This window comes from Nicotiana sylvestris, chromosome 1 (genome assembly GCF_000393655.2).
Source record: "Nicotiana sylvestris chromosome 1, ASM39365v2, whole genome shotgun sequence".
Lineage (NCBI taxonomy): Eukaryota > Viridiplantae > Streptophyta > Magnoliopsida > Solanales > Solanaceae > Nicotiana > Nicotiana sylvestris.
Genome location: NC_091057.1, coordinates 61,803,679 through 61,875,767, shown reverse-complemented (window position 1 = coordinate 61,875,767; position 72,089 = coordinate 61,803,679).

Here is a 72,089-nt window from a genome sequence, read left to right as displayed (position 1 = left end):
GTATTAGCGCACCGGTCATCATGTCCATATCTACCCTTTTCCACCCCGTTAAGGTATTAAACGTGTAATAGTGTCGTTATTTATTGCATGCTATTACCCGTCCTGATCATATCAGACTCGGAGGCATTTGGGACTACTAGTCCTAAAGGGAGGGAGGTTGGGGCTTTTTCAGAGTTTTAAAAGGACAAAATTCTAATGCGACAAAAAAAATACATAAGCAAGTAGTGGGAAACAAATAGCAGTTTAAGGGCTCAAACAGGCCTCCTCACTTAAAGGAGCAAATTATTTAGCATAACTTCAAATACTGGTTATAGTCTGAATTAAATTTAAAGCGTTAGGACATGCTGTGTCATCACATATTTCTCAGATGAGGAGTCTGAATTAGGCCTTGTCTGGTTGCAGTTTATTTAAACTGACATAGTTAAACAATTGCCTACTGCTTGCCTAGGTGGAAGTATATTGATTTTAAAGAAGGGTTACTGATTTTAGAACCAATTAAATTCTGCAGATATTAAACAAACATTACTACTGATTTTAGACTTATAGATAAAATAGACGAATCAGATTCTGACGGCTGCTCCTATAGGCATGATTTCTAAGCGTTAATGATTTTAAAACGATTATGTAAGTGCAGGAGACCTATAGGCATGATATCTAGAATGAAGTTGATTATTATTAAACCTATGATTATTTGCCTAACGACAGATGAATATGCAGAAATGCAGAAACAAAACTATAGTCATGATTTCTATATGCAGAAACTTATAGGCATGGTTTCTAATGTAGTAATGAAACAACTTACGTGTAATGCAATAACTTATAGACAGGATTTCTAAATGCATAAGTGCAAAAACTTATACATGATTTCTATATGCAGAAACTTATAGGCATGGTTTCTAATGTAATAGTGAGACGACTTATAGGCATGAGTACTATATGATATGTATAAATGCAGAATTTGTAAATAGTAATCCCTATGAGCATGCTGTCTACCCATATGCATACATAAATGACCCTCCCTTTTTCACTAGAACCCCATAGTTATTACAAATTATTACAGACCCGAATGAATAAAAAAAATATCAGAACTTCCAACTGCAACCAAACAGCCTAATTTAGACTCAAGGACTGGAAATATGAGATAAACCAACTTCCAGGATCCGTTTTCCAAAAGCCCTTCTCTTATTTGGGATGTGTCAAAGTTCCCAAGAGTCTCAAAGGGACTCAGGGCAGTGCTTACACCCTAAGCACATTGCAGAATTAGATTATAGTGCAGTGTGAAAGAGTCAGCCCTCAAATGTCCAAGTTCAGAGGAAACTCAGGGTCCCAAAGCATGGCTCATAAGAGGGAACAGAACTTAGAATCTAAGAGTAAGTGTATGTACATAGAGGGGAATTAGGGAAGGCCATGGCAGGCTGGTGGTCATGCCCAGCAATTTAAGAGTGTTGGCACACCCCTGACCAGCCTGTCAGCCAAAATTGAGAGTTAGGATCCATTGAGGATCAGGTTTGGACCTGGGCAGTAATTTGGATACTGCCAGGACATGAACCTTAACTCAAACACATAGAAGGGAATATGGGTAGGGATTCATAACAGAAAACATATGCAAGGAAAGAACACACATAGTTAACATTTATCATAAACAACAAAGTAAATAGGATTGCAGAAAACTATAAATAAACACATAGGGGTGAGGCAGGAAAGCTAAATTAGAACATACCAGTTTCAGGGAAAACAAACAAGTAAAAGTAGTCTTGAAAAAACCAAGTTGCAAGCAAAAGTTCCAAAAGATCCCAGAAAAGAGCAGAATGTTGTAAGAGTATTGAACTCAAAGAAATAAAGTGTGTAAGTAAGTTGAAAGTATGGATCTAAAAGTTCGAGGTATTGAACTAGAAGTGGTCTTAAAAGTGCATAAGGGTAGTCCCTTTTATAGTGCAGAGAAACAAGTAAGAAAGGCAAGGAAATATCATTGAAATCGATCTCCCTTTGGTTAAGGGATTATGATTCCAACGGGTAAAAGCCAGTTAAGGAAATAAATTTTAATTAAAACCTTTCAAAGTAGCACAAAAGGGGTAAATACATAGAAGTTATTTAAGGAAAACCATCAATGATACACGGTTTGTGCCAAATATGGCAAGGGAATCAATCAAACAGCCATGAAACCAAAATTACAGGTTCAATTCGAATGAACCAAGTCAATAAAGGTAAAGGAGGTTCAATCGAAGAAAAATCAGTGGCAATTCGTCAGCCTTATTAAAAGGATTTCAGAATCAATCAATCAGTTGGTAAAAACCTTTTGAAAGAGAAATTTCACATATATAAAGCATACCAATCAAACGAAAGGAATCGTCAAGTTACTCAGAAAAAGAGTCTAACATTGAAAGCTTTAGAGTCACAAACAAAAGGGAATCAAGTTCAATTACAGACTCATAGTGAGTCTAAAATCCTAGGGTCCCAAAGTGGAACCCTAATATCACTTGTTAAAGAAACCCCTAAATCCTAGGGTTTCGAATTGAGTTAGATATAGAGGTGAGAGAGCACGTCATTGAAAGAGGCTCAGAAGTCTCTTCCAAAGACTTCATGAGAAACAAACATACATGATAGAAAGAACTGATTCAAGGTCATGAGTACATGTTTGAGAAAACTCGGAGTTTAAACAAGTTCAGAAGAAAGAGATGACACGAGCTTAAACAAAAGCAGGTGAAATATGCTTAGCAAGAACACAAACAAAGCTAAATAAAGTGAAAAAAATCAAAGAACTCAACCATAAACACGTATAGCAAAGAATAAGGATTAACAACATGGATTAACATGTGAGTATAGGAATAACAACAAAAGTAGAAGAATTGTGCATAATAGAAAGGAAACAAGAGAGCAAACTCAAGCATATTAGAAAAGAAAGCATACGAGTATAACATAGGTAAACACACATGAAGAAAGAACAAAAAGAATCGGAAAGATATTTGAAGAAACTTTTTCAGAAACCCTAAAATTGAAATTGAGCGATTTGGAAAAAGAAATTTGGGGAAAAACCTTATAAAATGTCAAGTAAAGCCCAGACATATCACAGATCTAAGAAAAATAGGCGATTACAGAACCTCAGACGGCTTAGAGTTGTAGAGAAAACCCTAGAAATGAGAAAGGTCTTGAGGAAAGTCAGATCCTGAGTCGAAAAGACTCATATTGCTTGAACATGCCGAGGTAATGGCCGGAGAAGCCATAGATCTTTAGATCTGAGAAGGATCTAAAGAGATCCATTGAAGTCGGGCTTCAAAACCTTGAATAGTTTAGGTCTGATGGTGAAAAAGGATGAGTGCAGACCATCCATGGCCAGAGATGCCATGGATTCCGTTGGAAACATGGTGAGATAAGGTGGGAGACGATTAGGGTTTCGGAGAGGCTCGAGAGGATTTGAGATACGAATGGGTTCAAAGGCGGCGTCTCAGGTGAAATGAATTAGGTCAATGGGGGGTTTGGAAATTAAAAAAGGAAAGGATGAATTACGGTCGTTGATCATTTTGATCAACGGCCTGGATCAAAGGGGAGCCGGGTGGGTTTTTTTTAATCGGGTCAGGGGTCGGGTAATTTGGGGATTGGGCTGGTTTAATTTGGGGGTGGAATTGGGTTCAAATTGAGGGCGAAAATTGAAAGGTGAAAGGGCTGTAATCAAAATAGAAATGGGCTAAGTGTTAAATAGCCTATTTTTCCTTTTTATTTAATAAAAATAGTAATAATAATTTTAAAAGTAAATTAAAAACACTGAGAATTATGTAGCCTATATAAATATTAATTTAAAAATACTGAAAATAATTTTATAATTATAAAATGCTACTAATCGTGAAATAGGCTATAATTGCAATTACATGCAATTTAGCTTTAAAATACCAAATAGATTTGTAAAAATATACAAAAATCACCTTAATTATATTTTGGTGTAAATATAAGAATAAAATAGGTTATTCACCAAAATGATAATCTTGGGAATAATTAGTGTACTGCTAAAATAGACAATAAATTGATTTTAAAATCTTAAAAATTAGGAAAAATACCAAAACTCTTGGGCATGCTTATATATGTATGTACATTCTATTTTGAAAGTATTTTGTATATAAAAATACATAGGGAAAAATTGGGTATCAACAACGGGCAGTCCGAGCACACTATTCAAATATTGTAGGACATGTTGCATGCTTGTGTCATTGATTTCGGAGGGTCATGGGATCAGTTTCTACCACTTGCAGAGTTTGCTTATAACAACAGCTACCAGTCGAGTATTAAGATAACTCCATATGAGATTACCATTTGGATATAAAAATGCACTAGGTAGATACCAATATTTTATGGATAACTACTTTAACCAATTAGAAAATTGTATAATATATATAGATGATATACTGTTATATTCTAGAACAGAGAACGAACATATAAAACTACTAGAAAAATTCATACACATTGTAGAAATATCAGGAATTAGTTTAAGTAGAAAGAAAGCAGAAGTAATGAAAAATCAAATAGAATTCTTAGGTATACAAATAGATAAAAATGGAATAAAAATGCAAACTCATATAGTACAAAAAATAATTAACTTAAATGAAACACTTGATACGAAAAAGAAGTTACAATCATTTTTAGGATTAGTTAACCAAGTAAGGGAATATATCCCTAAATTAGCAGAAAACTTAAAACCACTACAGAAAAAATTAAAAAGGATGTAGAATACCATTTTGACGAAAAAGATAAAATACATATAAAGAAGATAAAAAATATGTGTAAAAAATTACCAAAACTATATTTTCCAGATGAAAAAAGACAGTTCACATACATAGTAGAAACTGATTCTAGTGACCACAGCTATGGAGGAGTTATCTATGGATAATGCTAGTTGGTTGGTTTAGATTATGATTTTGTTGATGAGTAGTTTCCTTTTGAGATTTATATAAGTTTTAATTATATTTTATTATATAGGCAAGTAATTAATATAATATACCACCAAAGGAAATAGACAAAATATATGTTGCGAAACCCCGAAATAACCGTTGCCATAGCTTCAAAAATCATTGCAATAGATATGCTGATGTAACGGTCTTACAATTGTTGCACAAAACTGTTGCAATAGACCTATCGGCACGCGACCTGATGTAACGCACACATATCGGTTGCCATATGTCTATTGCAACGGTTTTGATACCTTTGCAATGGGTTTTGAGCCGTTGTCATAGGCCTATTTTCCAGTAGTGTAGTCTTCTCAATTCAAAAGTTTAAGCACTACGTTCAAGCTCATGTTGTCCGTCTTGTTTCTAAAGCAAATCCCATCAAGTTCGTAATGTCAAAATCTGTTCTTAGTGATCGACTAGTGAGATAGTACCTCACAATTCAACAATTCGAGATTTTGTACATTCCTCAAAAGACTGTAAAAGGACAAGCATTGGCAGACTCTTGGTAGATCACCCTATACCTGATGATTGGGAGCTAACTGATGAACTACCTGATGAGGACGCAATGGTCATTGAAGTTCAGCCTCCATGGAAGATGTACTTTGATGGTATTGCACAATGCGGAGAAGCTAGTGCTAGTGTAGTATTTGTCACTTCTCAAGGTGAAATTCTGTCCCACTCTTTTACATTGATACAACTCTACTCTAATAACGTTGTTGAGTATCAAACACTAATACTTGGGCTTGAAATGGCTGTCGAAATGAAGCGATTGCAATTGCAAGTCTTTAGTGACTCTCAATTAGTGGTCAATCAGCTTCTAGGTAGTTACGAGGTCAAGAAGCCTGAACTATTCCCATCTTATGATTACACCAAAAATTAATGGGGTGGCTCGGTAATGTGACTTTTCAGCATGTGCCAAGGAAAGAAAATAAGAAGGCTAATACTTTAGTTATCCTAGCTTCATCGTTAACCCTGCTTGATCAAGCGCAAGTTTTTGTCTGCCAAAAATGGGTAGTACCGCCACCAAATGAGGCTGAAGGTCAAGAAAATGAACTCAAACATCTTGTTGCTATTTCTGAAGTTGATAAAGAGGAATCGAGACAGCCCATTATCGACTACTTATGCTATGTGATACTTCCAGAAAATTCGAGGAGAAGGACTGAATTACAACATCGTGCACCTCGCTTCCTTTACTATAAAGATACTTTATACAGAAGGTCATTCAAGGGAGTACTCTTGCGATGCTTAGGGGAAGATTAAGTACTCGAAGCTTTGAAAGAGGCACATTCTGAGGTATGTGGGTCACATCAGCCTGGATCAAAGCTCCACTTTCATATAAAAAGAATGGGATATTATTGGCCAACGATGGTAAAAGATTGCTTGGACTATGCTCGAAGATTCAAGGCTTGTCAATTCCATGCGAATTTTATTCATCAACCTCCTGAAGTATTGCACCCGACTGTTGCATCCTGGCCGTTTGACGGTTGGGGATTGGATGTTGTTGGACCACTACCAAAGTCCTCTAGTGGGCACCTATACATCTTGGCTGCAACTGACTACTTCTCAAAATGGGCTGAAGTTGTGGCTCTTAAGGAAGTAAAGAAAGAAAATATTGCAAGTTTCATCCGAGTAAACATAATCTATTGTTTTGCCATTCCCCGTTATATAATAACAAATAATGTCAAGCCATTTGACAATAGGTTTATGAACAAGATTTGTGAACTCTTTGGCTTCAAGCAACGTAGCTCTTCTATAGACAATGCTGCGGCCAATGGTCTAGCCAAGCCATTCAACAAGACTCTATACAACTTCTCAAAGAAAGTCATCTCCAAAGATAAACGAGATTGGCATGACCGTATGGAAGAAGCTCCGTGGACATATAGTAAAACTCACCGCACGCCAACACAAGTGACCCCTTATTCACTCGTTTATGGAGACGAAGTCGTCCGGCTACTCGAGCGTCAAATACCTTCATTACGATTAGTTATTCAATAAGGGATCACTGATGAAGAAAATGCTCGACTTCAATTAGCAGAGTTGGAGGATCTTGATGAGAAGAGATTGGAAGCTCAACAGAGTCTTGAATGTTATCAAGATCGATTGTCTCGTGCCATCAATAAAAGAGTTTGCCAAGATCCTTTCAAGTATCAGATCAAGTCCTTGCTGTACGAAGACCCATAATTATCTCCCATAAACCCGTAGGGAAGTTCACTTCAAAATGTGATGGGCCATATGTAGTACAAGAAGATTACTGAAGTGGGTCTTATAAGCTCGTAGATGCAGATGGCATAAGAATCAGCCCTATCAATTGCAAATTCTTATAGAAGTATTATCCTTGAAGTTGCAACACTCCTTGACGCATGATCCTAAACTACTTGTTCCTACACTCCTAGACCACATGAGTCTAAACAGTGTACGACCCACAAAAAAATCACCCATTCTGAACTACGGTACGTAGGCAGCTTAGAGTTTCATTGTGGGTTTAGTCGCATGATTTCAAAAGATACATAGTACCCCAATTGTTGTCCGAGTGAAGAATGAAAGAAATGTATAATCAAGCTGAAACTTCATCCTCCTGTTGAACTTTGGATCTTATTTGATTTAATGGGGGCAAGTTGCTATGGTAAAATGGTGTCTTCATTGAAATCATGACAATATTTGCATCAAAGTTTGGGATTTGCTATGTCTTCATGTTCGCATAACCTTCAAGTTTTTTGGTCTTCATATACTCCCACTACCCTAAAAAAGAGGGAAGAAAAGAGAGGCGTCAAAAAGGGAACACAAATATAAGAGGAAAGATTCCTGGGGCGCAACGTTTCAAATTCAATGAGACTCGAACCCAAGATATTTGTGAGAATGGAGCTCTTAAATTTTTATTGATAACAAGAACAACATCTTGTGACACTGAGGGTTCCATAACAAAACATAAAATTTTTGACGAAGTTGCGCCAATTCAAAATTGTCGGTATATTAAAATCTAATGTTGATTTCGAAATACTATCTGAAACTATCATTAAGGTATCAAATCCTAAATTTTGGAAATATTTTAGATTTTGGAGTCTTGTTTTCATAAAATCTAGTGGTTCATGATTTTGCCATACCTACATCAAGATACAAAAGTTTTGGTGAAGTCACGCAAGTTTGAAATCGTCAGGGTGTCCGAGTTTTATGTTGATTGGAAATATTTTCTGAAACTATTCTTAAAGTATTAAATCTTGAAATTTGGACATGTTTTATATTTTGAAGTTTGGTTTTCGATAAATCTAACGGTCCATGATTTCCATGTTCCCACAACAAGATACAAATAATTTGGTGAAGCTACACAAATCTGAAACTATCAACGTGTCGGAATCTAAAGTTATATTTAAAGTAATATCAGGGACAATTCTCAAAATATTTGATTCCAAATTTTGGTTATTTCTTGGATATTGAAGTCTATTTTTCATAAAATCAAGCAGCTCATGATTTCGACATTTTGACACCAAGATATAAATTTTTTGGTGAAGCTACGCAAATCAGAAACTATCAACGTGTTAGAATCTGTAGTTATATTCAAAATGATATCGAGGACTATTCTCAAAATATTTGATCCCACATTTTGAATATGTCTTAGATTTCAAATCCATAGAATCATACGGTTCTTAATTTCCATGTTTTTACACCAAGATATGATTTTTTTGGTAAGACTGCGCAAATCTGAAATTTTCAACATGCTGGAACCTAAAGTTGGTTTCAAAATATTACTTGCAGCGATTCTGAAGGTGTTTGATTCCGAATTTTGGATATGTCTACAATTTTAAAGTTTAGTTTCTACGAAATCAAATGGCTCATATTTGTGACGTCCTCACATTGAGATATATATTTCTTGCCAAAAAAGGTGCAAAGGTGATGAATAATATTATCCTCAAAGAAAAAGGAGGATGTATCTCCAAATACAGAGAACTTCGAGGCATGAATGGAAACGATGTTTAAATAAAGTCGAGTTCTATTATGTGGACGTCAATACAAAATGATAAGCAAAGAACTATTGATATTGAACCACAAAGAAAAACAATACATGGATGAAAACACATGATATAAATGGATAGAGTTTTAATTTCTATGAATAGCCGCTAGTTAATCAAATGTAAAAAAAGGCTAATAAAATACTCTATGCGAACTAATCTAAACACAAATTGTAATTGACCAAGTCTTTAAGGGTTGCCTCTAGGTGTTGTTTCTTCATCTCCACATCGGCTAGGTCATCAACGGTTGCCAAGGGAACATCAGAACATCTACGGTACTCCTCTTCAATAGATGAGACTTTAGATTCAATCTCTTCAACCTCTTTCTTGGAAATACCTGGAAGAGTCTTTAAGAGACTGACTGGTGGCAGACAATTTATCGACCTTCTCCCATTTCTCAATCAAGACAAGATCAAGATGTTCCTTTGCGTTTAAAAATGACTCTGATTTTTCAACATCCACAACCTTGTCAGAAAGAGTTGCTCGTGCCTGGTCGTATGAAGTGGAAATCTCGAACAAAGATGTCAGTAGGTCTTTTAGAGGAGAAATATCCATACCCTTTCCGTCCATATCCTCTAGAATCACATGGATCATGAATTGAAGAGAAGAAGCATTGTATGCAGTAAGATCTTCGAGTTTGTCCTGAATTTAAGCCCAGGCATTCAAAATGAAATCTTTGCGAAGAGTCAAGACAACCTTTCTTTCATCAAAGATAGACATCGTTGGTGCTAATTGTTGGTTAAAATTAGGCCCCGATTTTGCTCCAAGTCTAGGAATGAAAGTTGCCTCTAGGTCTGGTTTAGGTATTGGAAGTGATTTCCTAGAACCTGGCTCCGCCACGGATTCGCTACTATCTTGTGGTTTGCTTTGGTGTGACGCCATTGAAATATGAATACCATTTGGCTGCATAGAAAAGAATATGCGGTTAATGAAAATACTTGGATATTTTATGATAATATGAAAGTTTTAATCATCACCTCTTTGATAGTCGTCAAATCCCTTGAAGCACTACCGATGTTGTCAGTAATCTCGACTACTCCCAAATTAGCATCTCCTTATTTGTTTGAATATTGCTTCACCTGCTTGATGTTTTGATCTCCATGACTACTATCACTATCATTTTGGGATGGGAATTTTTTGGAGGTAGGAATAATGGTGCCTAATGGAAAGGAACCCTCATTTGCTTGATGAGCCCGAACATGTCCCTTCTTTTTTTTGAACTTCTTTATATGGAGGTCATTTGACGTCGCATGGTACAACCACTTTGGATTTTAAAATAGGAGGCTTTACCTCCCTGTTATGCTCTTGAGGCATGATCTCTAAAGGTGTAGTAGTAGCTGGCCCAGCGGTATTCATCAAAGATTGCAAGTGATTTTCAAGAAAGTTTCCATGCACTCTTTCCCACCAAGACTTATGATCGAATGAGACATACTTCTTCATCTTGGGCATAACAGGGGGAAAGGTGGCCTTTGACCTACTTTTAGACAAAACACAAATTTGTAAAAGTTCAAATCCTTTGTCTAAATAACACTCACAAAAATCTTGATCCAAGCAACCAGGGATGTCTTGATAAAAACTGAATTGACGACTAAAGTGATAAGGGCTATAAGGCTCCACAATGAAGGTCGATCCATTCCTCAAAGGAAGGTAATTCGATCGAATACTCATAAAATAATTTGACTCGGACTCTTCCTTGTTTCCATCATCACGATAGTAATACGGTTGAGAATTACTTGGCATTGTGGAAGTCCATATGGCATTTTCTCCTCCATGAATAAGTTTTCTCGCATCTTCATTTCCAAAGTATCTGGTTGTTCCCTCACTTGAGTATATGGCCATCAAAAGAGTAGCCGGCCTGTTTGTTAGAGAAAAATGAGTCTTGAAGTAACATGCACACCAACCATACATATAATGAATTAGGAAGTAAACTTTAGAAGGATCGAGTAATGAGCCATATGAAATTTTATTTAATCCCCAGTAAATGCTTGCTAAGATTTGAACGGCGAGGTTAATTCTTTGCCCACACGCTAGAAGTCCTGGAATATTGAAAGTCACAGGCCGAATAAAGTCGCCTTCTTTTGTAGAGAGCACAAAGACACATAACCAGCATGATAAAAAAGAAGCCAAGTATACTTCATCTTTCTGGTCACTTCCAAACGCCAAGTTTAACAAATAGTGCATCTTCATCTTCCGACTAATTGACCATTTTACCTATGGCTCCAGTAGGGTTGTGTGTTGATTTGGGACAAGCTGACTTCTTTTCTTTTCTCGCTGGAGGTTGTTCATACTTTACAACTTTTTTTCTCCAAAACTCTATCAATTTTCTCACAGGGACGTAATGATTTTTAGTGTTTCCCTCTCGTCGTTGGTGATATACATCAAACAATTGCTGGCAGGCTTGTGGAAGGAATATTTTATCCTTATCGTAAGCACCTATAAGTTCTTGAGTATTTGGAATAACTTCCTCATAAGGAGACTCCATTAAAGGCAAGCCCCCAATAGCGCACAAGTCCCAAAAGGATATGGATAATTCTCCAACTGAGGTAAGCAACGTGATTCTAACAGGACACCAAGCCTAAAAAACGGCTTGCATAATACTTGTACAATGGTCATAAGTAAACAATGAGTCATAGACAGCGTCATAAATATTGCTGGCCCTCAATGCTAGATGGTTCCTACTAAGGATATATTTAGTCCACTCCCAATAGCTGGGAATATAATGAAATTCGCCACCAAAAGTTAAAGAATCTTTCCATTATACTTCTCCTTTGAGGATTCGTCGTCCTAAGCATAGGAAGGAACTTCCCACATTCTTAACTTTGTGATTATGGAAATGAAGAGTCCATATCTTGAATTTACGTTTGGTGTTTTCCAAGGTCCAATCTACCAAAAGAAATGAATTTTGCAAGGATGGCCACGAAGCTGCATATAAGTCGGTTAGTAGTGTATCAACTAGTAATCTAGTCTTCATTTTACTATCTTTGTGCTCTGAAATTACAAGGTACTTGGACGTGGAGGAAGAGGATATTGAGTCTCTGAAGTAAACCATGTTCAAGCTGCATAAAAAAATAGATTTGTTAGTACCTAAGTTAAAAGGGAAGAGTAACAATCGCAATCTTGAAAGAGAGCATGGATAAGTAAAAATAAATAAATTTACACCTCAGACGTAAAAATATAATTAAAAAAGGGATGTCTGTATCGGACTTTTCTTAAGGTTTTCGTTGTGAACTTTTAAAGGTGTTCGTCTCGAACTTTTAAAGGCATTCGAAATTCTAAAGGTTTTTGTTGCGAACTTTCAAAGGTGTTCGTCTCGAACTTTTAAAGGCATTCGAATTTTTAAGGCTTTTCTTAGCGAACTTTTAAAGGTGTTCGTCTCGAACTATTAAAGGCATTTAGATTTGTTTTCTTTCCGAACTTTTAAAAGGCGTATGTTTCGAACATTTAAAAGTGCTCGTCTTGAACTTTTAAAGGGTCCTTACTACCGACTTTTAGAGATTTCTATCACGAACTTTTAAGGGTCTTCGCCACGAATTTTTAAAGATCCTCACCGCGAACTTTTAAAGGTCTTCACTATGAACGTTTAAAGATCTTGACCACGAGCTTTTAAGGATCTTCGCGCGAACTTTTATGGGTCTTCCCCGTAAATTTTAAAGTTTAAAGGTATTCATCACGAACTTTTAAAAGTCTTCGTCTCAAAGTTTTAAAGTACTTTGTAGTTTGACAAAATTACTTCTAAAAAGAAAAAAGAGATAGCAGAGTAAAACAAAGAAGAAAGCACAAGAAAAGAAGAAGAAATTACCTTCACGTCAATGCTTCCAAGTCGTTAAAAGCAGACACAAAATGGCTTGCAAACACTGTGTTTTAATATTGTGAAGTGGAGAATATGGTGCTATATATAGCCACGCATAGAAGCTGTCTAGATGATTTTGTTCGATGTGGGATATGTGCTGAAATAGTCTCCTAAAAGGATTTGGTTTGAGTGACGGCAGGAGTCCAATTCTTGGGAAAATAGCAAATTAAGATTGCTTTTGTGTTATAAGTCAATAAGGATTTGGCTTGAGTCCTCTTTGGAGTAGAATAAGGCAACTAACACGTAGTATCTCTACAAAGTGCTGGCACTTAAAATGAATGTCATGTTATATGGAAACAAAGACTTTAGTTATTAGAATAATTATTAACGCAAAGAAGTTCCATGTATTCTGGCGTACGTGGAAACTAATATCTTTTCCATAGTCATCAATTACATTAGAAGCATTTTTTAATTCAAGGAAGAAGCAAGAGATCTCGTGGATCAAACACTGCAGATTTCTCTAAGAGCTACAAGCATTCAAGTGTTTTAAGGATTAAAAGATCAAGACGAAGATTCAAAAATAAGCTGCAAGCCCTTAGATTAAAAATACATCAAGATCAAGATTAGGCCTCAAACACTTGGATTAAAATAAAATAAATTCAGGATTAATCTCAAAAGCTCTTTTATTTACTGTTGAAAAGTAGAATCAGAGGATTCATAGTGATTGTAACACTCAAATATTCGAAATAAAATACTATGATTGTTGCAATATTTTTCGGTCTTGATTTTATTTTCTCAGCGCAAATATATTGTCTACAAATTCTGACAATTTATTGCAAACAAATTGGCATGTCCAGTGCGATCAATTCTGCCCATCATTTCTTTTCTCACAATCAAATTTGCAAAATTTGATGCCAATTGCAATGATGATCTCAAGGAGGGGGAAACATCTCTTGTTCTTTCCAATTGGCTACTCATTAGCGAGACACATCTCGCGAAATTTGCAAAGCTACATGAAGGAGAATCCGAAATCAAGTAATTGCATTGTCCTCTGAGTATTACGCTGACGCCCCGACCTAGCTTGGTGGTTCTTACCAAGGAACATAACTTCTTTATGGTAAACACATGTTGGATGTCCTTTTAGGAGGCGTGTACATCTTGACTTTCCCAGGGAGTCAAATTATTTACCTTGACTCCTAAAAGGATTCAATTTCTATATGTTATATGTTCAAGTTGGTATAGACGTGTGTTGTGGATAGGAGATTTGAAAAAATCTGATTTGTCATGACATTTTTCTAAAATGAAAAATTGCTTGGACTTAGAAAGATTCTATTAGAGAGCTACGCGGATAGCTTTGGAATTTATATTCAAGTACAAATTTAATTCTTGAATACCAAAGTTGGTGGAACCTTGACTCCTTGCAAAAGTTGCTTAATCTATGTTGATGTGTTTGTCTTTCTACAAAAAAGTACACATCTGCCAAGGCCGTCACACTTCATCCTTAAATTAAAGATGTTCCGGTAAGGCCATCATACCTCATTGATGTGGTTGGTCATTCAGCAACTTGGCAAAATGGTTCAATTCAAAATACTCGTTGGAATCCAAAGGAGCAGGTGCAAGTATAATAGACTATTTCCATAGTTAATACTTCAAACCTTGTCTTTAAGGTTCAAAAAGTTTACACCTCGTCAAGGCTTGTAGTAGGGGCATTTGTAGATATCGAAATTTTGACGGATCAAGCTAAATTTTAAATTCAATAAATTACAAGACTCTTGAAATACTAGGAGTCTATTAGGGTTGCTTGGAGGCTACTCCACTCTAAACCCTAACTCACGCCTATATAAAAGGATACATATTCCCTTGAAGAGGCATCTCCAAATTCCATTGAAATTTATGGACTATTCACAAAGAGATCAAAAGACATCAAATATTGTCTTTCTTAAAGCCGCTGAAGTGATCAACGTATGTTCTTCCTTTTCATGGAGATCAAATACATCCCAAGGAAGTTCGCATCATCCTACATTCGAGAAATATTTTGGTTAAGCCCTGGAATCACGAAGACCGATCTAGAAAGAAGAATCACGAATACAAATAGAATTGTACCCGCATTATTTTATCAATAAAATTATGTTTCTTCATATTTATATTATGGTTGCAATTTATTCTTGTATAACATATAATTTATTGCAAACACAGGGGAACAAAGTCCGGCCTAAAGTGCATTTGAGCTTGCTTAACAGGACGAGCGTCATTCTTGACTGCAAGGTGATGGACTGCTACTTTAGGGTCCAAGCCAGGCATTTCTTTGTAACTCCAAGCAAAGACATCTCTAATCTCTTTGAGTAACTCAATATAAGTGCTTTCTTCATCAACTTCTAGTAAATCACTTAGGTAGGTGGGTCTTGGTTCTTCATAGTGTCAAGGTTAACTTCTTTTAAGGCATCAATCGTTGCCTTCATCCCTTCTTCAAGTTCTGGCGGAGCATCTTTTGCATCTTCATCCTCTTGAGGGTTCTCATTGTTGAAGGATATGTGATAACATGGTGAAACATCGTCCAATTTCTCGTCATCCTCCATTAGAGATAAAAGACCATGCTCGCCTTTTGAAGTAACATGATACGAAGAACCCACACATTCTTCATCTTCATTGTGTTCTTTAGTGTAGACCACAGTGTATGGCTTCACCTTCGTAGTATTTTATCACACGGAACCATAACTTTTGGTTGTCGCTTCATTCTAGAAGGAACCAAACTTTGAAAATCATTAGAGATTTTCTGAATTTTGGGTGAAGCGGGTGTTCGTTTATTTCGATAATTTCTCTAGAACTTATTCCCCTTGTTTAATAGACCCAATCTCTCAAATACAGAAGTTCTCACAGTTGATTTTTCAAGTCGATCAAAGATAGAAGGCATGTTAGAAGCGGCAGATTCGCCTTCTACAATGACATAACTGCTACTCGCCCATCTTATTGAGATGCGCACTGGTGATGGTTGCTTGTATCCCAAACTTTTAGGTGGTTGCCTTGTTGCAGCTTCTGGTAGGAGATGCCCTAACTTTGATAGATCATTGGGATTGTATCCAACTTTTGCAAATAGCTTGTAAGTGTTAGGGTAAAAACCTTCATTTGTTCGCTTTGTAGGGAGTGCCACATTCTGCAAACAATTTTGGGCTACAAACCCTGCAAGCGGCTTCGAGGACAACTTTACTTCCTCAATTCGTTTTGCCGAAAGAGTTAACTCCTTTAGCGTGTTAATTTGTAGATTAGATGATTCGCCCCCGTCTTTCTTCCTTTTAGGGATATATTGGAGCGCGACACTTACTTTCTATCCATAAGACTCAATATCCCCTCTATGAGATTTGTTCGCGTTGGCGTGTACCTCAAGTATCAGCAACAATCTTCTTCTCGACTTTACCCTCGTAGTATTTTAAATATTGATGGTAGGTAGATGGAACTACTTCATTCTCATGTATCCAAGGACTTCCAAGAAAGACAATGTATGAAGCCTTTGTGTCGATTACATATAACCATGCACTTGATTGCATATCTTTAATGGTGATTTCCAACCTGATAGCGCCTATGGCTCTTTGCCCCTCATGGTTGAATCCTTGGATCATTACACGACTTTCTGAGAGTTCGTTCATAGGAATACCAAGTTCATTCACAGTGTGAATTGGCAAAATGTTCATTGAGGATCCTCTGTCAACAAAAATTTGATTTACCCTTTCATCACGCATACAGCCAACCAAGTACAATAGGCGGTTATGAAGAGTGCCACCTAGTAGAAGATCATCATTTGTGAATGTGATTTTTTCCTCACAAGCATTAACTTCTTGAGGAGTGGACTCCATGAGCTTTTATGAAGATGGTGCGAACGGTAGGTCATTACTATTTTCTTCCCATTTGTCAGCATGGCAACAAGAGGCATCGATACCCTCATGGGAAATCTTCGTGCGGAACCAACTTGGTAAAAACTCCTCCAAGGTCACTGAATTTCATGGCTTTTGAGAGTGGTGCACCTCCACTTTTGCTCTCTTTAAGTGTTTAACTGGATTCCATCTCCTTGGTCTTTTTACCATTATTTTCCTTGTTGGTTGTTCTACCTATTCTTTTCGTGGGCTCCTTCTATGGTGCTTATGACGAGTCACCAATGTCCAACCTTTATCATCATCAGGTTGATTGACTTTAGCTTTGTCGTTCTCCAATAATTCATCACCTTTACTTTTCATAAAACCACATAATTCATCCGGACTAAATGAGCCAAAGGTGGTAGAGACTTGGTTTGCACTTGTTTTCTCATCTTCAAGCACGATCTTCTTTTCGCAAGCCAAGTCCATGACTTTGTCCTTGAAGACAAGGCACTTCTCCAGAGGGTGGCTCACAAGTCGATGGTATTTGTAGTAATTTGGGTCATTTGTTTTCCTAGCTTCATTTGGTCGCTTCATCTCAGGAAGCTCAATGAGATTTAACTCGAGGAGTTCTTCAAAAATAGCTATCACATCAGAATCTAGAAATGTGTACTCTTTCTCTTGCATTTCTTTTAGAGTCAACTTTCCACTTGGCTTATATTGAAAAGAAGTGGATTTCATACTCTGCTTCTTGCTCATCTTCGTTGTGAACTTCACAAGTGATGTGTTGACATTCATAGCTTCTTTGTTTTCAGATTTGGGTACAAACTTGCTCCATTTCCTGACTTCTTGCTTGTCGTTCCCTTTTCGCGGCTCATAGATAGTCAACCTTTCATTTCTACCAGAGGCCATGCTCAACTCCATTTTATGGGCACGAGTCGCAAGTTCTTCAAATGTGCCATGCTTGATACCTTGCAAGATGTAACGTAGTCCCCAATGCATGCCTTGGATGCACATCTCTATGTCCAAAGCTTCACTAAGCCTATCTTTGCAGTTGAGGCTTGAATTCCTCCAACGATTGATAAAGTCGATAACTGGTTCACCCTTTCGTTGACGAGTATTTGTAAGTTCTATCATACTAACAATACGTCTCCTGCTATAAAAGATATTGAGGAATTCTTGCTCTAGTTAGTCCCAGCTATCAACAGATCCAGCCTCGAGGTCCGTGTACCAATCAAAAGCATTTCCTTTTAATGAGCGAACAAACTGCTTGACAAGGTAATCTCCATAAGTCCCAACATTGTTGCATATCTAAACGAAGTGTGCCACATGTTGCTTTGGATTGCCTTTGCCATCAAACTATTGAAATTTTGGTGGCTGATAGCCAGCAGACATCTTTAACATATCGATTCTTGAAGTGTACGACTTTGCGTAGGTAAAGAAGGACTTGGAAGTGATTTCATATTTGCTTCTTATAATCCCTTAAATGAACTCCTTGTTTATTGATTGGAATCATCCCTTCCGAAACACTAGAATTTCCTTAGTGGATGCATCTTGTCGTGGGAGAGGATCAATATCTTGAACTTTTGAGAGTTTGCCAGGTGCATGGGTGGATTCTTCTTTCATCAAGATTCTCACCCTATCTGTTAGCTTGTCAATTCTAGTGTCTTGATGTCAAGCCAGCAATTGTTCTGTCAAGTTTGCCAACTGTTCCTCCACAGATGATGTGTTTGTCACCATAGCTTGAATAATTGTTGTGGACGATGGAGAGTAGCATGAATTATCACACAAATTGATCCTTGATTGGCTCATGCTATGTGGTGTAAGTGGGGAGGATCCATCAGTTGAAGCATCATCATCTTCCTTCACAACAGAATGCTTGGATCTGGAGAAGTCAAACAGAGCAAGAGTTTCTTGATCTTTTCAGCAACATCGCTTCCTTCTTTGAAGACATTTCGATGTTCTTGAACTTTGGTGATTGAAAAGTTGAGATAAGAGGTATAGATTGTCCCAAGATATACTTTTTTTGGTAAGACTGAGCAAATTAGTAATTTTCAACATGGTGGAATCTAAAGTTGGTTTCAAAATATTACTTGCGGTGATTCTGAAGGTGTTTGATTCCAAATTTTGGATATGTCTTAGATTTTAAAGTTTGGTTTCTAAGAAATTAAATAGCTCATATTTTTGACGTCCTTACATTGAGATGTATATTTCCTGCCACAAAAGGTGCAAAGGTAATGAACAATATTATCCTCAAAGAAAAAGGAGGATGTATCTCCAAAGAGAACTTCGAGACATGAATGTCAATGACGTTTAAATAAAAGTCAAGTTTTATTATGTGGACGTCAATATAACATGATAAGCAAAGAACTGTTGATCTTGAACTGCAAAGAAAAAAATGAGACATGGATGAAAACGCGTGATATAAAGTAAAACTGATAAAGTTTTCATTTCTAAGAATAGATGCTAGTTAATCAAATGCAAACCAAAAAGTGGCTAATAAAATACTCTATGCAGACCAATATAAACAAATTGTAATTGACCAAGTCTTTAAGGGTTGCCTCTAGGTGTTGTTTCTTCATCTCCACGTCGGCCAAGTCATCAGTGATTGTCAAGGGGACATCAGAACACCTACAGTACTCCTCGTCAACAGATGAGACTTTAGATTCAATCTCTTTAACCTCTTTCTTGTCAATACCTCGAGGAGATCTAAACTTTTTCACCTTCTCCTTGGCCTCTTTGAGAGACTGACTAGTGGCAGACAATTTCTCGACCTTCTCCCCTTTCTCAATCAAGACAAGATCAAGATGTTCCTTTGCGTTTAAAAATGACTCTGATTTTTCAATGTCCACAACCTTGTCAGAAAGATTTGATCGTGCCTGGTCATATGAAGTGGAAAGCTCGAACAAAGACGTCAATAGGTCTTTTAGAGGGGAAATACCCACACCCTTTCCGCCATCTCCTCGAGAATTGCTTGGATCACGAATTGAAGAGAAGAAGCATTGTTTGCGGTAGTGTCCTCGAGTTTGGCCTGAAATTTAGCCCAGACATTGAAAATGAAATCCTTGCGAAGATTCAAGACAACCTTTCTTCCATCAAAGATAGACATCGTTGGTGCTGATTGTTGGTGAAATGTCACGACCCAAAAACCGACCGGGTCATGATGGTTCCTATCATGAAACTAGGCCAGCTGACACAATTCCCGAATCAACCATTATTCAATCAAAGTAATTTTTATACCATTTATTAATCAATAATCTCATAATGTAAGTCTAAATGAACAGTGTGGAATAAATACACAAGCCCGATATTGGGGTGTCACTAGTCATGAGCATCTACTGCAACTGTCTAACAATATCAAGACTAATATGGCCGACAAAATCACAAGAATACACTAAGGGGGAATAAGGAGGGAGAAAAGCAGGGTTGCGATTGCCAGACAGCTACCTTGTTAACTCCGATGAACATGCCACCGAGCTCAGAAATACCTAAATCTGCACACAAAGTGCAAGGAGTAATGTGAGTATGCCAACTCAGTAAGTAATAAAAGTAAATAAAGACTGAGCAGTAAGAAATAATGTAATCCACTTCATAGTACCACAACGGGTACAATATGTTTCCAAAAACGGATACAAATAAAATCATCTCGTTAGGCTCCAATTTCAATAAAATCGTTTGAAAAACATCTTTCTAACAATTTCAATAGAGGTTCAATGTAGTTTATGGTGAAAGTGATGAAAATCGTAATCGGCCCCTTGGGCAAAATAATTCATAGATAGCCCTTCTAGAAAACCTCTCGGTCATTCATATACATCACATAACATAAAAATCTCGGTGGAAATAACAAAAACGAAATCAGTAATTTAATTCAAAATATCTCGTAAAAATTCCAGTTTCAATGAAAGTTGTCCAAAATATTTGTTTAATATTTTCAATAGAGGCTCAGTATAAAGATAAGTGAAAACAGTAATTTCATAAAACAAGTCCCTCAAGCAAGGCATCACTCGTATATATGTATATATAGACCCTTGGGCAAGCCTCTTAGTCACTCATGACTCAACTCTTATCAATCAGCGCTCACGCTCAGCACTCACACTCAATAGGTACCATATCATAACCGCTACGGCGTGCAACCCGATCCATATATATAGTCGACTACGCTCACTGGGGGTGTGCAGACTCCGGAGGGGCTCCTACAGCCCAAGCGCTATATCGTTAAGGCGTGTAGCCCTATCCATTACACACACACACACACACACACAGATATATATATATATATATATATATATATAGCCTAATCCATAAATATATAATCCTCACAACCAGGCCATCGGCTTCTCTCAGTCATTAACCTCACAATTAGACCCTCGGTCTCTCAGTCATTAATCTCACAATCAGGCCTTGGCCTCTCTCAGCCATCAACCTCACAAGCCACTCGAACTATCAGTAAAACAGGGCGTTCAGCTCAAAATATCATTTATTGTATCAAAATTAAGTAAATATGATTGATTATGAAATCAGTAAAATACAGCATGACTGAGTACAGATATTAAGTCAAAACAGTGAGGAATAGTAGTAAAAACCCCCTAAGGGTCCAAACAGTTGGCACTGGGCCCAAATATGGCATTCAACCCCAAAATAGTAATATTTTCCAAAACACAATGATATCAAACGGTTTTCAATCAAATACGCGACTTAATAGTCGTACGGGATGGACCAAGTCACAATCCCCAATGGTGCACGACCCCATGCTCATCACCTAACGTGTGTGTCACCTCGAAGTAGCTCAACGATGTAAAATCTGGGGTTTCATACCCTCAGGACAACATTTACAATCATTACCTCAATCCGGTCCAAACACTATCCCTTGATGTATTTGCCTCTCGACTCGGCCTCCGAATGCTCCAAATCTAACTAAACCCAGATTCATACCGGCAAAATATGCTAAGGGAACAAATCCCACTCGAAAAAAATCAATTTACATAAAAAATCACGAAAATTGCTCAAACCCAGCCCCCTGGCCCATGTCTCGGGATCCGACCAAAGTCTCAAAATCCGACAACCCATTCAATTATGAGACTATCCATACTAGTTTCACTAAATTCCGACTTTGAATCGGCTTTAAAATCCCAAAAATTCATTTTTATGAAGTTCCACAATTTTCCCCAAATTTTCATCCCAAATCTCTACTCAAATGATGAATCCAATGTTATAATCATGTATTTTAGCCAAAATGGAGTTAGAATCACTTACCCCGATGGTTGTTTTAAAACTCCATCGAAAGAACGCCAAAGCCCGAGCTCTCTAGGTCAAAACATGAAATAAAACCCCAAATCTCATATTTATAGTGCACCTCTCGGATTCCCATCACCGCTGACCGCGGTAAAACTATTGCTGTCACGCTTTTGGTGGCTGCACAGACAGGCCTTAGTATTTTGAAAATAACTTTTTCTATAGATGTCCAAATTATAATTTCTTTATCTTTCTGGAAACTAGACACGAAGATCTACAACTTTTGATTTTGAATCATCTAAGAATTCCTTTTAGATCAAAAGATATAGGCTTCCAAAGTTGGACCAGCAGCCCTGCGGATCCTTCATGACCACGGTCGCGGACCATTTTCCGCCCCAGCGGTAAAACCACCGCCCCATCAATAAAACTTCCACCCCTGCGGTATATTTAAGAACCAAAACCAATGCCTGAGTTCCGGTAATGCGCGAACTCGCTCAAAACTCACCCGAAATACACTCGAGGCTCTCGGGACCTCAACCCAAACATACCAACACCTCCCATAACATCATTAAAACTTAGTCGAGCCTTTGAATCACTCAAAACAATACAAAACACCAAATCAACTTCGGATTTAAGCTTAAGAACTTAGAAAATTTCAAATTCCACAAACGATGCCGAAACCTATCAATTCAACTCTGAATGACCTGAAATTTTACACACACATTACAAATGATACTACGGACCTATTCCAATTTCCGGAATTTCATTCCGACCCCGATATCAAAATTTCCACTACCAACCGGAAAGCGTCAAAATTCCAAATTCGCCAATTCAAGCCTAAATCTACCACGGGCCTCCAAATTACGTTCTGAACACGCTCCTAAGTCCCAAATCACCCAACAGAGCTAATCAAATCATAAAAATTCAAATCCGAGATCGAATACTAAAAAGTCAAAACTTGGTCAAACCTTTCAAATTTAAAGCTTCAAGGTGAAAATCATTCTTCCATACCTATTTCGATTAATCTGAAAATCAAAACCAACGATTTACATAAGTCATAATACATCATACGGGGCTAGCCATGCCTGAGAACTGGCGAGCGAAATGCAAATGCTCAAAATGACCGGTCGAGTCGTTACATGAAAATTAGGCCCCGATTTTCCTCCAAGACTAGGAACAAAAGGCGCCTCTAGGTCTGACTTAGGTATTGGAAGTGATTTCCTCGAACCTTGATCCGCCACGGATTTGCTATTACCTTGTGGCTTGTTGTGGTGTGACGCCATTGAAATATAAACACCATTTGGCTACATAGAAAAGAATATACGGTTAGTGAAATTACTTGGATATTATAAGATAATGTGAAAGTTTTATGGTTACCTCTTTGATAGCCGTCAAAGTCCTTGAAGCACTACCGATGCTGTAAGTAATCTCGACTATACCTAAATTAGCATCTCCTTATTTGTTTGAATATGGCTTCACCCGCTTGATGTTTTGATCTCCATAACTACTATCGCTCTCATTTTGGGGTGGGCATTTTTTTGAGGTAGGAACAACAGTGCCCAATGGAAAGGAACCCTCATTGACTTAATGAGCCTAAGCAGGTCCATTCTTTTAAACTTCATTATATGGAGGTCCCTTGACGTCGCGTGGCTTAACAACTTTGGATTTAAAAGTAGGAGGCTTGCCCTCCCTGTTATGCTCTTGAGGTGTGATTTCTGAAGGCGTAGAAGTAACTGGCCTAACGATATTCACAAAAGATTGCAAGTGGTTTTCAAGGAAGTTTCCATGCACTCTTTCCCACAAAGACTTATAATCAGACAAGACATACTTCTTCATCTTGGGCATAACAGGGGAAAATTTGGCCTTCGACCTACTTTTAGACAAAACACAAATTCGTAAAATTTCCAATCCTTTGTCTAAACAGCACTCACGAAAATCTTGATCCAATCAACCAGGGATGTCTTGATAAAAAACAAATTGACGACTGAAGAAATGAGGGTTATAAGGCTCCACGATGAAGGTTGATCTATTTCTCAAAATAAGGTAATTCGAGCAAATACTCATAAAATAATTTGACTCAAACTCTTCCTCGTTGACATCATTACGATAATAATATGGTTGAGAATTACTTAGCATTGTGGAAGTCCATATAGCACTTTCTTCTCCATGAATACATTTTCTCGCGTCTTCATTCGCAAAGTATCTCACTGTTCCCTCACCTGAATATATGGCCATCATAGGGGTTGTCGGCCTATTTGTTAGAGAAAAATGAGTCTTGAAGTAATAGGCCAACCAACCATACACATAATGAATTGGGAAGTAAACTCTAGAAGGAGCGAGTGGTGAGCCATTTGAAATTGCATTTAATCCCCTATAAATGCTAGCTAAGACTAGAACGACGAGGTTAATTCTTTGCCCCCACGCTAGAAGGCCTGCGATCTTGAAAGTCTCAGGTCGAATAAAGTCACCTTCTTTTGTAGGGAGCACAAAGATACATAACTAGCAGGATAAAAAAGCAGCCAAGTAGACTTCGTCTTTCTTGTCACTTCCAACGCCAAGTTTAACAAATAGTGCATCATCAACTTCCGACCAACTGACCATTTTACGTATGGTTCCAGTAGGGTTGTGTGATGATTTGGGACGAGCTGCTGTGAGCACGTGATTTTTGCCTTACGAAAACTACTCCAAATTAAATCAAAAAAATAAAATAAATTTCTTTTACTGTGTAATTTTTGAATTTGCGTAGTGTTAAATACTTGTGTTATGTCCGTAAGTGTTTACTTTGTCATAATAAAATGAAAAAATAAAATAAAATACATATTGCATGAATATAGGATTTAATTATGCATTTAAAACATAATTTAAATAAAATCACAAAAAATATGCAATAGTTCTATTTTAAATATTCCACTGTGTGATTGATGTCTTGTCTATGTGTTAAATAATTGTTATAGAGTAATTAATATATTTTTGAAGTTAAAATTGTTTTATAATTAAAATTAGAAATTTAAATTAGAAAAAATGAAAAAAATGTATATATATACAAAATCGGACCTGGATTAAAATCCAGGCCCAAATGAATTAATTCCCCCCCACAGCCCAATCCAGATGACCATGTCCGGTCCAATTCAGCTACGCCAAACGACGTCGTTTGGTGATCATTCATCAAGGGCCGTTAGATTAGATCAATTTAACGGCTGAGATACACTACCCTTACCCGTAACCCGTAACCCGACCCTTTGACCCAATCCAGGCCGACCCTGAACTTAGACCAAACGACGACGTTTGGTTAAGTGGATTGATCTCAACCGTGCATCTTAATTGATCCAACGGATGAGATCAATCCACCCCACCCCTATATAAAGACCAAACCCCTACCCCGGCCCCTAACCAAACACCCCCACCCCTCTCACTGTTCATCATCGTTCCCAAACTCACCACTAACCCTAGCCGCCCTAGGATACCACCGCCTGAAACCCGGCGGCATCAACGCCGCCGGTCACCAAAATAACACCCTAGAATCCCCTGAACATCCTCTACACAGATCTAACATTGGTTTCCTTCGAATCAGGCCCCAACTCTTCGAATCTTAAATCGAAGGTTGGCCTGAAAACCTTATCTTCTCCGATGACCTCCAAAATAACACCACAGTTTCTCCTAAATTCCCTCACCAAGGATCTGTTAGTTGCATGGTTCGAATCATACTGGAACTACTCGAATCTTCATTTGAAGATTCGAGTACAACCTGACCTTATCCCAACCTACTTCAAACTCACACCAGTTACCCCCCTGACCTCCCTCGTGCCTAGAACATCTTTGGTTTCCCTCGAATCTAACCAGAAATGAGTAAATCCCAAATCGAACTTTCAAGAACCCTAAAAATACCAGACTTTTGGATTCTGTCCAGATTGAATAAAGATTGAGGTTTAATCGACCTTAGTCGAAGTATTTTCAGTGGAAAATACTTCGACTAAGGTCTGTTTGATTTCAAACAAAGTCCAAATCCAAGTCGAGTTGAGTTCAGTTGAATTTAAAGGTTCAGAGGTAATTTCTGTTTCTTATGTGCATTCTATGTGTATTCTATGTTCGTTTCATTAGTTTGTTTAATTTTTCATAATTTTCTAGTCAAATTTTGTTATACTGTCCCCTACCCGTCAACTTGATTCTAAATGTGAATTGTTTCTGTTGATTGTGATTATGTACAATGTGTGTAATCGACTCGATTAAGTTCGTCGATTAGTTGTATTATGAATCTTGCTTTTGGAAATGTTGACTGAGATAGCCTGTTTTGAATAGATTATTTTGTTATAACCAGTTAATTAGTTATTGTTAAGCAGTTAGTTCTTGTTTAATAAACCAGTAAATTCAAATGAATGCTGTATATGTGTTGATTTCTGAGCATTGAGTTTCAGGGCATTGTCAGTATATTGACAATGCTCCTGTATTTGTTTATTTTTTGGTTCAGTTTTGAATCTCAGTCGAAATGATCCTGCATATTCTGTGTAATGTTAGTGGGTATTATTCAGGTTCAGTATTCAATTGAGAATCATCTATCTTAATTCAACTCTTGTGCATAAATGTGATGTACTGTCTTTAATACTAGGACTGGTTATAACTGTTAAAGCAGACTTTAAAATCTGTTTTGCAACATATTCTGATTTTAGTTTAAGGGCTGTAATTACAGAAGGATTTCAGGTTTATTTTAGAATGAAACAGTAGGGTAATGTGATAGTGTGCTTTCAATAATATGATAGTGGCTATAATTTAAGTAATAATGGGGAACAAGGGATAATGGGGCTGCTGAAAAACAGGATAAATAGCACTTAGTTTTAAATTATTCAAAAGTAGTTTTAATGGAAAAACTTTCTGATTTTTAAAGGAGAAAAGGGTCCATCCAACACTAAACTGTATAGGACCAGCCCTGTATAAATACAGGGAGCTGGACAGACTGAAAGGATCAGTTTTTCAGAGAGGGAGTCCTTCAGAAGAAAAATAGGAAGAAGAAAAAAATAGGAAGAAGAAAAATAGGAAGAGAAAAATATGATTTGAAAGGAAGAAGAAATCAGATTTTAACAAGGAGACTTTGGGCAGATTTTTTAGATTGAAGAAATCTGATTTAGGAGAAAAAAAGAGAAAATCTGAAAAACAGAAGATTTTAAGAAAGAAAAAGAAAGGAAATCAGATTAGAAGAGGGAATTGAGAGAGAAAATTTTGATTTAAGATCAGTTTTCAGAAAAGAGGAGTTTTTTTTTCAGAGAAGAGTTTGAAAGAGAAATAAAAATCAGATTTTAAGAGAGTTCAGGAAAGAGTTATCGTGTACACGTACGCGTGACACAATTCCGCAATTTTAAATTTATAACACGAATATACGTACGCGTAATTCGATTCAAAGAAGGGTCCTTAATCACAATAAGTAAAAGCGGTAGAAAAATCACGTAACAAATGTATTTAATAAAATCAAGATAATTAAGCCAATAATAAAAACAGTTAAACGACCGTGCTAGAACCACGGAATTCGGAAATGCCTAACACCTTCTTCCGGATTAACAGAATTCCTTACTCAGGATTTCTGGTTCGCAGAATAATAAACAGAGTCATATTCTCCTCGATTCAGGGATTAAAATTGGTGACTTGGGACGCCTTAAAATTCCCAGGTGGCGACTCTGAAATAATTAAATAAATCCCGTTTCGACTGTCCTTCAATTGGAGAACACTCCCCACGCACCCACGCGGGCGCGGTAAAAAGGAGGTGCCACAGCTCTGGCGACTCTGCTGGGGACAACTTCCTATTGTAACCCAGAACCATTGGTTCAGGGTTTAAAGAATTCGAGCTTAAAATATCTGTGTTAATTGGCTTTATTTACTATATAATTTTCAACTGTTTATATGCTAATATGCTAAATGTTGTTTTTTACCGCTTTAATATTATTTGAATTGTGAATATATACAACTGCTACGAAACCCCCTTCTTTCTGAGTCTTCTGAATTTATGGTGTACACGTGCGCGTGACCCACCTTTCTGTTAAAGTCATACCAAATAAGATGGAGTTGGGACAAGTAACTAGGCCGGGCAGACTTTCGTGCTCCCGGTACGTTGCCCCCGCTTCGGCTCAAACTGTCCGTTTGGGTAAGCCAGGTTTAGAACAATCAACCTAAGATTTTACACTTAGAATAACTCAGCCATGTACCGGATCCCTAGTAGGAACGTCTATTTGCATCATACACATTTGACCTTGGAGACTCAACACAGGGGTTGGGTCTGTCTAGGACAGGTGAACCCGAAATAAAAAGATCATCATGATGCATCCTACTTGCTATTTGTGCATTCATTTACCTCGAACATGCTTGTTGACCAGCTTAAATGAAATCATGGTGAAAAGAGAGGAATAAAATGGGTTGTTTTAAAAAAAAAAAAAAAAAAGAAAAAAATAGTTTTAAATCTTGAAATAAAGGTATTTAATAAATAAATAAAAAATTCGAAAATGATTTTTTTTTAGTATAAATTTTCAAAATGAATTTTGACTTTATTAAAATTAAATTTTAGATACAAAATGAGCACCACACAAAGCCCCTCGTCCACGAGTACAGAAGAATTTCTATTTCAACTTCAAATGTGGTGGTATGATTTAGGCGAAGACGGTCAAAAATGGGTCGTCAAGCATTTGGGAAATCTCACGGACATTATGAAAGTCAAACCCCGTGATGATCTGATTGCGGCACTAGTAACTTTTTGGGACCCTGCTCACAATGTCTTTCGTTTCTCTGACTTCGAGCTTACTCCTACATTAGAGGAGATAGCTGGATATGCTGGTTTTGACGGAAGTCTAAGAAATCAAAGCTTGATATTCACAAAGGCTCCTTCGGTACATCGATTCTTCGGTCTTCTGAACATCAGCAGTCAAATCAGGAAAAGCAATGTCATCAATGGATGTTGTTCCTTCAACTTTTTATATTCAAGGTTCGGAAAGTCAGATGGGTTCGAAATTCATGAGAAAGGCCTTACCAATAAGCAAAACAAAGACACTTGGCAGATTCACCGTCGCTTTGCTTTCATGGTGGCTTTTCTAGGAGTCATGGTCTTTCCAAACAAAGAGCGAACAATTGATATTCGCACCGCAAAAATTGTGCAAATCCTCACCACCAAAGAAAATCACACCTTTGTCCCCATCATTCTATCAGACATTTATCGAGCTTTGACTTTATGTAAATCAGGAGCAAAGGTCTTCGAAGGATGCAAAATTTTGTTGCAAATGTGGGTGATGGAGCATCTCCAACAACAGCCCAAGATCATACAGTATGGGTCAAACAATGATAATTGCATCGAGAGCTATGAGGAAAGAACAAAAAATTATCAGGCTCCAGAAGGGATAGAAGCATGGGTATCTCATCTAAAGGCTTTAACGGCAAATCAAATTGAATGGACTCTGGGATGGCTCCCGATGAGGGAAGTAATACACATGTCAGCCTCAAATAGTTATCTACTACTATTGGGATTGAGAAGCATTCAGCCGTATGCACCACTGAGAGTCCTAAGGCAATTAGGGAGATATCAAATAGTTCCTGATGATGAAGATTTGAGTGTGCAAGTAATCGAATTACACCCAGAAGCCACTATTCCCGAGGCTCTACTTCAGCAGATGTGGAATGGGTGCCGATACTTGAAAAGTGATACTCAAGTCCCAGACGCTACAAAGGGTGAGATAAATCCTGGATATGCAAGGTGGTTTGAAAAACGGTCTCGCGTGGATGATGTACCAGAGCCTGAGCTAAGAAGGCCAACAAAAAGACCCCATGTTCAAAACTTCAATGATAAAATCCAAGAACGGTTGATCTGGGGAGAAAAGGAAAAAGGGTACAAAGCAACTATCCATGCCCTAAAAGAAAATCTAAGAAGCCTCAGTTTGGAGAAAGATTTGCAAGCACAAGAAGCCGAAGGCGAGAAAAAGAGTCTAGCTTGTGAGAATGAAAATCTTCATGCTCGATTCCAAAAAATGAAAAGAGTTTCTGAAACGCCAAAGAGGAGCTGGAAGGATCAAAAAACCATCGCCAATCTCTTTGAAAAAATGCAAGATTATGATTCCATTCTTGCGGAAAACGAAAGGGCATTGAGCAAAGCAAAAGAAAGGATCCAACAATTAAACGAAGAAGCCAGATCTAACAAGGAACGCCAAGATAGGCAATCCGAAAAAGACAAGGCACAATTCAAGAAGGAAAAAGACTATTGGATGCGATCAGAAGACCAGCTTCGTGCACAACTAGAAGAGGCAAGAAGATGCAACAGAGAACATCAACAAGCAGACCTCGACAGGGAAAGATCGCAAGCAAGATTAGAGCAGGCCAGACTCCGAGCTCTGTTAGAATCAGCTCTAGATCGTGAAAACCGTGTCAGAGATATAGCCACCACTCGTCAGCAGCAATTGCAAGACCAAGACCAACGTCTCCAAGGTTTCAGGGCACAAATCCACGACCTGGCAGTCTTCACATCTCAAAGTTATGTAAACTGCCAAGGAATGGATTATGAAAGGTTTACAGAGCATGCGCCCACTTTTGCTCGTCATCTAGCAATGGAGTTGGAAAGGATGTATCGTACGCTGGGAGGCCATCCAGGTCAAGCCCCACATTGAGCAGATAATCCAATATTTGACAACAAAAGTGGAAAGTGGGGCATGTTGTGAGATGTTAAGAATTGTATCTTTTATTTTGATTTAAGTGTGTGTGTTTCAAGCCATTTTCTTAAAAGTTTTCAAATGTAATTCCATCTTTGTGTAATGAATAAAAGTGATTGCCTTTAGTCCGAACTACGCAAGGTCTGATTCATGTAAGGCATGATACGTAGGCAATCTCTAAGATTCGACCACCACGATAAAAGATATATATAATAAATAAAAGTGAATAACAATAAAAATTTCAAGAAAGCTGGGATGACACAAGCAGCCGAGCAAATGCATAATAGAAAGGGATTATTTGTCTAGGAGCATTGCATCTCAACGCGTGATTATATATGTGTTAAACTCTCAAAACTAACAAGTTTGTTCATTGCCAGAATTCAAGCAGTTAGTTTCCCTAAAGAGTATACTGGCATATTATCACTATCACACAAGATCAAAAGGACCAATACCCGAAAGTATGTCTATCCCAGATGTTGACACAGGTATGGAGCTAGAGGAGATGGATGTCGGGAAAATGAAAGAAGAGATGTTTAAACTCAAGCAGCAAATGGCTGAGATGTACCAAGCCTGGTCTACAGGACAGTTACCCCCATCTTACCCAAATAACCCTGCTCCATCAATGACCCAAACTCAGGATAATATCACCACTGAATTATCCCCAAACTTCCCCATTTACCAGCACTACCGAGGCACCACCTCTCAGACACCGCAGTCTCCACCTCCGAAACCCGTTCCATATTTTCCTCCACCTATGACTCCTGTTTTCGTAGCACCTCCCCTTGCTACATTCCACAAATCTCCTAGTGAGCCTACATTCCAGGCCCAAGACAACCAATATTGCCCCCCGGAACCCACCCTCAAAGCTTCCGAAATTCATTCAGCTACTCCTCGTTTTGATCTCCCAACCGAAATTGACAAGCCAACTAAAAATGTTGAACAAGAAGAGATGTTCAGGAAGGTCAAGAGTCTAGAACAATCGTTCAGAGACATGCGAGGATTAGGCGGGCAAGTCAGTGTAGCATACAAAGATTTATGCTTATTCCCCAATGTAAAATTGCCAGTTGGCTTCAAGATGCCCAAATTTGACCTATACAGCGGGCACGGCGACCCAGTAGCCCACTTAAGGGGTTTCTGTAGCAAAATGCGAGGAGCTGGGGGAAAGGATAAATTATTGATGGCTTACTTCAGTCAAAGTTTAAGCGGATCAGCTTTGGAGTGGTATACACGCCAGGACCATGGGAGATGGTACACCTGGGATGACTTGGCACAGGCATTCGCATACCATTTCCAATACAATCTGGAAATCATCCCAGATCGATTATCTTTGACAAAATTTGAGAAGAAACATAATGAAAGTTTCAGAGAGTATGGTTTTCGGTGGAGAGAACAGGCAGCAAGAGTGGATCCTCCTATGAAGGAGAGCGAAATGGTAGACTACTTCCTCCAAGCCTTGGAACCGACTTACTATGCCCATTTGGTTTCAGCGGTTGGAAAATCATTCAACGAAGTAGTGAAGATGGGAGGTATGGTGGAAGAAGGCCTCAAGACAAATAAAATCATGAGCTATTCAGCAATTAAGGCAACTACTCAAGCTATTCAAGGCGGGGTAGGAGGAATCGGAAGAAAGAAGAGGGAGGAAGCAGCCGTAGTTGATTCAGGAATTTGGTCGGGACCCAGAGGTTCACCGCTTTACTATAATCAACAACGACCTCGCCAATCAGCTTACCACCATGATTCATCTCAACACTACTATCACCCTTCAGAGCCTCATTTTTCCATTAACCATGCTCAAGCATACAATCAGCCACTTGTTCACACCAATTGGCGTGCTCCTGTCACACCAAATACTTACCCACGAGCCTATCCAGGACCAGGTTTCAGGCCTAGGCCAGCATTCAGGGGAGAAAGGGAACAGAAAAAGAAAACTTACACTCCGTTGGGAGAGTCTTACACTAGTCTGTTCCACAGGCTGAGACAGTTAGACATGCTGAAACCAATACAATCCAAGCTACCCAATCCTCCTCCAAAGAATCTGGATTACACCATTAGCTGTGAATATTGCTCCGGTGCACCAGGCCATGATACGGAGAAATGCTGGCATTTGAAAAATGCAATACAAGAGCTGATTGATACTAATAAAATCGAGGTTCAAACCCCCGAAGCCCCAAATATCAATAGAAATCCAATGCCAGCCCATCAAGAGGCTAATATGATAGAAATCATACAAGCTGATGGGGAGACAAAGAAGCCGTCACAAACTGTCATGATGATCAAGTCTCATGAAACCAAGCCAGATAAGCAGTTGATAGAGGAGAAGCCGGTGTCTAAGCAGAACAAAAATGGTGATGAACCATCTATGATAGTCGATGAGGGATCATCGAGCAAAGTTGCTGCAAAACAAGAAAGGCCGAAAGTGATAGTACCAGGGGTTGCTAACAAACCCATTGTATTCGTGGAAGGAGCCCGTACAGATCGGGTTATTATTGCACCTGTAATCCAGCTGCCGATCATCAACAACAAAGCCATCCCATGGAACTATGAACGGTTGACTGTAATGTACAAGGGAAAAGAAATCAAGGAAGAAGTGTGTGAGGTGCAAGGCTTGACTCGTTCGGGAAGATGTTTTACTCCCGAAGAGTTAAGAAAAACTAAAAATAATCCAACGCCAACAAAGAGAGCTGTGACGGAAGAAGAGGCGGAGGAGTTTTTAAGAAAAATGAAACTCCATGATTATTCTGTTGTGGATCAATTAAAGAAGACCCCCGCTCAAATTTCATTGTTGTCATTACTGATCCATTCAGAGGAACACCGTCTGGCGTTGATGAAAATCCTGAATGAAGCTCATGTTCCTGAAAAGATCTCTGTAAATCATTTGGGAAAAATAGCCAACAGAATCTTTGAGACAAACAGAATTACATTTGCTGATGATGAATTACCTGTGGAAGGTACCGAGCACAACAGAGCTCTTTACCTCACCGTGAAATGTGAAAACTCCGTAGTAACCCGGGTATTGGTTGACAATGGGTCAAGTGCAAATATCTGCCCTCTCTCCACTTTAAGCAAATTAAAAATTAAAAGAGGAGAGGATCCAGAAAAATAGTATTTGCGTACGGGGATTTGACGGTGGAAGCAGAGATTCATTTGGCGACATAGTGTTGGAACTAACAATAGGGCCAGTTGAATTCACAATGGAATTCCAAGTGTTGGACATAACTGTTTCTTACAACTTGTTATTGGGTCGACCATGGATCCATGCTGCTAAAGCAGTCCCGTCAACACTACATCAGGCTGTCAAGTTTGAATGGGATCATCAAGAAGTAGTCGTGTATGGAGAAGAAAGTTTAAATGCTCAAAGCAGTACCATTGTACCGGTTGAGGGAACAGAAAAGGACCAGGGACCATGGGTATACCAAGTGACCGACACAGTGTCGATAGAGAAAATTCCAGAGGGGAAATACCTTCCAAATCCAAAGATATCCTCTGCATCAGTCATGGTAGCTTATGAAATGTTAAAGAATGGCTTTATACCCGGCAAAGGTCTGGGTTTATCTTTGCAAGGAATTATACAACCAGTATCTCTCCCCGAGAACTGGGGAACATTCGGTTTGGGGTTCATACCCACTGCCAATGACGTGATAAGGGCTAGGAAGCTGAAACACCAAGCATGGGTTCTTCCAAAACCAGTCCCACATCTGTCAAAGTCTTTTGTCAAGACCGGTGCTAAAAATCGCCCGATAACAACAATTCCTAAATCCCGGGTCAATCCTGAGAAGGAATTAATTGAAAGGTTCGAGAAATTGTTTAGTGATGTGAATATGTTGGAAAGCGGAGAAGGGTGTAGCAACGCAGAAGTTCAATTCGTTGGGCCAGAAACAAAGCTCAATAATTGGAAAGCCACTCCTCTCCCAATTCGAAAGGAGTCTTGGTAGTTTATTTTGATTTTCTTTCAGTTTGTTTGGGTTACTTCAGGGTTGTAATCCCAAAGCTTATCTTACAGTTTGTTTGAAGTGTGCAAACCTTGTTATCTTTCATCATCCAATAAAAAGCAGTTTCCTTTTTATTATCATTCCTGATAGTTTTCTTTTCTTTTTCTTCTTTCCTGTACAGTTCCTTTTACGCTGGCTCTAGTGATATGGCATGCATGAGGAATCCTCAGCCCAGTCTTAAAAATCAATCTGGTTCCGAAATATTAATTCAAGAAATATATTGTGATTATGAATCAGAATATGATGAAGATGAGGTTTTTGAAGAGATTAGTAAAGAGTTAATTCACTTTGAGGAAAAAATCAAACCTAACTTGAGTGATACCAAGGACATCAATATAGGGGACACGAGTAATATCCGAGAAACTAAAATAAGTGTCCATCTGGAACCAAAGATCCGAGAGGAGTTAATTAAAGCACTCATAGAATTCAAAGATGTTTTTGCATGGTCGTATGACGACATGCCGGGCCTGAGCACTGATTTAGTGGTTCACAAATTGCCCACCGATCCAACGGTGCCTCCTGTCAAGCAGAGGCTGAGAAAATTCAAGCCTGACATGAGTGTGAGAATTAAGGAAGAAATCACCAAACAATTGGAAGCAAAGGTCATTCGAGTCACTCGATATCCTGTTTGGTTGGCTAATATCGTTCCTGTACCAAAGAAAGACGGCAAAATTAGAGTATGCGTCGACTATCGCAATCTCAACAAAGCAAGTCCAAAGGATAATTTCCCATTACCTAATATCCATATTTTGATCGACAATTGTGCCAAGCATGATATAGGGTCTTTCGTGGATTGTTATGCCGGGTATCATCAAATTCTAATGGATGAAGAAGATGCAGAAAAGACGGCATTCATCACACCATGGGGAACTTATTGCTACCGGGTAATGCCATTCGGTTTAAAGAACGCCGGAGCAACCTATATGAGAGCAATGACCACAGTGTTTCATGATATGATACACAAGGAGATTGAGGTATACGTGGACGATGTGATCATAAAATCAAAGCATCAGGCCAACCACGTTGGGGATTTGAGGAAGTTCTTCTTAAGACTTCGCAGGTACAACCTCAAGCTTAACCCTGCCAAATGCGCATTTGGAGTTCCATCTGGAAAGTTGCTAGGATTCATAGTCAGTCGACGAGGCATCGAGCTAGACCCATCAAAAATCAAAGCCATCCAAGAATTGCCACCTCCCAGGAACAAAACTGAAGTAATGAGTTTGTTGGGAAGGTTAAATTATATCAGCAGGTTTATTGCTCAGCTCACAACAACTTGTGAGCCAATTTTCAAATTGTTGAAAAAGGATGCTGCGGTTAAATGGACCGATGAGTGTCAAGAAGCGTTCGATAAAATAAAAGGGTACTTGTCAAACCCACCCGTGTTGGTCCCGCCAGAGCTAGGAAGACCTTTGATTCTTTACTTAACGGTTTTGAAAAATTCATTTGGTTGTGTATTGGGGCAACATGACCTCACTGACAGAAAAGAACAGGCCATCTACTACCTTAGCAAGAAGTTCACAGCTTATGAGGTTAAGTATACTCATTTGGAAAAGACATGTTGCGCCCTAACATGGGTAGCTCAAAAATTGAAACACTATTTGTCATCCTACACTACTTACCTCATTTCTCGGTTGGATCCATTGAAATACATTTTTCAAAAGCCTATGCCAACGGGAAGACTTGCAAAGTGGCAGATATTGCTCACAGAATTCGACATCATCTATGTGACTCGAACTGCAATGAAGGCTCAAGCACTGGCCGATCATTTAGCCGAAAACCCGGTCGATGAGGAATATGAGCCGTTGAAAACTTATTTTCCTGATGAAGAAACAATGCATATCGACGAGGTGAAACGAATTGAAAAGCCTGGCTGGAAACTTTTCTTTGATGGAGCCGCTAACATGAAAGGAGTCGGAATAGGAGCTGTAATCATTTCTGAAACAGGGCATCACTATCCTGTTACGGCTCAATTGCGATTTTATTGCACCAATAATATGGCTGAATATGAAGCTTGCATTTTGGGGTTAAGGCTAGCCGCAGACATGGGTATCCGAGAAATCTTAGTCATGGGAGATTCGGATCTTTTGGTACATCAAATTCAAGGAAAATGGGAAACCCGAGACTTGAAGCTCATACCATACCGACAATGTCTACATGATCTTTGTCAGCGGTTTCAATCAGTGGAATTCCAACATATTCCAAGAATCCATAATGAGGTTGCCGATGCATTGGCTACCCTGGCATCAATGTTGCACCATCCGGACAAAGCTTATGTAGATCCAATACATATTCAAGTCCACGATCAGCACGCTTATTGCAATATGGTTGAAGAAGAATTTGATGGTGAACCATGGTTCCACGACATCAAGGAGTATATCAGGATGGGGATATATCCCGCACAAGCCACAGGAGATCAAAAGAGGACCATTAGGCGATTGGCAAATGGATTCTTCTTAAGCGGAGGAGTTTTGTATAAAAGAACACCAGATCTTGGATTATTAAGATGCATAGATGCCAGACAAGCTACAGCTGTCATGTCTGAAGTACATTCAGGAGTTTGCGGACCCCACATGAGTGGATATGTGTTGGCAAAGAAAATCCTCCGAGCCGGTTACTATTGGCTTACCATGGAGCGAGATTGTATCAGTTTTGTGCGCAAGTGTCATCAATGCCAAATACACGGAGATTTGATTCATTCTCCACCATCCGAGTTGCACACAATGTCGGCACCATGGCCCTTCGTTGCCTGGGGCATGGATGTGATTGGACCAATTGAGCCGGCAGCATCCAATGGGCACAGGTTCATTCTGGTAGCTATTGATTATTTTACCAAATGGGTTGAGGCCAAGACATTCAAATCAGTGACCAAGAAAGCTGTGGTCGATTTTGTCCACTCAAATATCATATGTCGATTCGGAATCCCGAAGGTGATCATCACAGATAACGGTGCTAATCTTAACAGCAATTTAATGAAGGAAGTATGTCAACAGTTTAAGATTACACATCGTAATTCTACCCCATATCGGCCCAAGGCGAATGGAGCAGTAGAAGCAGCCAACAAAAACATAAAGAAGATACTTCGGAAAATGATAGAAGGTTAAAAACAATGGCATGAAAAATTACCATTTGCATTATTGGGATACCGCACCACTGCTCGCACTTCAGTAGGAGCAACTCCTTATTTGTTGGTATATGGCACTGAAGCAGTAATTCCTGCAGAAGTTGAGATTCCTTCCCTTCAGATCATCGCCGAAGCAAAGATTGATGATGATGAATGGGTCAAAACCCGTCTGGAACAGTTAAACTTGATTGATGAAAAACGATTGGCCGCAGTATCTCATGGTCAATTATATCAAAGAAGAATAGAAAGAGCATACAACAAAAAGGTGCGTCCCCGGAAGATTGAAGTAGGTCAGCATGTGCTGAAACGTATTCTTCCACATCAGGTCGAGGCAAAAGGCAAATTTGCCCCGAATTGGCAAGGACCATTCATTGTGACCAGAGTATTATCAAATGGTGCACTATGTTTAAAAGATATTGAAGGCAAATGCATAGATATGGCGATCAATTCTGACGCGGTAAAGAGATATTATGCATAAATTTTTTGAATGTTTGTATTTAGCATTATTTCGAAGATTGGAATGACAAAGGCAATTTATTCTGCTATCCAAACACTATACCCTTTGTTTCCCCCTTTGAGCCATACTTGTTTCTTTCCTACCCCCTCTTGGAAGCAATAAAAAAAAACATCACTATTATTTAGTGAACTACATATATATATATATATATATATATATATATATATATATATATAAATTTATATATAAAAAATCACTATTATTTAGTGAACTACGTTTGACCTGATTCCTCAAAGAAGGATACGTAGGCGCCTCACGGCTCGGTCATAGGGTGCACAATATACATAATGTGCACAAAAAGTTATATCAAGCAACCCCAATCAAAAAACTGGGGCAGAGAAACTGTATTGCAAATAAGAGAAAGATTCTAAGAGTTGTAATTTTTAACCCATACCAAGAACTGTTTAGCTTTTAATACCTTTTCCATTTCTAACCCCATACCAAAAGACCTTTCGATCAATCTTAGAAAAATGCTGAGACAAGCAAATGAAGATGGTTCATAATACTCTGGTACAAACAAGAAAAGAAAGTAAAAATGAGAGAGTCTTATAGGTGAAAACCCACACGGGCACCATAAGGCGACGGAAGTTGAGAGAAAAGTAAAATGAGAGAGTCTTATTGGTGAAAACCTTCGTAGGCACCATAAGGCGAAAAGGAAGTGAAGAAGTGAAAAATGAGGAAAGTTTATCGATGAAAACTCCTTGAGACAATTGAAAGGAGATTGATTAAAAGACTGGGTTGATTAATCCGAAATGCATACCCTGATCATTGGTGCCAGTAATTCCAATCAGATAAGTCCTTTATTCCTTTTCCAACAGTCATCCAAAAATTTGGATTTTTCTTTTCATTCTATAATTGTCGAAATCAGCGTATTTCGTTACTAATAATCTTACTTTCTAAAAGCTTTGAGATAAGTTTTATTCCAAACAAATAAGAAGGAATGTCAAGGTATACTACCAAGATTCAAGGTTACAAAATACAGCCACGAAAGGTGGGAGATAAAAATATGGGTGTAAGAAAGGTGAAATCAAAAGTGGATCAGCAAAGTCAGAAGGGACATATGATTACAGTTAAAAGGTTTTGAAGGAAAACATACAGAGGGGAATCCTATAGTCAAGAATCAATTACAAGGACAAAACAGTCTTTTCAACCATTCCAAGGCAATAAAGAGAGACGAAGAGAAGCATCACCATCGGCAAGAATACCCCAGTCAACGACCCTGCTTTAAACTAACAAAGTTTTCTTTGAAAACAGGGGCAAATACAATATTTGTGTCAGGAAATACCTGGTAAAGAATTAAAGAAGTCAGGCGTCCACCTGGAGAATGAGGATGAGAAAAGAAGAAGTCAGGCGTCCACCTGGAGAATAAGGATGAAGAATTGAAGAAATCAGGCGTCCACCTGGAGAACGAGGATGAAGAATTAAAGAAGTCAGGCGTCCACCTGGAGAATGAGGATAAAAATTAAAGAAGTCAGGCGTCCACCTGGAGAATGAGGATGAGAAAAGAAGAAGTCAGGCGTCCACCTGGAGAATGAGGATGGAGAATTAAAGAAGTCAGGCGTCCACCTGGAGAATGAGGATGAAGAATTAAAGAAGTCAGGCGTCCACCTGGAGAATGAGGATGAGAAAAGAAGAAGTCAGGCGTCCACCTGGAGAATGAGGATGAGAAAAGAAGAAGTCAGGCGTCCACCTGGAGAATAAGGATGAGAATTAAAGAAGTCAGGCGTCCACCTGGAGAATGAGGATGAGAAAAGAAGAAGTCAGGCGTCCACCTGGAGAATGAGGATGAAGAAAAGAAGAAGTCAGGCGTCCACCTGGAGAATGAGGATGAGAATTAAAGAAGTCAGGCGTCCACCTGGAGAATGAGGATAAAAATTAAAGAAGTCAGGCGTCCACCTGGAGAATGAGGATGAGAAAAGAAGAAGTCAGGCGTCCACCTGGAGAATGAGGATGAAGAATTAAAAAAGTCAGGCGTCCACCTGGAGAATGAGGATGAGAAAAGAAGAAGTCAGGCGTCCACCTGGAGAATGAGGATGAAGAATTAAAGAAGTCAGGCGTCCACCTGGAGAATGAGGATGAGAAAAGAAGAAGTCAGGCGTCCACCTGGAGAATGAGGATGAGAAAAAAAGAAGTCAGGCGTCCACCTGGAGAATGAGGATGAAGGAGAGAAGAAGTCAGGCGTCCACCTGGAGAATGAGGATGAGAAAAGAAGAAGTCAGGCGTCCACCTGGAGAATGAGGATGAAGAAAAGAAGAAGTCAGGCGTCCACCTGGAGAATGAGGATGAGAATTAAAGAAGTCAGGCGTCCACCTGGAGAATGAGGACAAAGGGAAAAATAAGTCAGGCGTCCACCTGGAGAATGAGGATGAGAATTAAAGAAGTCAGGCGTCCACCTGGATAATGAGGATGAGAAAAGAAGAAGTCAGGCGTCCACCTGGAGAATGAGGATGAAGAAAAGAAGAAGTCAGGCGTCCACCTGGATAATGAGGATGAGAATTAAAGAAGTCAGGCGTCCACCTGGATAATGAGGATGAGAAAAGAAGAAGTCAGGCGTCCACCTGGAGAATGAGGATGAAGAAAAGAAGAAGTCAGGCGTCCACCTGGATAATGAGGATGAGAATTAAAGAAGTCAGGCGTCCACCTGGAGAATGAGGATGAAGAAAAAAAGAAGTCAAGCGTCCACCTGGAGAATGAGGATGAAGAAAGAAAAGAAGCAGTCAAGGCACCCACCTAAAGAACGAGGGAATGCAATTGAAGTGTTGAAATCAAAAGCCCGCTCATATGAAAAAGGAGCACACTTAGAATCAATAAAGCAGAGGAGTCCAACAAAATCCCCGGCGAGAAACAACAAGAGTCCCAAAAGAAAATACGGGACACAATGAAAAGTAATACGGAATAAGCCAAATGCCCAAGAGTCACCAAGATATCAAGACAACAAGAAGCGCAAGGGCATGACCTAGATAAGATTTTTTTATAATTCCTGTACCATAGTCTAGTTTAGCTTTTTGTATTACCTTTGAAGTAAGGTGTAATAAGGAGGTCAGCAAGTAGTAAAAACAGCACAAAGCAGCAGTAACATCGCAGTCCCACGGTAGTCCCAGCTACCCAAAACTTCCCGAACTACATTGACCTGATTCCTTTAAAGCCAAGGATATGTAGGAAACCTTGGAAGCAGAGGTTCGGTCAAATCTTTCAAAAAATGCTTCCCACGGAGTATTTGAACGGGCAAAAATCGCTCGTATCCGCTCACTTTATCTTTGCACGAAAACTCTTCGAGTTTCCGCACAAAGAGGGGCAGCTGTGAGCACGTGATTTTTGCCTTACGAAAACTACTCCAAAATAAATCAAAAAAATAAAATAAATTTCTTTTACTGTGTAATTTTTGAATTTGCGTGGTGTTAAATACTTGTGTTATGTCCGTAAGTGTTTACTTTGTCATAATAAAATGAAAAAATAAAATAAAATACATATTGCATGCATATAGGATTTAATTATGCATTTAAAAGATAATTTAAATAAAATCACAAAAAATATGCAATAGTTCTATTTTAAATATTCCACTGTGTGATTGATGTCTTGTCTATGTGTTAAATAATTGTTATAGAGTAATTAATATATTTTTGAAGTTAAAATTGTTTTATAATTAAAATTAGAAATTTAAATTAGAAAAAATGAAAAAAAATGTATATATATACAAAATCGGACCTGGATTAAAATCCAGGCCCAAATGAATTAATTCCCCCCCACAGCCCAATCCAGATGACCATGTCCGGTCCAATTCAGCTACGCCAAACGACGTCGTTTGGTGATCATTCATCAAGGGCCGTTAGATTAGATCAATTTAACGGCTGAGATACACTACCCTTACCCGTAACCCGTAACCCGACCCTTTGACCCAATCCAGGCCGACCCTGAACTTAGACCAAACGACGACGTTTGGTTAAGTGGATTGATCTCAACCGTGCATCTTAATTGATCTAACGGATGAGATCAATCCACCCCACCCCTATATAAAGACCAAACCCCTACCCCGGCCCCTAACCAAACACCCCCCCTCTCACTGTTCATCATCGTTCCCAAACTCACCACTAACCCTAGCCGCCCTAGGATCCCACCGCCTGAAACCCGGCGGCATCAACGCCGCCGGTCACCAAAATAACACCCTAGAATCCCCTGAACATCCTCTACACAGATCTAACATTGGTTTCCTTCGAATCAGGCCCCAACTCTTCGAATCTTAAATCGAAGGTTGGCCTGAAAACCTTATCTTCTCCGATGACCTCCAAAATAACACCACAGTTTCTCCTAAATTCCCTCACCAAGGATCTGTTAGTTGCATGGTTCGAATCATACTGGAACTACTCGAATCTTCATTTGAAGATTCGAGTACAACCTGACCTTATCCCAACCTACTTCAAACTCACACCAGTTACCCCCCTGACCTCCCTCGTGCCTAGAACATCTTTGGTTTCCCTCGAATCTAACCAGAAATGAGTAAATCCCAAATCGAACTTTCAAGAACCCTAAAAATACCAGACTTTTGGATTCTGTCCAGATTGAATAAAGATTGAGGTTTAATCGACCTTAGTCGAAGTATTTTCAGTGGAAAATACTTCGACTAAGGTCTGTTTGATTTCAAACAAAGTCCAAATCCAAGTCGAGTTGAGTTCAGTTGAATTTAAAGGTTCAGAGGTAATTTCTGTTTCTTATGTGCATTCTATGTGTATTCTATGTTCGTTTCATTAGTTTGTTTAATTTTTCATAATTTTCTAGTCAAATTTTGTTATACTGTCCCCTACCCGTCAACTTGATTCTAAATGTGAATTGTTTCTGTTGATTGTGATTATGTACAATGTGTGTAATCGACTCGATTAAGTTCGTCGATTAGTTGTATTATGAATCTTGCTTTTGGAAATGTTGACTGAGATAGCCTGTTTTGAATAGATTATTTTGTTATAACCAGTTAATTAGTTATTGTTAAGCAGTTAGTTCTTGTTTAATAAACCAGTAAATTCAAATGAATGCTGTATATGTGTTGATTTCTGAGCATTGAGTTTCAGGGCATTGTCAGTATATTGACAATGCTCCTGTATTTGTTTATTTTTTGGTTCAGTTTTGAATCTCAGTCGAAATGATCCTGCATATTCTGTGTAATGTTAGTGGGTATTATTCAGGTTCAGTATTCAATTGAGAATCATCTATCTTAATTCAACTCTTGTGCATAAATGTGATGTACTGTCTTTAATACTAGGACTGGTTATAACTGTTAAAGCAGACTTTAAAATCTGTTTTGCAACATATTCTGATTTTAGTTTAAGGGCTGTAATTACAGAAGGATTTCAGGTTTATTTTAGAATGAAACAGTAGGGTAATGTGATAGTGTGCTTTCAATAATATGATAGTGGCTATAATTTAAGTAATAATGGGGAACAAGGGATAATGGGGCTGCTGAAAAACAGGATAAATAGCACTTAGTTTTAAATTATTCAAAAGTAGTTTTAATGGAAAAACTTTCTGATTTTTAAAGGAGAAAAGGGTCCATCCAACACTAAACTGTATAGGACCAGCCCTGTATAAATACAGTGAGCTGGACAGACTGAAAGGATCGGTTTTTCAGAGAGGGAGTCCTTCAGAAGAAAAATAGGAAGAAGAAAAAAATAGGAAGAAGAAAAATAGGAAGAGAAAAATATGATTTGAAAGGAAGAAGAAATCAGATTTTAACAAGGAGACTTTGGGCAGATTTTTTAGATTGAAGAAATCTGATTTAGGAGAAAAAAGAGAAAATCTGAAAAACAGAAGATTTTAAGAAAGAAAAAGAAAGGAAATCAGATTAGAAGAGGGAATTGAGAGAGAAAAATTTGATTTAAGATCAGTTTTCAGAAAAGAGGAGTTTTTTTTTCCAGAGAAGAGTTTGAAAGAGAAATAAAAATCAGATTTTAAGAGAGTTCAGGAAAGAGAAAAACAGAAAGAAAGAAAGAGATAGAAATAGAATCAGAAATAGAAATTTGAAAAGAAAAACAAACAAAAAGGAACACTCACACAGTGAAGCTGAAACAGATACCAGAAAAGAAAAGAAAAATCTGAAACCTTGTTGTTCTTTTTGGAATCTGTCCGGGTCTGGGTATTGATACTATTTGGTTTTAAAAAATCTGAAATTCTTTAAGAAGCGTTGCTCTTGTGAATCTGGATTTCTCAGGTCTTATTATTACTCAAATCTGTGGGAATACTGATATTCTGCCAGTATTTTGTTACTGCTGCTGTTGCTGAAATTTACTCCTTCTACCTTCATTTTCAGGTACATGCCTTTTAAATTTTATGTTGGAAAGAGATTCAACATGACTAATCAATGAAGTTTGAATTGCAATTCTGTTTTCCATTTGTCCAAGTTCATCAGTTTAAATTTCATTTTTGTTTCATGATAGTTAATTAGTAGGGAATTCAATTTGATAACTATGAGTTAATTGTCTTACTTTGAAATTCGTATAAAGCTTTGTAATAATGTTAGCCCTTCATCTCATTAGTTTAGTCATGTTTGAACTGTCAAGGTAGGAAACATGACATAAAGATTGGCCATTAACTAGGCCTTGTGACGTTGTTAGTTGAATAAGGAATAGCGTGAAAATGTCAAAACCATATTGCTAGTTTATTCTGATAATCTGATTTAGTTGTGGAAGGAATGATATAAGTTGTACGTTCTTATGTGGCATTATAACAGGTATCTATAGAACCATTAAGTGGATGGCAAGTTGAGTTGTTATGGCTCATTATGATGTTAAAGTGCTATGAATGTTTTAGACATACAAACTATGTTACATGTAAGGCAATATTATTAATTGATTTATAATTCCCTTTCTTATCAATTTGATGCCTATTTACCATCTTAAATAAATAATTAGGCCTATTGGATTAAAAACAAGTATGTGAGAATGAGATGATATGTATAAGAACAAATTGCAACAATTTATGTCAATGGTAATTAGAAATAGAATTTGCACTAAGTAAATAATGAAAATTCTTGGAAAATATTTCCTCCCCTTATGAATCATTCATTTTCAGTTTCATATGCAATTTATTCTTTGGCATATATATATGTCATATTTGTTTTTAAAAAAATAGTATTAATCATATTTTTATTCTGTTCTATGAATTTGAATAGTTGGAATGAATATAATTTATACTCGGAAATTATAATCGACGGGCAACCTTTAATAGATTGTGAATTCTTTTCAAAGAATTTATAGGCCTCTAAAATGGGAGTTTCTCATGATTTTCACATATAAAATGTGTAGATATAATAAACAATTTGTGGAAAATCCCTAATACCATTACAAGTATTTTGCGCAATTAGGGATGCGTTCGCGTACCCTGATTATATTTTTAAAAGCAAATTCAGATTATGCGTACGCGCAATTTCGAGCGAATATTCAAGAAAAGGATTTTTCCAAAAGCGTTAAATCAATTTCATAAAAACCCGAGATGTACGGTTCACTATTTAAGAAAAACAAATTTTCTTGATTCGACACAATTTCGAAAAAATGATTGTTTAATAAATATATTATCAAAAGTTATTGTGTACACGTACGCGTGGCACGATCCCCGGTAATTATAAAAAGTATATAATACGAATATACGTACGCGTAATTCGTCCATATAATTGTAAACAATAAGTAAAAAGCGGTAGTAAAATCATGCAATAAAAACGTATTTAGTAAAATCAAGATAATTAAGCCAATAATAAAAACAGTTAAGCGACCGTGCTAGAACCACGGAATTCGGAAATGCCTAACACCTTCTTCCGGATTAACAGAATTCCTTACTCAGGATTTCTGGTTCGCAGAATAATAAACAGAGTCATATTCTCCTCGATTCAGGGATTAAAATTGGTGACTTGGGATGCCTTAAAATTCCCAGGTGGCGACTCTGAAATAATTAAATAAATCCCGTTTCGACTGTCCTTCAATTGGAGAAAACTCCCCACGCACCCACGCGGGCGCGGTAAAAAGGAGGTGCGACAGCTGACTTCTTTTCTTTTGTCGTTGGAGGTTGTTCATACTTCACAACCTTTTTTCTCCAAAACTCTATCCATCTTCTCATATGGACGTTATGATTTTTAGTGTCCCTCTCGAAGTTAGTGATATGCATCAAACAATTGCTGACAGGCTTGTGGAAGGAATATTTTATCCTTATCATGAGCACCTGTAAGTACTCGAGTATTTGGAATAACTTCCTCATAAGGAGATCCCATTAAATGCAGACCCCCAGTAGCGCACAAGTCCCAAAGGAATATGAATAACTCTCCAACTTAGGTAAGCAATGTGTTTGTAAGAGGACACAAAGACTCACAAAAGGCTTGCATGATAGTTGTAGAATGGTCATAAGTAAAAAATGAGACATAGACAACATCATAAATATTGGTGGCCCTCAATGCTCGATGGTTCCTACTAAGGATATCTTCAGTCCATTCCCAACAGCCGGGAATATAATGAAATTCGCCACCAAAAGTTAAGGAATCACTCCAGTATACTTCTCCTTTGAGGATTCGTTGCCCTAAGCATGGGAGGGAACTTGCCACATTCTTAACTTTGTGATTATGGGAACAAAGCGTCTATGTCTTGAATTTACTTTTGGTTTTTTAAAAGGCCCAATCTACCAAACGAAATGGATTTTGCAAGGATGGCCACGAAGCTTCATATAAGCCGGTCAGTGGTGTGTCAACTAGTAATCTGGTCTTCGTTTTACTATCTCTGTGCTCTAAAATGACATGATACTTGGACGTGGAGGAAGAGGATACTGAATCTCTAAAGTAAACCATGTTCAAGCTGCATAAAAAAATTGTTAGTCCCCACTGCCGACTCTTAAAGATTTCTACCACAAACTTTTATGGATCTTCGTCGCAAATTTTAAAGGTTTTTATCGCGTACTTTTATGGGCTTCACCTCAAATTTTAAAGGTCTTCATCGCGAACTTCTAAGGGCCTTCACCACGAATATTTTTAACGGGCGTGCTTTTAAAGGCCTTCACCGCGAACTTTTTTAACGGGCGTGTTTTTAAAGGTCTTCACCGCGAACTTTTAAAGGTCTTCACTGTGAACTTTTAAAGATCTTGACCATGAGCTTGTAAGGATCTTCGCGCAAATCTTTATGGGCAAATTTTAAAGGTATTCATCGCTAACCTTTAAAGGTGATCATCTCGAACTTTTAAAGTACTTCGTAGTTTGACAAAGTTTGATGTTCAAGAAACATTGGAGCATGGGGTTTATATAGAGTTTGCAAAGCGGCTGCCGAGAACTCATTTCCGATGTGGGATTGTTGCCACAATTATGCCCCTTTACGGACTCGGCAGGTTAACGACGGTGGTGTCTCCAATTCCATTTTGAATTGCAACTGGTTAGTAGTGTCCAATTATGATTAAAATTGCAATAAAAAAAACTTTTGGTTCAGTTCTTACTTTAGTAGAATCTACGTGTCTAAGTGAAGTTCATGATGGGGGAATTCTTATAGCAAAATATTTTCCTTCAATCCACTCAAAGAAAGGGATATCATCTCTATAAACAAATTAACTTCAGTGTGCCCGTGCGATTGTCCTAAAATGAGTAAATAAAAGGCATGTTGTAGTAACAATAATTATTATTATTGCTCAATTATCCCTCGATCTCCTTGCACTAGCATTTACAGTGCTTGAAATCAATTTAGAATCTAAGGTACCAAATTGCCACCAAATTACTATTAACATGGAAATGATTTCTCATGTTCCTATCAGACGTGGCCTAAGACATTGGTCTATTATCGTTTTGGGGCATACAAGAAATACAGTGCATAGATTGTTATTAACCTAAACGAACGTTAAAGTACTACTTCAAGGCCCGATTCGGTATCGACAAGTCTATACCTCAACAAGTCTTGAAGTAGGGGTATTTGTAAGCATTTAAATTTTATTAAATTTAAATTCAATAAAATATTTTGGACTATATATTAAATATATTAGTTCAAATAAATATTATGGGCTTAATATAATTGGATTAATTATATAAGTCCAATATATATAGATTAAATAAATAAGTCTTAATCCATTGGGCTAGCCTATTTAATTGGGCTAAGGTGGTGAGTCCACCTCATTAAGCCCACGATGTCATCTTCCTAGAGGCCCAGTTTGGTGTCACGTGTTAAATGACGTGGCGTGCCAAGTAAAACGGAAGAGCCAATAGGATCATGCCATGTGTCAAGATGACAAGGCATGTCAAGTCAAATTAAAAAACCATTAAAATTGTGCCACGTGTGCAAGTGACATGTTCTGCCAATCAAATGCGGCCTTGTCACACTTCAATTTGATTGCTCGGAAAGAGTTTGTTCTTATCATAACTCTTCCCTCCCACAACTATAAATAGGGGTCTTCATAAATGGATCAAACGCTGCACATTTCTCTAAAAGCTACAAGCATTCAAGTGTTTTAAGGATTAAAAGATCAAGACGAAGATTCAAGAACAAGCTACAAGCCCTTGGATAAAATATACGTCAAGATCAAGATCAGGCCTCAAGCACTCAGATTAAAATAAAATAAAATTCAAGATCAAGCTCGAAGGCTCTTTTATTTACTGTTGAAAAGAAGAATCAGAGGATTCATAGAGATTGTAACACTCAAATATTCGAAATCAAATACTACGATTGTTGTAATATTTTTTGGTCTTGATTTTATTTTCTTGACGTAATTTATTGCCTACAAATTCTGGCATGCCTAGTGGGACCAAATCTGCCCTTCATCTCTTCTCTCATCGTGAAAAGGATGTGGTGTCTTTTTTACCGGTACTTCAAGCCTCGTCTACAACAATCTTGTAAATTTACACCCCGAAAAGCCTTGAAGTAGGGGACATTTGTAGACATCAAAATTTTAACGGATCAAATCTATACGAAATTTGGGTTTGATCTTAAATTTAAGATACAAGTAGACTCCATCGAGGTTTCTTGGAGGCTACTCTTCCTAAAACCCTAACTTGGAGACTACTCTTCCTAAAACCCAACTTGGAGGCTACTCTACCCAAAATCCTAGCTACACATATAAAAGGGGGCTACATATTCCCTTTGAGAGCATCTCGAAATTCCATAAAAAATTATGGAATATTCATAAATAGATCAAAGACATCAAATATTGTCTTTCTCAAGGCCACCGAAGTGATCAACGGATGTTCTTCCTTTTCCCGGAGATCAAATATATCCTAAAGAAGTTCAAATCATCCTATGTTCGAGAAATACGTTGGTTAAGCCCTTGAATCACAAAGAAAGATCTAGAGAGAAGAATCAAGGAAACAAATAGAATTGTACCCGCATTATTTTATTAATAAAATTATATTTCTTCATATTTATATTGTGGTTGCAATTTATTTTTGTATCACAAATAAATTTGTGGCAAACAAATACTCATACTACACTTCTGCACCTTGCGTGCAGATTTTGGAACTGATATTGCTGTGTATAGCGGAAGCTGGATGTGAAGATGAAACTGCATTCCGATTGTAGCTGCCTCTCGTTCATGGAAGCTTTAGATTTATAAAATTCTGTTTATGTACATTTCAAACAGATGTTGTATTTATTTTATACTAGCTTTGTAAATTCTTAATTTTAGAAGTTCATGATTTGTACTATTAGTCCTTGAGGACTCTTTGTATAAGAGTTCAGTTATATTGTCATTACTTCTCTCAGTAGATCTCATTTAAAATTGGATTATTGTTAAATTGACATATCTAATGGGTTGGGTTAGGTGCCATCACGACTAGTTAGATTTTGGGTCGTGACAGATACTCTCGCATTCGCGTAGTCCTGTCAGCTTTGTGTATCGCGTTTGCAAGGCTTGTGCTGCGAACACGTAGAGTTAATTGTGGCAGTGTATATTTGTGCATCACGATCGAGAGGGTACTACCGCGATCGCGTAGAGTACCACTTGGCATTGCATATAAGTACTATATTTTCAGACTTTGAGTCATTTTATCATATTTTGAGCTATGGAGCTCGAGTTTGGACGATCTTGGTGGCAATTTTCAACACATTTATTGGGTTAAGTATTTTCTACTAGGTATTGATTATATTTCATGAATCTATCTTCATTTATGGCTTTTAGTTGATGATTTCAAATGAGAAATTGAGGATTTTTATCTAAATTTCCCTAAAGTTAATTTTGAGTTTTGAACAGCGACTCGGAGTAGGATTTGAGTGAAATTAATATGGTTGGACTCGTAATTGAATGAGTTATTGAATTTTGTGAATTTTTTGATTTCCGAGGTGCAAGCTCGGGTTTGACTTTTTGGTTGACATTGGGCTTTTGATTAAATATTCAACTATCATCGATTGGGTTTGTTTTCTTTGGTATTATTTTATGCTCTTGAGTTGCTTTTGGCTAGTTTCGAGCCGTTCGGAGGTCAGTACGCGCGAGATGGCATTTCTAAAGTCTTATTTGGCTTTCTCGGTATTGGATTTGCCTTGTTTGAGGTAAGTAACACTTCTAAACTTGGTACAAAATGTATGAATCACTAAAATACATGTTATGTGGTTGGTGTTGAAGTGGCACACATGCTAGGTGACGAGCGTGCACCGTGAAGGTTGTGACTCAAGTGATTCTGTGGTACTGTACAATTATCTAATCTTGTTTCTAACGATGAAATTTTTACTTGTTAAAGTAATTGAGCTCTGATCCATGTTAGAAATCATTGGTTAGGTTATACACTTATTCTGTTGGGACCTACCGAGGTCATTTCTGATGTTGAGTTATTTGCTTAAGTTGCACTCATGTACTAGTCATATTCATTCATTTGCACTCATGACTAGTGACTAAGACGAAACTATAAACATTAGTTTGTTGTGCTAATTTGTAATAAATAGTAATTAGATACTTCCTTCGTTCCAATTTATGTGGACATGTTTGACTGGGCACGGAATTTAAGAAAAAATGAAGACTTTTTGAATTTGTGGTCCTAAGCAAGTCAAAAAGGTGTCCAAAGTATTTGTGTAGTTATAAAAGCTTCTCATCAATGTTAGAATTGAAAGTTTAAGCTAAATTGTTTCAAAATTTAGAAAGAGGTCATTATTTTTGAAACGGACCAAAAAGAAAATATATTCACATAAACTGGAACAGAGAGAGTAGTAATCTGTGCTACTTCCACGTTTAGAAAATTTAATAGGTGAATTAGGTTATTGCCTTGACCACCAACTTCATGTTTGATAAGTTTAATATAGGTGGTAAGAAATCAATTTTTTTTTACTGTCTTTCTTATTGAATGGGTTTAAACACGTAGTTAACATGTAACTATTCTTTCCCGTCCAAAATAAGTTATTTTTTGGCCTTTTTTGTGGTTCAAAATAAGTGATTTTTTCAGATTTCAAGAATGAATTAATTATTTTTTTCCCACATTGTCTTTGGAGTAAATAGTGTTAGAATATGTGTTAGGAGTGTTTATGTGAGATAGTAAAGGTTAATATGGTCAATTCTATTGTTAATTAATGCTACAAGATGGATTTCTTAATCTGTGTGAAAACATCCAAAAAATCACTTATTTTGGACCGGAAGGAATAATTTTTATAATAATCATAATGGCACGATGTCCATATGTGAATCACACGCACTGATGCCAATCATAGTTTACGATTAAGACTCAGACATTCGTTATTAAACATGAATCAAATAGTATTTGAGTCCTAAAGTATGGTATCTAGAAAGAATTATAGGCAATCATTGATTTGAACACGTACATACAGATACATGTCTTGAAATTCCTAACCACATGATATCGATTGCAGTAAAAGAATAATCATATCGGGAAATAGGCACACACAAGAGTCAAGGAGACATACCTGATCATCATATGGCACATGCTTTCAACGAGATACCGCACGACATCCGGAATGACCAAACGAGTACAAACACAAATAGAGAACGAATACCAAGATTTATAAAGGGAGAGTACAACATACTCGTACGCTTCCAACGCAGAATGCTTTACGCATTCTGTCAATACAACCACAAGTAAATTAAAGGCAACACTTTACATACAACTACCATATAAGGAATCGTAATGCATCGTTTAAAAGACTAAGTAGTTCGCGAAGTGCCAAATTAATAAGAAAACCAGAAATTCAAATGAATAGTCCACGAACAGATTTTCAATAGCAAAATAGAGCACATTTCGCAGCGATAAACTTTGAACAGTAGCAACAAGATAGAATCCAAATACTGAGAAAAATAAAAGAAACAGATTTTGTCTCGACTTACAAGCGACAAAGCAAGAATCGAAGAGCAAAAAATATAATGAATCTTAGTAAAAATGATACAATGGTCGTGAATAGTAGTGGTCAAAGTAGTGATCGAAAATGCCAATTTCGTCCCCATCTCTATGGTTTTAACAAAAAGATATTTATAGCTAAGGAATTACTAAGCCTCTAAGTTATAAAAGGTAAAACAGACGAAATTTCAGGTTGCTAATTAGTAAAGAAATTTTGACAGAATCAATTACCAAAAGTTGGAGGTCCGACTTTGGAAAGAAAGTGATCTAGTCTATATAGAAAAGTGTAATAATATTACTGAAATTCGGCCATATATGAATAGAGCAAAAATTCAGGTTAGGAAAGAAAGCTTTTGAAAAGAAAAAATCATACAAGATTGAGATTTTAAAACTCAAATTGATAGGAAAGAGAACCAAATCAGTGAAACAATGAATCAGGAAAAATATATTCTCCCTATAAAACTCAAATTGATAGGAAAGAGAACCAAATCAGTGAAACAATGAATCAACGAAATTTCAGGTACATTGAGCTTGGACTAATTCCTTTCTTGATTTCCACAACATCTTCTCCATATGTTTTGGAAACTGAAAGAGAAGGAGAAAGAGATCTTGATTTTGCAATTTGTGGAGGGATTGGGGCGTAAAATTAGGGGCTAAATGCGTACAAAAATTTATGGAAACAAAATTGTTTACCTCAAAAATACGAGTAACAATTAAATTTGATTAGTCGTTTTAAAGATATGTAATTTAGTTCAATATCAATTAATAATAAAGAAATATGAAGTAGAAATGAAAGATAGAAGTGAATCAAACCAATGTTACTTAGCAGTAGTGACCTCGAGCTTAGTGACCTCGAGGTGGCTTAGGGCAGTAAGAACAATTAAGTTATAAAAATAAAGTAAGAATAATGGAGCTAAAGAACAATGCTAATGAACAGTAGGCAAAAAGGTAGATAGTATATTCTTTTCTCAGTGATTATATCCTATTACAAATGATTGGGGTCCCCTTTATATAACAGGGGAACCCTAAATAAGGAATATTTTTATTTACAGTAAAGAATATTCTTGGTACAACTGTCTAACCGCCAAGTACGGAATAATACAATAATATTTCGGGATTTGCGCCATGACTTTGGGGACGTGGCAGGAATCTAACTCGTTCTGGTACAAATCCATAACGGTACTATTATGGGGTAGAACACACTCGACCTCGATATGCATCGTGCTTCACCTTTGAAGTCGGGTCTGGTTCCTCGAGCTCGAACCGGATCGGTGTCCCCTGGCCCCAAGCACACCGCCAATTGTCCATCGAATGTTCTTCGGTACAACGTTCCATCTTTATCTAATGCAAACCTAGCAGTCTTTACTCGTAGAGCCCTCAATTCTTTATGGTCCGATGGGAGCTTTCCATTCTTCAAATAGTCGATATACTTTTTCCTCCAGTCCCATGTTAAACTTGTTGAATTTATCTCGGCGTGACCTTCTTCAACCAAAGACTTTGATAGTTAGACGAAAATCCCCGGGACAATGTCAACTTGGTCAAGGGCGATGCGATAGACGAAAATCCTTGAACAAACCGCGATAATAACCCGCCAAATCAAGAAAGTTGCGAATCTCTATGACTGAGGACGGTTTGGGCCAACTCTGAACCGCCTCTATCTTCTTTGGATCAACCTGAATACCCTCGCTGGACACCACGTGCCCCAAGAAAGCCACTGAATTGAGCCAAAACTCACACTTGGAGAATTTTGCATAAAGCTTATCCTCCCTCAATCTCGGCAACACAACTCTCAAATGCTCCACGTGCTCCTCTTGACTACACGAATACACCAGAATATCATCAATGAAGATTATGACAAATGAGTCAAGATAAGGCCGGAACACGTTGTTCATCAAATGCATGAACGCTGCCGGGGCATTGGTCAGCCCAAAAGACATCACCAAGAACTCATAATGACCAAATCGGGTCCTGAAAGCTGTGTTAAAAATATCCGAGTCCCTGATCTTTTACTGGTGATAACCTAACGAAGATCAATCTTGGAGAACACTCTCGCTCCCTAAAGCTGGTCGAATAAATCATCAATGCGAGGCAAAGGATACTTGTTCTTAATTGTTACGTTGTTCAACTACCTATAATCAATTCACATCCTCATTGTGCCATCTTTCTTCTTCACAAATAGAACCGGCGCACCCCAAGGTGACATACTAGGCCGAATGAACCCCTTATCAAGGAGTTCCTGAAGTTTCTCCTTTAACTCCTTCAACTCCCTGGTGCCATACGATACGTCGGAATAGAAATGGGCTGAGTGCCCGACACTAGGTCAATACCAAAGTCAATATCCCTGTCCGGTGGCATGCCCGGCAGGTCTACAGGAAACATATCCGGAAAATCCCTAACAACTGGAACAGAATCAATATTGGGAGTCTCTGCACCGACATCCCTCACAAAGGCTAGATACAAAAGACAACCCTTCCCAACCATATGCTGGGCCTTCAAGAATGAAATTACCCTACTAGGAACATAATCAATCAAACCTCGCCACTCAATCCGTGGTACACCCGGTATAGCTAATGTCACTGTCTTAGCATGATAATCTAGAATAGCACGATACGGAGATAGTCAATCCATGCCCAAAATTACATCGAAATCCACCATACACAATAATAAAAGATCCACTCGGGTCTCCAGATCCCCAATAGTCACCACACATGACTGGTACACACGGTCTACAACAACAATATTGCCCACCGGGGTAGATACATGAACAGGTGAAGCAAGAGACTCACGGGGCGTACCCAAATAATGAGCAAAGTATGATGACACATAAGAAAAGGTGGAACCGGGATCAAGTAATACAGAGGCATATCTGTGGCAAACTGAAACAATACCTGTAATAACAACAGCGGAAGCAATAGCGTCGGGTCTAGCTGGAGGTGCATAGAAACAGGCATGACCGCCACCTAATCGATCTCCCCCTTTAGGGCGACGCCTAGCTGACTGATCCCCACCCCTAGCTGGCTGAGCGGGTGGTGGTGATGAAACTGGCGCTAAAGCCGATGGCTGACTCCTCTGCTGAGATAAACTCGCAAGACGACGGGGACACTGCCTCCACATATGACCCATCTCTCCACACTCCTAACAACTCCCAGGTGCTGGAGAAAGGGACTGAAGGGAACCTCTCACACCGGAGTGACTAGCAGATGCACCTGGCATAGAAGAGCCCCAAACTAATAGAGCACGGGACGAACTTTAAGTTGGAAGGGCACTAAGTGATGACTGGCCCTGATGAGAACTGTGAGAACCATGACCCGATGATGCCCCACGATAACCTGGGCGAGCTGGCTGAACAAGCCTAAATGGATGGCCTCTGCCGTGCTGAAACTGACCTCTCGAAGAAGCACTACTATAGCTACCAAATCCTTGAGGCTTTTTGGCCTCCCTCTCCTCTCGTTCCTAGCGACGAACAGACTCAATCTCATGGGCAATATCCACAACCTCCTCGAAAGTAGCACCAGTCAGCCTCTCCCTGGTTATGAGAATATGAAGCTGATAAGTGAGGCCATCAACAAACCTCCTAATCCTCTCTCTATCTGTCAGAACCAACCAAATAGCATGGTGAGCTAACTCGGAGAACCTCATCTCATACTGCATCACAGTCATCTCTCCCTAATGCAACCACTCAAACTGCTTACGCAGCTCCTCTCTACGAGATTGTGGCACATACTTCTCCAGAAAGAGAACGGAGAATTGCTACCAGGTAAGGGGTGTTGCACCAATAGGCCTACACCTCTCAAAAGTCTCCCACCAAGTGAAGGCAGCTCTAGAAAACTGATAAGTAGTGAAAGCGACCCAGTTGGTCTCCAGAATACCCGCTGAACGAAGCATCCTCTAACACTTATTCAAGAAACCCCAGGCATCCTTGCCCTCTGCACCACTGAAGGTTGAAGGCTGAAGTCTACCAAACCTCTCCAACCTACGCTGCTCGTCCTCCGGCATGGCAGGAACTATATAGTCCAGAGCAGTTGCAACCGGCTGGGCTGGATACGCCCTCGGCATCTGATATCCCTGCACGACCTGCTCAGGTGTGTGAGCGACGGGAGTCTAATTGCCTCCCTCGGCCTGAAAAGTAGTTGCGGCTTTAGTAACTGAGACCGCCTAAGCTAGGCCAGTGAAAACTGATAGGATCTGAGCCAAGGCCTCCTAAAGACCCGGAATCACAATTGGCATAGCTGGTGCCTGAGCTAGTTCTGCTGGAGTGTCCACAACTGGGACCTAATATTGAACTATGGCGGCTGGTGCATCTGTAGATGCTGCCCTAGCTACTGTGCGGGCCATACCTCTGCCCTTACCGCGACCACGACCGCGTCTTCGTCCTCTAGTGGCCACAACTGGTGGTACTAGTGGTCGTTCATCCTGACGGTAGCGCGTGTCCTGACCATCTATGAGAGAATAGAATAACAGAAGTTTAGTACTCGGATCAACAAATTCGCACGACAAGAATTTAAAGAGTATGAAGTTTTTCCTAAAGGTTCTGCAGCCTCTCAAGGATAAATACAGACGTCTCTGTACTGATCCGAGAGACTCTACTAAACTTGCTCATGACTCGTGAGACCTATGTAACCTAGGCTCTGATACCAACTTGTCACGACCCTAAACCCGGACCCGATCATGATGGCGCTTCTCGTGAAGACAAGACCAGAAAATATGTAACATGTGTAACCTGCTCCAGAAAATGGATACATTAGCAGAAGCTAACATGTGTAAACATAATTGTCTACCAGAAAATAAATGGGAAAAGCTAAAAAACCCCATAGTAGTAACAGGATTTAACAATGAGGGAAGTATGATAACATACAAAGCAAGGAATCTAAAAATACAAATATGGGATAAAATATTAACCATAGAAGAAATATATAGTTATGAATTCACAAATAAAGATATATTATTAGGAAGGCCATTTTTAGATAAGTTATTCCCATATACTATAACAAAAACACATTGGTGGTTTACTACTCCGTGTAAGCAAAGATTAGGAGCAAAAAGAGTAAATAATAAATTGAGAAAAACAACACCCTGGATTAAGGGAAGTGAAAAAATTACCCAGAAATTAGAAAATATGACACAAAGCAACCATAATATAGAAATAATCATTTTCTCAATAAACAAGATAAAACTACTCCAAGATAAATTAGAACTACTATATAATGATAATCCACTACAAGGTTGGGAAAAACATAAAACAAAAATAAAAATTGAACTAATAGATGAAAATAGTATAATAACACAAAAACCTTTGAAATACAATTTTAATGATCTAACAGAATTAGAAATACACATACAGGAATTATTAGACAATAAGTACATACAAAAAAGTAATAGTAAACACACTAGCCCAGCATTTATAGTAAATAAGCATAGCGAACAAAAACGAGAAAAAAGTCGTATGTTTGTAGATTATAGAAATTTAAATGCAAAAACAAAAACATATAATTATCCGATACCAAATAAAATACTAAAAATCAGACAAATATAAGGATATAACTATTTTAGTAAATTTGACTGTAAATCAGGATTTTACCATTTAAAACTAGAAGACGAATCTAAAAAGTTAACAGCATTCACAGTACCACAAGGATTTTACGAATGGAACGTATTACCATTTGGATATAAAAATGCACCAGGTAGATACCAACATTTTATGGATAACTACTTTAACCAATTAGAAAATTGTATAATATGTATAGATGATATACTGTTATATTCTAGAACAGAGAACGAACATATAAAACTACTAGAAAAATTCATACACATTGTAGAAATATCAGGAATTAGTTTAAGTAGAAAGAAAGCAGAAGTAATGAAAAATCAAATAGAATTCTTAGGTATACAAATAGATAAAAATGGAATAAAAATGCAAACTCATATAGTACAAAAAATAATTAACTTAAACGAAACACTTGATACGAAAAAGAAGTTACAATCATTTTTAGGATTAGTTAACCAAGTAAGGGAATATATCCCTAAATTAGCAGAAAACTTAAAACCACTACAGAAAAAATTAAAAAAGGATGTAGAATACCATTTTGACGAAAAAGATAAAATACATATAAAGAAGATAAAAAATATGTGTAAAAAATTACCAAAACTATATTTTCCAGATAAAAAAACACAGTTCACATACATAGTAGAAACTGATTCTAGTGACCACAGCTATGGAGGAGTTCTAAAATATAAATATGATAATGAAAAAATTGAACACCATTGTAGATATTATTCAGGATCATACACGGAACCACAATTAAAATGGGAGATAAATAGGAAAGAATTATTTGGATTATATAAATGTTTGTTAGCATTTGAGCCATATATCGTTTATAACAAGTTTATTGTAAGAACAGATAATACACAAGTAAAATGGTGGATAACACGGAAAGTACAAGATTCAGTAACTACGAAGGAAATAAGAAGACTTGTATTAAATATACAAAATTTTACATTTACAATTGAAGTAATAAGGACTGACAAAAATGTTATTGCAGACTACCTATCAAGACAAAGGTACCCAAACTGATGAAAGCCAAGAAACAAAATATTTATTTGCAATCCTTACTACTCTATCTTTACAGATGGATGGTATGGGAAAAAGATTACAACAGCTAGAGAAAAGCCAGCCAAGTCAGCAGCATGACTATAAAGATGCGGAGCTAAGTCGATCGGAAGACTCAAAACTTCCAGAGTTAGAAGGAGACGTTGGGAAACTCCTATATCCTTGTCGTAGTTCTCTTGAATTCGCATATATCATTAGTTGATCTCTTGAGTAGTAGCTCCAGATAGCATTTTCTTGTAAATAATTGTTGGCTAGCTCTTGGATAATAGTTGCTATTCCAATTATTCTTTTGTTGGCGTAAAAACCTGGTATCTCGATTTTTGGTATTTCTCGTTGTTGTTCTATTTCTTCTGGTATTATCATATCTCGTGTCAATCCTATTTTTACAACCTGTATAATAGGTTTTATTTCATCGTATAGTATCTCAGCTGGTGCTGTATAGAATTTTATAAAAAATAGGTTTCCTTTTGTAATTCTTTTAAATGTAATAAATGCTTTATATAGCTCTGGTATTCCACTTATCTCTTCCCCATCATAGGTATATACCGTGCTAAGTAATCCGTAATTGTAACATGTTTTTACTAAATTGGCTCTAGTTTTTGGCTGTGCAATAAGCCTATTATATCCTTGGAGTTTTTGGGTTATATAGTCCTGTGTTGGATCTGTTGTAGTAGTTGCTCTGGGGTTAAGGTTTAGAAATGTTTTAATTTTGTATATATTTTCAATATAGGTCTGGGTAATATGGTTGTATATTTTTTTATTTTGGTGTAGGCTGTTGGCATAGGTTGAGGTTTGTGGTGTCGTAACTATTGTTTCTTTTGGCCTTTTCGGAGTAATTGGTTTATCAAATATGTTATTTAAATTGACATTGGTATGTGGCTTCTTGTTAACTTGTTTACTTGTACCTGCAGTTGTATATAAACAAACTTTGTTATGGGTTTTTTGGGGCTGTGAATATCTTACTTCTTGGTGCTAGTTCTATTCCAGACATTTTCCAGTATAGCACTAATGATTTATCTATATTTTTATCATCTATTGCCACTGAATAGTTGGCACTTATTATGAATTTAAATTTTTGGTATATTAAGTTACCTCTTACTGCACTTATTATACTCTTTTCTATAGGTTGTACAATTCTATCGTCTGCCAAGTATATTTCTATAGGGGTATCTGTTTTATTAGTATCTATTTCTATAGGTTGCTTTTATTATGGGATAAAAGGCTAAATAGGAAATGGACACCAAGACAGATAACTGAACAATGTAATTTTTTAGATCTAGATTGTGTAGCAGATATAAATAAAACAATCCAATTGTGGATAGGATATATCTCAAAACAACTAATAGATAATAAAATAGTAATAGCTGAAACACCAGGATATATAGAAAGAACACTCATAGGAACGGTAAAACTATGGTTACAAAATTTAACAAGTGAAAGCTTAGATACATTAAGAAGTAATAAAAAACTTGATGGTACAACTGCAACAACAGTTACAGATATATTGAATAAATATGAAATAGCAATAAGAAATGAATTTAGTAGTATGACAACAGAGGTAGAAGAACAAAATAAAGAAAAGACTACAAATAGAAATTTAATGACAAAATTATCAATATGTAATATGTGTTATATAGACGAATATACTTGTGCATTTAGAAACTATTATTATAAAGGAACATATAGTCCGGATGAAAGTAAGGAAATAAGAAAATTATATTTTACCAAATTACCAGAACCTTTTAGCTCAAAAATAATAAAAAATTGGAATGAAGCAGAATTAGCAGATACTCTAGGAGCTCGAATAAAATTTCTACAAAACTGGTTTATAGAATTATGTGAAAAATATAAAGAAAATATCAAAATGGATAAAATATTAGTAAAAAATTTGGCATGCTGCAAAAATAGAATAGCACCCCAATTTGGCTGCACAGATAAATATTACAAAAAAGAAGGAAAGAGAAAAAGATATAAATCCAAATATAAGTATAAGAAACCAAGAGGAAGATATTATGTAAAAAAATTACAAACATAAAAAGCCATATAGAAAAAAGAAAAAACTAACAGAATGTACTTGTTACAATTATGGAAAGCTAGGACACTTAAGTTGATATTCTAATAAATTTATATTTTCTAAAGTTTGTAACCAGTGCTTGATATATTTGTAGTTGATCATTAATCTGAATATAAATCTAGTTCATATAAATCTAAGATATCTATTTCTTCTGATAGAATTAGTTCTGTATATCCTTGTTCCATTATGTTAATTATTTCAAAAGAAATTAAAATATCGTAAATTTTTCTCCTAATGTCGTTATTAAGTTGGTTCAAGGTATATAATATGAGTATTTTGTAATCATTATTATTATCTAGTAAATAAGTGTGGTTGCTCATAAGATTATTATATTTCCTTATTCTTATCATGTGTTTACTAAACATATTCCCTCTAACCTCTTTGTTTATCATAGAGTTTATCATTTTTTAATAAGTTATACTGAACAATCTTTTCTGGTCACTACCATGTTTTTCTTGCCTTAATCATTTACCCTAACAGCGCCTCAACTCTGTCTACTCCCCTAAACGACTAGTCATGAGCATCTATCAATCCCAACACAAGTCTGAAATACCTACCAAGCTATTACAGAATAACTGAAAAAGAGATAGAAATGAGATAAAGGGGGAGAAACACAGGACTACGAACGCCAAAGCAGCTACCTCGTGAACTCAGAAGTTTGTAGGGATGTCACGACCCAAACCGAAGGGCCGCGACGGCACCCGGTGTCTTAATCAACCGAGTACCAACGTAACATATCTTTCTTAACATGTTATCAAGAGTAACTGAGCCATAAAACCCGTCATGAGATAACAAGAATAAAATATAATGGAATACTCAACAAGACCCAACATGATATACAAACTAATATATGTGACATACGGGCCTATAAGGCCGACATGACCATTAGTAAACTTGAAACATAGGCCGACAAGTCCATACGATTATCCATATACCTGACATCTGTCTACAAGCCTCTAAGAGTACATAAAATCATAAAGGTCGGGACAGGGCCCTGCCATACCAATCAATACATATCCAAAGCATACTGACCAAATAGGCAACTCCGGAGCAAGTGGAGTGCACCAACATCTTCGTTGAGCTGATAGCCTAGGAGGACTGTCAACCTATCAATCGAGACCTGCAGGCATGAAATGCAGTGTCCCCAGGCAAAAGGGACGTCAGTACAAATAAAGTACCGAGTATGTTAGGCAGGAAAGCTTAAACAAGAACAGTAATGTAAAGAGAGAGATAGAGGAGATACAACCTGTAACATCTGAGTGCCTCTGGGGGTTACTGATATGAAATGCATAATACATATATATACATAAACTTTTTAAAACATTTTCCTCTGTGGGCATCATCATCATCATATCCTACTCGGCCTCAAAGAGGACTCAGTAAAAGCATACCCGACCGTCATAAGGTTCGGTAGAATCGTACCCGGCCACGTAGAGCTCGGTAAACCCAACTGATCCGTGGTTGCACAATAGGTACCGTACCCGACCGACTATAGAGCGGCTCAGTAGAGTAAAATAGATACTATATATAATGCATGCTAGACTCATGGAATCACCTTCTAAACCTTTTGGAGTGACTTAAGAGCACTATGGACATCCATACCCTCAATATGAACCTTAGTAGGATTCAAGGATCATACACACTTGCTTAGAATAATTTTATAAGGAAAGAACAACATGGACAACCTTAGTTGCTAGGAGTAGATCCGTTATGAAGTAGCGTATTCATTTCACTTTAGATCATGCCAAAAGAAAGAAGAAAGTGCCTTAACATACCTTAAACCCGTTGAGTCCTTAATCACTTCCAAGCAACTCTTCAAACAAGTCAACTCAATCTATCATAGTATAAGGAGATTCAAAATCAGTGCTGAGCAAAGGCTAAGTCTATAACTTAAGCTAGTAGCTCGTTTACGTAAATTTTGGCAGCATCTCCCTTGTAACAAGGGCCTCCTCCAATACCATATACAAACAACAATGACCAGAGCAATCCATCAATACATAATTATCAATATCAAGACACCATATAACAACAATCCTTATACGGATTGGAATTCGTATACCTCTTATCAATACTTATAGACTTCTTACTTCAACATAAAAGTATCATTAACTTGATAATGAAGTCATTAATCAATGATTCCAGCCTTATACCATATATTTATAAAAACGAAAATAATCCACAACTTCAACTATCCCCAACTAGCAACTTTATTCACTAGTTCATGTCTAGCCCATCCATTTAACTTAATCAATATCAAGATAACCTTAGGCACAAGCAAGAACACAATATACATACCTCCTACAGTAACTTCAAGTCAAAATCCAAGTTATATTCATTTTACAACAACCCTTAATAGCAATACAACACCATAGAAGTGACTTAAGCTAGTCCAAGTATTATCTTATAGTTTATCATCCTAACAACTTAACCAACATACAAGCAAGCTTAAGCACAATTAGTAGGTTGTTATACTCACCTTAGACAGCAGCAACAACTTGGAATTTCATCCAAATACAGCCCACAACAATCCTCAATGACAACACAACCTCAAAGAGGTGTTGTTCTTCACTAGAACTAAGTTTTGATGTTGAAATATGGTGTAATCACTTTGGAATCACTTCAAACCCTTGTGATATATGTCAAAATCCAAGTTATATTCATTTTACAACAACCCTTAATAGCAATACAACACCATAGAAGTGACTTAAGCTAATCCAAGTATTATCTTGTAGTTTATCATCCTAACAACTTAACCAACATACAAGCAAGATTAAGCACAATTAGTAGGCTGTTATACTCACCTTAGACAGCAGCAAAAACTTGGAATTTCATCCAAATACAGCCCACAACAATCCTCAATGACAACACAACCTCAAAGAGGTGTTGTTCTTCACTAGAACTAAGTTTTGATGTTGAAATATGGTGTAATCACTTTGGAATCACTTCAAACCCTTGTGGTATATGTTTAGGAGGGTTAGGAGAAGTTTGGAGATGAATATTAGTTGAAAAATGAGCAAAAATAGGCGTCCAAATCGTTTATAAATTGAAGTAGGTCAACCACCGCCTAAGTGGGTCCCATTAGGAGCTGCTTGCGCGGTCTCGCGAAAACACGAATATCTCTACTCCGATGTCGTATTGACGAACGGTTTAATGAATTAGAAACTAGACTCGTAGATCTTCAATTTGGTAGGTAGAACACCCCATGATTCCCAGTATATTTGGAGAAATTCTCATATACATTTGACCTAAATTTCAGCAAATTTATGAATGTAACTTGTGATGACCTTTGCCAACTCTTGTTCCACAACTTGCTTGCCTTCAAAATGTAGAAAAAAAATATCATACGACTAAAATAACTCATAGAATAACCTCCTTATCATGTTAAGAACCCTAGTCTCACCCCAAAGTACATGTTATAACATTCCAAACTTGTCGACTTTTGACGAAACTTATTTTCTTCAATTGGTTTAGCTTCTAAGATTTCCAACCCTCTTGGTACTCGTTATTCATGATCTTAAATATTTGTAACCTCCAAGGTAACATGATTAACTTACTTTATTTGCTTCCAAATATAATCTCATTTCCGAGCTTACATCAATTACTTACGACGTACTCTCACGTATGAAAACTTGGGGTGTAACATCATTCCCCCTTTGGAACATTCGTCCTCGAATGTTGACTGATGCGCTTATCAGTTTCATAAACTATGGCTCTTACGAATACTTTAATGCTCATCTTTACATCTAAGCAACTATTTTGTGAATAAATCCAAATGCTTGGGCATTCCCCCCTTTTAGGCCTCTTTGTCACGCTATGACATGTGGTCGGAATTCTTCCAACATCGTAACATTTGCTACCTTATGTCATGCAGTATGTACGACTGTGTCCTTGTATGAGTGCCTAGCGACTCGTCTTCTCTTTTTCCTCCATCTTTTAGCCAATCTCTAAGCCTCACTTTATGAACATATACAGGATATGACAAGCTGTCTCTCTAGGCATCTATAGGTGTACTGATGTCTTTCGCTTGGTACTTTATCGAACTTAAGACTATTTCTATCTCTTGTTTCATAGCCTTGTATATCTATCCTTATGGATTTACTACATCTAGGTAGGTTATACTATACCATAAAACTTACTTCGGTTTATTATTACCGAGGTTTGCTACCCAACTCCAGGTTACTCTCTCGCTGCTTATCCTATATGTATAAATCTAAGTCCTTTAGTGCTTCCTCATTATTATTCATCTAAGAATAACAAACAAATCTCATCTCGAACTTTGGAACTTGTACCCATCTATTGTTTATTCACCTTAATGTTGATCTATAATCTATCACTGATAACTTGCAACCTCTTACGTAATACACTGTCACTAGGGCTCACATCTTATCGGGGAACATATGAAGTGATTTTCCTGATCCACCTAGGGATAATACTATACTCCAATAACCATATTTCATTGCATCCCAACGCGATTCATCTTATGGGGGTATTCTAATCCCATGCAATTAATGAAATCCCTTTCTCGTTAAATCATTACTCAATCAAAGGCCTAAGCATCATCCTCTTATCTATCACAATTACACCCTTATTCTACTGCCAGGGCAGCATTCCATCTCTTCTAAATGCACCTAGTCTCAGACTCCTCTGTGTCCATTCAGGCCTGTACCGAGCTTTTTATTACATATGGAAATCATCAGCTCCCTTGTTTTGATGGGTTTAATCCCGAGGACATACATATTCTCGTCACCTTCTCACTCACCTTTTCATATCCTTACTCCTATCTACCTAAAACCTTGTTGCTCTACAATACTTTACCTTAGGACCTACACCGATCTATTTATACTACTCGCAACCTTCCTTCAACTTGCTAGCACCATAAATTTCCTTTCGTGCCTTCTCAGTTGTCCTTAAATGTAAGCAATTACTTTTGCTGGTCGTTCTATCACTTGTTGCATGAATACTTGGCTTGTCATTTTGCCCACGAATACTATAATTTCCTGTACCTCATATGATCTCAAACATCACCTTTGATGGCTTTTTTTACCATTCATTAGCCATGATAGGTGCCACTTTCTTATGGAGTGTACACAATATTGTAGTGAGATTGTTGTTACAGGATCATTTACTCTTTAGCTCACTATGCTTAGGTGAAAACCTTCTTCCTTATTTCCTCAGCTAGTCTTTCATTGTAGTACTTAGGGAGACCTTCTGGCTCTTGTAAAGTTGCGAGCTTGATATATCGTACACCCGAAGGTAATTTTCGTTATTCTTACTCGCCTATAATAATCCTTAGTTACATAAATTTATGCCTTTGTGCTCGTAGGGTTACTTCTAAGCTCAAATTTTTATTGTCTCCTTAGTGGCACTCTCTCTTATTTTCATAAACCTTAAAAATGGTACCTTTAACTGCCTCAACTCCTATCTGAAATTTTTTTCAAATGATTGTGATCTCCGTATCTGCGAGACTGAATTCACTATGCTGCGATTCACTACATTTATCTTGCATGATCTATTGATTTATCTGTGACCTCTTGTCTAGCCATAACTGGGCTCTTCCTGAATCAACTACTAATTACTCGTTGGTCCATTCTTATATATATATAATCCCTCTTGGGATATATCTATTGTCTTAACTTATCTCTCACCACTAGCTCCTGATGTATCAAGTGTCCATTCACACTTATTTATCAATAACATCCCGGCCGAAAACTTTTACTGCCTCTCTCCGGTGTCGTGCTTGTATAATGTTCTGGAGTCGCAACATATCTGCAGGAACTGAATAAATGCAACATCATCCCTTTCTCCTTTTTACCACATTCTTTCTTTACCATTCCATAGTTAACTGAACCGCTTAACTCTGACTTAATATCATATCATACCATATTCCCCCCTTTAGGGGAGTACTAAGATTTAGTACTACGACGATCTACCTATAGTTGTTTTACCTTTTCATATTTGGCGTCTTTTCACATTATCAATGAACCTTAATCACCTTATGGTAACCTTCTGTACCAGGGATAACTAAATTTCTTATGCACGAAGGTGACACCTACGGTAACTGGCACACTTAGTCCCTTAAGATTAACTCTGCTCAGAGTGCTTGCTTTAGGTAAGCGACTTCCTAAATAACCTTTAAAGGTTATTCGTATGTTGTCTATTCTATTATTGTTGGAGCACGATCTTTGAAATTCTCATGATGTCGACCATTATCAAATCCTCCGGTCCCTAATTCATGTTCGGTTTTATCTTGTTCACCAGCCCATACTGATTTTTATTACTCTGGGGTCTAACCTTTCCTCCTGGTAATCACGTTGAAGTCACCAACTCATTTCTCGAAATAAGAATATGACTTTATGGCTTATACTCTTTTATTGCCTTAAGGCTTGTCACCTCTTGTATTTTCCTTCACTTGACTATAGACTCTGTCATCGTGTCATATTTTGATTTACTGTTATCACCCATATATCACATCTTACTCATGATGCTTCATTTATTTTCTTCTTATTCTCCGGATAATATTCTTTTTGTCTATCACTTTATTCTGAAAACTTCAACAAAAAGTTCTTTCCCTATAAGCTCCCCTAGCTTCATCTCATTAGAATGCCTAACATTCTTTTTTTTTACTCGGGGCTAGAGTCATACTAAGGTAAATATTTGTCCCTTCTAGGATCCCACTGCCTATATTCTGAAATTTTTGAATATTCCAGTATTCGTATCTGATTGTACTATTCTAGAGTTCACCATCTGGGTGTCTTAGAAGGAGATCTATTACAACATTTGCACCATCTTTCGGAAATGTTAGTTAATGATAACAACCTATCCACAATTTTTGGGTTACTCTAACTCCAACTGGATCCTGATATCCCATCTTTCTCTTAAATAATATCTGTTAGCTCCCATAGAACATAACTGAGATGGGTGTGGCCAATTGTACTTACCTCTGTCATTGATGAAGGTACCAAAATGCTTATATTTCTCTGCCTGATTTGAAAATATTGATAATCTTCATTATCTGGGTGCCTCGTACCCCTTCACTTTACTTCTTTTACTTGTTAAAACTTGTATCTAGCTTCTGAATTCCTCATAGATTTTCACCATATTCGTGAATAGATATCCGTGCCTTAAGGCTCCTTATTAAGAAGCATACACATCTTAGTACACACATGATCTGTTGAAGACCTCATATTTACTCATCATAAGCATGATGTGAAATCGAGTTCCTCTGACTCAACTCTTCCACATCCACATGCAATCTCTTACCAACTGTCTTTGTGGATGTAGGTATCGTTGTATTACGACTAAAGTCGAATTTAGGAGTTTGAATTCTTACAACTGAGCTCTACTGCACGATCTAGAGTAAGAAGAAAGAGTGACAGACCTAAATGCCCTGTAGCCTCCTGCTTATAAGTGTGGTGCACAACACACCCATAAACAAGACTCTACTAGACACGGCTTGTAGACTCCCTAGGACAGAACTGCTCTGATACCACTTCTGTCACGACCCAAACCGAAGGGCCGCGACGGGCACCCGGTGCCTTACTCAACCGAGTACCAACGTAACATATCTTTCTTATCATGTTATCATGAGTAAATGAGCTAGAAAACTCGTCCTGAGATAACAAGAATAAAACATAAGGGAATACTCAACATATGAAGACCCAACATGATATACAAACTAATATATGTGACATACGGGCCTATAAGGCCGACATGACCATTAGTAAACTCGAAACATAGGCCGACAAGGCCATACGATTATCCATACACCTGACATCTGTCTACAAGCCTCTAAGAGTACATAAAATCATAAAGACCGGGACAGGGCCCCGCCATACCAATCAATACATATCCAAAGCATATTGACCAAATAGGCAACTCCGGAGCAAGTGGAGTGCACCAACACCTTCGCTGAGCTTATAGCCTACTAGGAAGACTGTCAACCTATCAATCGAGACCTACGGGCATGAAACGCAGCATCCCCAGGCAAAAGGGACGTCAGTACAAATAAAGTACCGAGTATGTTAGGCAGGAAAGCTTAAACAAGAACAGTAATGTAAAGAGAGAGATAGATGAGATACAACCTGTAACAACTTAACCAACATACAAGCAAGCTTAAGAACAATTAGTAGGCTGTTATACTCACCTTTGAAAGCAGCAACAACTTGGAATTTCATCCAAATACAGCCCACAACAATCCTCAATGACAACACAACCTCAAAGAGGCGTTGTTCTTCACTAGAACTAAGTTTTGATATTGAAATATGGTGTAATCACTTCAAAACCTTGTGGTATATGTTTAGGAGAGTTAGGAGAAGTTTGGAGACGAATATTATTTGAAAAATGAGCAAAAATAGGCGTCCAAATCGTTTATAAATTGAAGTAGGTCAACCACCGCCTAAGTGGGTCCCATTGGGAGCTGCTTGCGCGGTCTCGCGAAAACACAAATATCTCTCTATTCTGATGTCGTATTGACAAACGGTTTAATGAGTTAGAAACTAGACTCGTAGATCTTCAATTTGGTAGATAGAACACCCTATGATTCCATGTATATTTGGAGAAATGTTCAGATACATTTGACCTAAATTTCAGCAAATTTATGAATGTAACTTGTGATGACCTTTGCCAACTCTTGTTCCACAACTTGCTTGCCTTCATAATGTAGAAAATGAATATCATACGACTAAAATAACTCATAGAATAACCTCCTTATCATGTTAAGAACCCTAGTCTCACCTCAAAGTACATGTTATAACATTCCAAACTTGTCGACTTTTGATGAAACTTATTTTCTTCAATTGGTTTAGCTTCTAAGATTTCCAACCCTCTTGGTACTCGTTATTCATGATCTTAAATATTTGTAACCTCCAAGGTAACATGATTAACTTACTTTATTTGCTTCCAAATATAATCTCATTTCTGAGCTTACATCAATGACTTACGACGTACTCTCACGTATGAAAACTTTGGGTGTAACATGGGAGCTCTCAACTCTTACTGGCAGGATCAGCAACGCCTGAATCTGCACATAGGGTGCAGGGAGTAAAGTGAGTACTCCAACTGAGTGAGTAATAATCATAAATAAATGACTAAGAAATATGAAATCACGTAAGGCACATTACAGGCTATAATAAAGCAGTAAAAGCTAGTAAAATAGTGAATCAGTAAGGATATGTAAAAGTCATTTTAGTTCAGCTTAAACTTCATGAAAAGCCTTTTCAACAATTTATGCAGGTAAATGACAGGCAAATAAGAAAGATAAACCCATAAAGGTTCGCTCCTCGGGCACAATGTCAACAAATCCGCCCCTCGGGCGATATCTCAGAACAATACCAGCCCCTCGGGCTATATCTTACATCACAATGGGCATCCGCGCTCACTAGGGGTGTGCAGACTCCTGGAGGGGTCCCTTACGGCCCAAGCGCAATATCAAGCCATATCGTGGTATCATCACTAGGCTCTCGGCCGCATATTAACAAGCCACCTCGTGGCGTACATATCTTAGGCCCTCGGCCTCATAATCATATTCAGTGTTTCCTCACAACATAGGCCCTCGGCCTTTCTCAGTCAAAATCCTCACAACCCACTTTAGCAATAGTAAAACATGACTTTTTGTCCAAAATATCATTTAGAAGATCATTTAAGTGTTAAAACAGGGTAAACAGGGCTGAGTTATGAAAACAGTGGAATATAACATGACTGAGCTCAGGTATAAAGTCAAAATAGTGAGGAAATATCAATAAAAATCCGCTAAGAGTTCAAATAGTTGGCACAAGGCCCAAATATGGTGTTCAACACAAAACATGATGTTCACAAGTATATTTAAATCATATACATGGTAAAATAGTCATTCAGGACGGACTAAGTCACAATCCCCAACAGTGCACGACCCCACGCTCGCCATCAAGCTTGTGCGTCACCTCAATATAGCACAACAATGTGCAATCTGGGGTGTCATACCCTCAGGACATCATTTACAATCATTACTCACCTCAATCCGGTCCAAACTCTAGCCCGCGAAGCCTTTGTCCCTCGAATTGGCCTCCACTCGCGTCGAATCTATCCAAAATCAGAATCACGGCGTCAAAATATGCTAAGGGAACGAAGCCCAAACGAAAATAATCAATTTACAACATAAATTCCAAAATTACCAAAACCCGACCCCTGGGCCCACGTCTCGCAATTCGATAAAATTCACATCAATAGATTCTTTATCTCCCCACGAGTTCATACATATCAAAAGTACCAAAATATGACCACAAATGGTCCCTCAAATCCTCAAGTCTAGGTCTCCAATACCAAGCCCTAGTTTCCCTAATTTTAACCCTTAAATTCCATTAATTACAGCTATAATCCGTGAAATACTACCATAGAAACGAGTTTTAGGTCCAAAATCCTTACCTCAATGAACTCCCCTTGAAATCCTTCTTCAAATCGCCCAAAAAGCTCCAAAAACCAATTTAGACATGGTGGAATAGCTCAAAAACCGCGAAGGAAACAATTTATACCTTCTGGCCCAGGGATTTCGCATATGCAACCAAAATTCCGCTTCTGCGGTACTGCATTTGCGGTCCTTGAACCGCTTCTGTGGTTTTCACTTAAGTCACCCAAAATCGCATCTGCGATGCATTGCCCGCACCTGCGCCATCGCAAGTGCGGCTCCCCAACCGCTTCTGTGGCTCTAGCCTTCCCAGGCCCTTTCCACTTCTGCGGCTTTCTTCTTCGCATCTGCGGCATCACACCTGCGGTCCCCAGTACGCAGGTGCGGAAATAATAGAACCAGAAAATCTACAGCTTCACCAAAAATTCCAAACTCTCCGTCAACCATCCGAAATCACCTCGAGGCCCCCGGGACCCCAACCAAAAGCACAAACATATCCCATACCCTTATTCAAACTCGTACAAATCTTCGAAACACCTCAAACAACATTGAATCAACCAAAACACATCGGATTCAAGCCTAAGTTTCCAAAATCTTCTAAATTACGCTTTTGATCAAAAACCCAACCAAACCACGTCCGAATGACCTGAAATTTTGCACACACATCCC